This window comes from Coturnix japonica, unplaced genomic scaffold (genome assembly GCF_054131305.1).
Source record: "Coturnix japonica strain WE unplaced genomic scaffold, WE-NBRP24 Scf061, whole genome shotgun sequence".
NCBI lineage: Eukaryota > Metazoa > Chordata > Aves > Galliformes > Phasianidae > Coturnix > Coturnix japonica.
The window spans coordinates 704,291-772,270 of record NW_028188964.1 but is presented as its reverse complement, the minus strand read 5'-3'; the positions used below and the strand labels follow the sequence as shown (position 1 = coordinate 772,270).

The 67,980-nt window shown below is 52.2% G+C and overlaps 4 protein-coding genes, 3 long non-coding RNA genes and 5 pseudogenes across 9 annotated transcripts; 8 read left to right on the top strand and 4 right to left on the bottom strand.

The window, feature by feature from the left end:
• Positions 1–2,222: 2,222 nt before the first annotated feature.
• LOC146751857 (klaroid protein-like) lies at positions 2,223–4,928 on the bottom strand. Of its 2 annotated transcripts, XM_085533545.1 has the most exons (4): positions 4,669–4,928; positions 3,842–4,008; positions 3,067–3,153; positions 2,223–2,430 (listed from the first exon to the last, which is right to left on the bottom strand). In XM_085533545.1, the coding sequence occupies exons 1-4, from the start codon at positions 4,834–4,836 to the stop codon at positions 2,313–2,315; spliced, it is 540 nt and encodes a 179-aa protein (XP_085389671.1). In that variant the 5' UTR covers positions 4,837–4,928; the 3' UTR covers positions 2,223–2,312. The 2 variants fall into 2 exon arrangements, with proteins under 2 accessions (XP_085389671.1, XP_085389670.1); XM_085533544.1 differs by lacking the exon at positions 2,223–2,430 and having other exon boundaries at positions 2,657–3,153.
• A 3,354-nt stretch (positions 4,929–8,282) lies between these two features.
• Positions 8,283–11,822, bottom strand: LOC146751856 (uncharacterized). The gene is made up of 2 exons (XM_085533528.1): positions 11,270–11,822; positions 8,283–10,671 (listed from the first exon to the last, which is right to left on the bottom strand). Exon 2 carries the CDS (start codon positions 10,397–10,399, stop codon positions 9,023–9,025), a length of 1,377 nt encoding a protein of 458 aa, XP_085389654.1. The 5' UTR covers positions 10,400–10,671; positions 11,270–11,822; the 3' UTR covers positions 8,283–9,022.
• A 12,458-nt stretch (positions 11,823–24,280) lies between these two features.
• LOC146751855 (uncharacterized) lies at positions 24,281–26,519 on the bottom strand. The gene is made up of 2 exons (XR_014941139.1): positions 26,214–26,519; positions 24,281–24,552 (listed from the first exon to the last, which is right to left on the bottom strand). It is a non-coding gene; the product is annotated as an uncharacterized LOC146751855 (long non-coding RNA).
• Positions 26,520–26,817: 298 nt separating this feature from the next.
• On the top strand, positions 26,818–28,043 carry LOC146751854 (uncharacterized). Its single transcript, XM_085533586.1, has 4 exons — positions 26,818–26,990; positions 27,172–27,214; positions 27,437–27,972; positions 28,017–28,043. Exons 2-4 carry the CDS (start codon positions 27,184–27,186, stop codon positions 28,041–28,043), a joined length of 594 nt encoding a protein of 197 aa, XP_085389712.1. The 5' UTR covers positions 26,818–26,990; positions 27,172–27,183.
• Positions 28,044–28,222: 179 nt separating this feature from the next.
• LOC146751853 (uncharacterized) lies at positions 28,223–29,529 on the top strand. The gene is made up of 3 exons (XR_014941138.1): positions 28,223–28,376; positions 28,519–28,603; positions 28,697–29,529. It is a non-coding gene; the product is annotated as an uncharacterized LOC146751853 (long non-coding RNA).
• Positions 29,530–32,070: 2,541 nt separating this feature from the next.
• Positions 32,071–39,361, top strand: LOC146751852 (zinc finger CCCH domain-containing protein 11A-like). The gene is made up of 9 exons (XM_085533585.1): positions 32,071–32,245; positions 35,584–35,793; positions 36,034–36,150; positions 36,642–36,722; positions 36,943–37,053; positions 37,276–37,338; positions 37,579–37,662; positions 38,183–38,961; positions 39,130–39,361. Exons 1-9 carry the CDS (start codon positions 32,071–32,073, stop codon positions 39,310–39,312), a joined length of 1,803 nt encoding a protein of 600 aa, XP_085389711.1. The 3' UTR covers positions 39,313–39,361.
• Positions 39,362–40,207: 846 nt separating this feature from the next.
• Positions 40,208–40,931, bottom strand: LOC146751851 (uncharacterized). 2 transcript variants are annotated; one of them, XR_014941141.1, is made up of 3 exons: positions 40,629–40,924; positions 40,406–40,462; positions 40,208–40,268 (listed from the first exon to the last, which is right to left on the bottom strand). It is a non-coding gene; the product is annotated as an uncharacterized LOC146751851 (long non-coding RNA). The 2 variants fall into 2 exon arrangements; XR_014941142.1 differs by lacking the exon at positions 40,208–40,268 and having other exon boundaries at positions 40,340–40,462; positions 40,629–40,685; positions 40,800–40,931.
• A 4,298-nt stretch (positions 40,932–45,229) lies between these two features.
• On the top strand, positions 45,230–46,998 carry LOC146751850 (uncharacterized; annotated as a pseudogene).
• Positions 46,999–49,707: 2,709 nt separating this feature from the next.
• On the top strand, positions 49,708–52,106 carry LOC146751849 (uncharacterized; annotated as a pseudogene).
• Positions 52,107–54,815: 2,709 nt separating this feature from the next.
• LOC146751848 (uncharacterized) lies at positions 54,816–57,214 on the top strand (annotated as a pseudogene).
• Positions 57,215–59,923: 2,709 nt separating this feature from the next.
• Positions 59,924–62,322, top strand: LOC146751847 (uncharacterized; annotated as a pseudogene).
• A 2,709-nt stretch (positions 62,323–65,031) lies between these two features.
• LOC146751846 (uncharacterized) lies at positions 65,032–67,430 on the top strand (annotated as a pseudogene).
• The last annotated feature ends 550 nt before the right edge of the window (positions 67,431–67,980 follow it).

The following is a 67,980-nucleotide window of genomic DNA, read 5'->3' as shown; positions in this document are numbered from 1 at the left end:
CGTTGCGTGGGGCAGTAGTGACCAAGGTGACTGCTGTGACATGGCCAGGGTTCTAACATGGTGGCCACACTGCTGGCACTGCTGGCACTGGCGTTTCACATGGCATGAGGAGGGGGCTGTAGGACAGGGCACGGCACGGGAGCCAGAAGACACTGGTCCTTGGGTTAAAATGGGAGGGGGACTGCGCACATTCCCTTTGTGTCCCCCCCCCCCCCCCGACTCCATCCCATAACCCGTGTAAACCACCCCAACACCATCCCATAACCCATCCCAACCCCAAACCCATCCCATAACCTCTAGAACCCCTGCCAGCACATGGGGTCCCAGCCAGGCCAAAAGCCAGATGGCAAGGAAGGCCCGAAGGAGAAAGCCGTCTGGTCGGATGGTTGCGGGGCGCCTGCCAGGCCAAAGGCCGGCTTGGGGATCCCTGCCAGGCCAGAAGCCTGCAGGTCTGGGAAGCCCTGCCAGGCCAAGAGCCTGCCGCCGGCCGGCAAACACTGGAAGGCCAAAAGCTGACTGGCCAGCCTGGGGAGTCCTACCAGGCCAACATCCAGCCTGCCCGGGGCTCACTGCCAGGCAACAAAATGGCTGACTGACCTGCTGGGCCTGTGAGGCCAAAAGCCGGCCACGCAGTCGGGGGGGACCTTGCCAGGCCTGAAGCTGGTAATGCGGTTAGATGGGCACTGCCAGGCTAAAAGCCAGCTGTCTGCTCTGGGGGGCACTGCCAGCTCAAATGCCTGCAGGCCAGGGAAGCCCTTCAAGGACAAAAGCCTGCAGACTGGGGTCCCTGCCAGGCTAGAAGCTGGCTGTCCGGCCTGTGGGGCCTGGCTTACCTTGCATTCCCTTGTCATAGTGAGTGAAATAAGTTTGCCTCCTTAGATGGTTGCTGCTGCTCTCTTGGTTTCCTTGTGCCCAGCTCCCACCTCCCTGCCCCTTTCCCTTTTCCCTGGTGGCAAAGTCTCATCTTTTGTTGGCTCTGTGCTCCTCCCCTGGCTGTCTGCAAGGCTGCCATTTGCTGGAAGGCTGCTTCCATCAGCTTATGACAGAAAGGAGACAAGAAATGCATGAAGAGCATCTCTTTGGAGGAGGATCTGAGCACAGCCAACCACAAGCTTCTGGTCAAGAGCAGTTTCTTCAGTTTGCCTTTCCACTGCTACAGTGTTGTGCCACTTCTGCAGTGTCCTTTCCTCTCTCCTGCATCACACACCCTGCCCTTCCCTTCACGCGGCCCTATTTAGAGGCAGGTACCCACACCACAGCTCACAAGAGCTTCCTACCCACAGAGGCTTTCTCTTGCTTGGCCTCCACGCCTCACTTTGGCCTCAAGACTACTAAGCTGCAAGGCCTCTTGGCCAGGCTCTGGGCCTCCCTCCAGGCTGTTTTACCTTAAGGCCTCTAAGCCTCCTGGGCAACCTCTAAGCCTTTAGGCCTCCCCCTATGCCTCTAGGACAGCTTGCAGGCATCTGTGCCTTCAGGTGTGTTCTCCATTACAGCTCTAAGCCTTCCTTTGTGCCACAAATGTTCATGGACTCGTGGTCTCTTTTTTGGCCTCCCTCTGTGCATCAGGCCCTCAAAACCTCAGTGCTTCCAGTCCAGCCCTTTAGTACCACAGTTCACGGCACTGTGGGATGGCCTGAGTGGCCAACTCACACTCTTGGCCACCCTCCATCTCCCGTGGCTCCCACACCAACCCCACAGCACCACCCACACTAAGCCCTGTCCCACAAATGCAGCTGCTGCCGCTCAACAATTCTTATTGGCTGAAAGCAGGAGAGTTGAGAGATCCAAAGGGGTTGTGAGATCAGAGGTTGGGGCTGGAAGGCAGAGCATCTGCAGCTTTCGTTCCTCACTGAGTCCTTTCTATTGGGAAAGGAGATGGAGGGAGGTGAGAAGATGGAGGGCAGGGATGTGGGGTAGGAACCCACCTTGATGCTGATGTCACGGCTCCGTGCCTGCAGCTTGTTACCTGGGACTCAGCCGTGTCAGCACGTTCCTCTGCCTCATCCAGCATGTGCTGTGCCCTGGGGAACTTGGCCAAGTTGGCCTGCTTGTCCTGTGGCTTAGCCCCGGTCCCCACCCCAGTCCCCCCCCCCAAACACCCACCCATCTCAGCCCCGCAGCTCCTCCCTCCCCCCAACCATCCTCGAGGCGGGCAGAAAGTTATCGACATCTCTTCATTGAATGATCAATCCCTAATTAAAACCCTCTAATAGACATCAGAGTTTAGGGGTTTTTAGGGTTTATTAGGGTTTTTTATGGTTTTTAGGTTTTTTTAGGGGTTTTTAGGGTTTATTAGGGATTTTTAGGGGTTTCTAGGTGTTTTTAGGGGTTGCCATGGATTTCCAATTGGTATACGCAGGTGTATTCCGCGTTCCCCCAGTTGCTGCGTACATCCATTTTAATCCTTTTGTAGGACTGAAGGGGCTTCTCCTGCCAATGCAAAGAGGAGAGGCTTCGTTATGGGCCGGAGGGGGACCAGTGCCCCATAGTGCCCCATAGCTCCCACTGTTCTCCCCATAGATCCCAAAGCATCCCATAGATCTCATAGTGCCCCATAGCTCCCACTGTTCGCCCCATAGATATAGGTAAACCTAATACAGAGTCAATGATTTCCTGGAATTCTGATCCATATTCAATAGTTGTTTACCATGCAGACCCCTCTCTTGTTATCACCCATCTTATAAGTGTGGGAATCAAATGTTGTTTGTGCCTTTAGAACAAGAGAAGAATCTTTTCTTTCAAGGTCTCAGTATATAAGTGAAGCAGTTTCTAGTTATTTCAAGGTCTCAGTATACAAGTGAAGCAGTTTGCAGTTATTTCAAGGTCTCAGTATACAAGTGAAGCAGTTTTTAGTTATTTCAAGGCCTCAGTCTACAAGTGAAGCAGTAGCAGAGGAGAGGCTTTGTTATGGGCATGGGAAGAGCCCCGGCACAACAAGTGCTTCCAAAGGCTTGCAAAAGGGACCCCACGGGAGTCGGCCATGTTGGAGAGCAGAGGGTGGGCAGGAAAGCTCTTTCTTCCCATGACTTGCAGGCAGCCCAGCCTCCCCCCTTGCACTTGCCATACCTGAACGTGGAAGGTCTGCGCAATATCTCTGTCCACGTCATAAACATACAGTCCCAGGAGAGTTTCCCTTTCGTCCTCATCCACTCCCTCAAAGACAAGAGATGATGGCGGTCACACTTAGGCAGGCCGTGCCATAAAGAACACACTGAGGCCAAAGGTGGGAGCCCTTCCAACCCTCCCTGTGCTCTGGTAGGATTGGAGCACAACGGAGGGCGAACCTGAGTCAGGGCACATGGAGCAATTGCTCCCAGCTGCTCGGCCACAAAGAGCAGCAGAGGCCTTTGGAGACATGGAACCAGCCGAGGGATTCGGTGCCCTCAGGCAGGATGCCGTGCTCTGCGGCAGCCCACCACTGAAATTTGGGAGCTCCCAACTGTATGGGGTCGTATGGGGCTCTGTTGGGTGTCTACCGTGTGGCTCTATGGTGCTCTATGAGCTCTTGTGTGGCTCTATGGGGTCTTACAGGGCTCTATGTGGTAGTTATGGGGCTCTGTTGGGTGTCTGTAGGGCCCTTATGGGGCCCTGTTGGGTGTCTGTGGGGCACCATGAGGCTCTTTGGTTCTCTATGAGCTTCTTGTGCAGCTCTATGGGGTCTTATGGAGCATTATGGGGCTCTATGGGGTGTCTGTGGGGGTCTATGGGGTCTTATGTTGCGGTTATTGTGTTCTGTTGGTTATCTCTGGGGCTCTATAGGATTTCAATGGGCTCTTATGGGGCTCTATGGCAAAGCTTTTTCCTCGGGGGCCTCCAGAAGCAGCAGCAGGCAGAGACTTACCAAGATGGCAAAGTCTCGGGGGCACTGTTGACATCCCCAGAGGGAGACACCGCCTTGGAGACATGCCACATGGTGAAAGCTGTGGGCCAGATGTTCTCCGGCAGCTGGATGACGGCGTGGCCCTGCGAACCTTGGAATGCCCAGCAGTTTCCAACAGAAATATCAGGCTGAAATGAGAGAGATGCGTCCATCAGCAGTGAGGCAAAGAGTCGCGAGAGCTGGATGCTGGGCAAGGAGCACAGAATTTGTCTTCTGTGTGGGCTGCCGTGCTCCCCGTAATGGAACGCTACTCAAGGGACAGGAGGGGAATATGCAAAGGTTTGGACAACAGCTCTGGAGTCAACCGCCTTTCTCTGCTTGCCCAGAGCCGGCGGGGCAGCCCTCCCCAGCATCTGTCAGCCCAGCACCCTCCCAACGCTGGTGTCAGTGATGTGGGGAAGAGTGTGGGCTGAGCAGAGCAGCTGGGCCAAAGGAAATGGATGTGCAGCCAGAATGGGGTGAGGATGGGGGGAGGGAGAATGGGGGCGAAGGGTTGGGGGTAGGAAAGACTGGGGGAAGGATCGGGGAGGATGGAGGGAGGAATGGGGAGGATGGGGGGGAAGGATGGTGGAAGAAAGGGAGGGGAAGGATGGGGGGGAGAAGGATGGAAGGAAGGTTGGGGAGGGGGAAAGGATGGGGAGGGGCAAAGGATGTAGGGGGACGGATCCTGGGAAGGAAGGACTGGGGGATGGAGGGGGAGCCCTTATGGGGCTCTGTGGGGTGTCTGCGGGGGGAGGGGGGCGAAAGCAAGGGGGGGAAGCCCACAGTCAGCACTTCTCCTGCCATACCTGCAAGAGGGTCTCAGGGGACTTTGCAGAGGAAAAGAGGGGAGAAAGCCGGCCTTTCCCACCGTAACTCTTGGTTGTCCTCTCCACATCAACAGTGGCACCTGAAACAAAGATGGACAGACGTGCACTGGGACAGCCCAGAGACAAGCTGAAGGAGTGAATGCTCATTCCCCAAAGCTCTTGGCGGGGCTCTGGGGTGCAGAATCCCTCCCGCTGTGTATGGGAACTGCTGAGTCCCGGCCTGATGCGCTGATTGAGCACCTGGGGAAATGAGTCGGTCAGCCCTGGGAGCAGAGTTGAAGGGTTTTTAAATTCTCAGAGATGGGGGCTTTAGACGGGATGTGAGGAGGAAATTCTTGACCCCCAGTGGGCGGTGAGGCCCTGCAATGTGCTGCCCAGAGGAGCCATGGATGCCCCATTCCTGTACGCGTTGGAGACCAGGTTGGATGGGGCCCTGAGCACCTTGATGAAAAGGGTGGCAGTCCTGTCAGTGGCAGGGAGTTGGACTGGGATGGTCTTAAGGTCCCTTCAGACCTCAGCCATCCTAAAGCTCTATGAGATAAGTGTGACAGGAAGCAGAGCTGGGCAGGTTTTGGGGAGTGCCAGGCGCAAGTTGAGGGTAGTGAAGCTGTCTACATACCCAGGGATTTCAGAACTCAGTTGGGCATCAAGTAGCTGTTTTCCACGACTTTCTCAATTGCATGCTGTGTCAGCTGCAGAATTTCCTGGCAACAAACAGGGAATGGAGAGACAGCAGTGAGCACAAAGACAGGAGATGGATGTGGCCCAGCCAAGGGGAACTCATGTCTCTGCACAGAGCACTAATGCCGGGGGCGGGGGCCACATGGATGGTAAGGAGCCCAGCGCCTGGACCAGCGATGGCGGAGCTGAGATGTTACTGCTGCAGGGCCTGGCACGGTGGTGTGGTGCCAGGCCAGCTATGCCGCGGGCGGATCCACCTCCATGGGTTCATCTGGAGGTGGATCCACCTCCATGGGCTCCACAGAGGGGGTCACACGGCTGGTCCAGGTGTGATGGGAACGGGCTCTCTTGCCTGTCTGCTGCCTGATGGTCATGGCGGGCCCCCTCCTCCTCCTCTTCAACCCTGCGGTCCCCGGCTCCATCTTCCCACCTAAATCCTGCGAGTCTTCCAGCCTCGCTCTCTTAGCTTCCCACATGACTGTTAACGGTCGTAGCTCTCAGAGGTGAGTGCGTTGCGTGGGGCAGCGGTGACCAAGGTGACAGCTGTGACATGGCCAGGGTTCTAACATGGCGGCCGCACTGCTGGCACTGCTGGCACTGGCGTTCCACATGGTATGAGGAGGGGGCTGGAGGACAGGGCACAGCACGGGAGCCAGAAGGCACTGCCTGTGCCCAGCGGGCAGCCCTTCTTTCCGGCAGCAAGAGGCCACAGACGAGCTGGCCCTGAGCAAAGGGCCCTCGGCCTCCTTCATCCTCCCCCTCCTCCCACAAGGGAATCTCTTGGCGCTGCCATACGCAGCACGCAGCACCACGTTGATCTGATGGGGCTCCTGAGCTCAGCGCCAACAACAGCAGGCTCCAAAGGGCACCTGACTACGCCTGCCTGCTGGGACACACCAGCTCTGCTCTCCGTGTTCCAATCCAGAGCCTCTCCTTGTAACACCTCCGACTCCATTTGCATCCACTCACTCTGATTACGTTCCACGTCCACACATCATGTTGGAACACACACAGGGCCACGCTGCCTCACCGACCCTCAGTGGGGACCCACAGCCGTACAGCACCATCAGCACAGCAGAACCGGGCCGTGCTCCTGATGCTGCCGCTTGTCCAACCTCCCTCTCGCTGCCCCCATTCTGCTCAGGCAGCCAGTCCCAGCAACAAACACCAGCACAGAACTGCAGCCCCGACTCGTCCCGCTCACTGACAGCCAGAGCAAGGACATGTTACACACCTTCCTTCAGCTCCGATCACCTTCCCGGCGCCACCATGCCGCCATGGCCCAGAACTGCTCCCGCCGGCACCAAGCGCTTCCTGCCCCTCCATCCCCCGCTCCTCCTTTCCCTTCACTTTCCATCCGCACTCAGGACGCAGATCTCAATGGAGGTGGCTGCAGAACATCATCAGTGCAGGCAATCAATGGCTCGTGCTGCGCTTCACTGCCTTGTGCTCCTCACTGACTGCTCTGCTGTGCCCTTTCCTAACCCCGCAGGATCATTTGCTTCTGTCTTTAGTGAAAGGGCTCTCCCTCAGGAATCCCAGACCCTGGAGGTTGATGAGAGAGTCCGGGGAATGGGAGATTTCCCTTTAGTCGGGGAGGAGGTGGTCCATGAGTGCCTAGGAAACATTAAGGTCGATAAATCCATGGGACCTGATGGGGTGCATCTGCGGGTGCTGAGAGAGCTGGCAGAGGTCATTGCTGAGCTGCTCTCTGTAATCTATCAGAGGTCTTGGAGAACTGGGGAGGTGCCTGAAGACTGGAGGATGGCCAATATCACTCCAGTCTTCAAAAAGGGCAAGAAGGAAGACCAGGGTAATTATAGGCCAGTCAGCCTCACCTCTATCCCAGGGAAGGTGATGGAACAGCTTGTGCTGGATGCCATCTCCAGACAACTGGGTGATATGGAGGTTATCAGGAGTACTCAGCATGGGTTCACCAAGGGGAGGTCGTGCTCCACCAACCTGGTCGCCTTTTATGAAGATGTCACTAGGTGGGTGGACAGGGGGAGGGCGGTAGATGTAGTCTACCTTGATTTCAGTAAGGCTTTTGATACTGTCCCCCATGACATCCTTATAAAGCTGAGGAAGTATGGGATAGATGAGTGGACAGTGAAGTGGGTTGAGAATTGGCTGACTGGCAGAGTGCAGAGGGTTGTCGTTGGCGGTGTGGTGTCTGGATGGAGGCGTGTAACTAGCAGTGTCCCCCTGGGGTCTGTACTGGGTCTGGTCTTGTTAAACATCATCAGCGACCTTGATGAGGGGATAGTGACCACCCTCAGCAAGTTTGCTGATGACACAAAGTTGGGAGGATTGGCTGACATGCCTGAAGGCTGTGCTGCCATTCAGCGAGACCTGGACAGGCTGGAGAGCTGGGCAGTAAGAAACCGGATGAGGTTTAGCAAAAGCAAGTGTAGAGTCTTGCACCTAGGGAGGAATAATTACATGCACCGGTACAGGCTGGGGGAAGACCTGCTGGAGAGGAGCTCTGCAGAGAGGGACCTGGGTGTCCTGGTGGACGACAGATTGGCCATGAGCCAGCAGTGTGCCCTTGTAGCCAAGAAGGCCAATGGCATCCTGGGGTGCATTAAAAAGAGCGTGTCCAGCAGGTCGAAGGAGGTGATCCTCCCCCTCTACTCTGCCCTATTAATGCCTCATCTGGAATATTGTGTCCAGTTCTGGGCTCCCCAGTACAAAAAAGACAGGGATCTCTTGGAGAGAGTCCAGCGGAGGGCCACGAAAATGGTGAAGGGCCTGGAGCATCTCCCCTATTAAGAAAGGAAATGCCTTGTCCAGAAGCAAGCAGTGGGCTGGAGAGGGCACCAAAACGAAACCCTGCTTGCACCTTTCCCTCTCCTCATTCCACATGCTGACATTTATTTTAAGAGCAAAAACAAGACTACAGTGAAGAAAGCTCCAGAACAACTCAGCTACTTTATTCACCCCCTTCTCTTTCCACTACAGAAGATTCTCAGAAAACCTCCAAGAGCCACGTTACTGCTCTGCTGACCCTTCTCTGGGATGCATCAGTGCGCTCAGAAATGACTGAGAGCAACACATGCACACAGACACACAGCAGATCCCTACACAACCACTTCACCACTAGGAAACAGCATCAAAAAGCAGCTGGTGGGAAAAGTAGAAGTGGAAAGCGGGCATGGTGAGAGAAGTGCTTTGGGCAGCAAGGAAAGGCCATCTGAAGCTCCTGGGTTAAGTCCCTTCTGCAGAGGGTGTCGGTGATGCCGTCTCCTTTGCAAACTGTTCCTGCATGGGGAGAAGCATTGGTCTCCCTCATTCCTGGGCTCTCCAGCATTTTGAGGGTCTCTCCTGCTGGGGGTTTTCCCATGAGAAATGAGGCACCAGCCCTGAGAGAAACTCTTCCTGCAGGAGATGCACTCCTAGTAGCTACCTGTCCTGTGGACTGCAATGTTTAATGAGAACTGAGCTTTGCATGAAGTTCTTCTGGGAGTGTGAGGAGCTCTCTGCTAGGCACAAAGCCCTTCTCACACTCAAGGCTTCCTGCCATTTCAGCTCACTGGTGCAGACATTCTGGTAACACAGCAGATGGGATTCTCTGAGGGAGAGAAAAGACAAGTTCCCAGGCATCTCCCTGCATGCAGGCCTGGCCAAAATGTTCTAAAATGTCCGACAGAAGCTATGGTCTCTCTCCTGTGTGCATACGCTGGTGCATCTTCAATTCAGAACGCCTTTTGAAGCTCTTCCCACACTCAGGACATTTATAGGGTTTCTCTCCTGTGTGTATGTGCTGGTGGAGCTTGAAATTAGAACTGTTTATGAAGCTCTTCCCACACTCAGAGCACTTATATGGTCTCTCTCCTGTATGGATGCGCTGGTGGCGCTTCAAATGTGAACTGCTTATGAAGCTCTTCTCACACTCAGAGCACTTATATGGTCTCTCTCCTGTGTGGACCCGCTGGTGCACCTTCAGTACTGAGCTGCTTTTGAAGTTCTTCCCACACTCAGAGCACTTGCAGGGTCTCTCTCCTGTGTGGACACGCTGGTGCACCTTCAGTTCAGAGCTGCTTTTGAAGTTCTTCCCACACTCAGAGCACTTGCAGGGTCTCTCTCCTGTGTGGATGCGCTGGTGGCGCTTCAAATCAGAACTGCTTATGAAGCTCTTCTCACACTCAGAGCACTTATATGGTCTCTCTCCTGTGTGTACACGCTGGTGGATGGTGAGGTGGGTTCTCCCTTTGAAGCTCTTCCCACACTCAGTGCACTTGCAGGGTCTCTCTCCTGTGTGAATGCGATGGTGGATGGTGAGGCTGGAACTGTTTTTGAAGCTCTTCCCACACTCAAGGCACTTATACGGTCGCTCTCCTGTGTGGACACGTTGGTGTATTTTGAGGCTAGAACTATCCTTAAAGCTCTTCCCACACTCAAGGCACTTATATGGTCGCTCTCCTGTGTGGACACGTTGGTGTATTTTGAGGTTAGAACTATCCTTAAAGCTCTTCCCACACTCAAGGCACTTATACGGTCGCTCTCCTGTGTGGACACATTGGTGTATTTTGAGTTTAGAACTACCTTTCAAGCTCTTCCCACACTCAAGGCACTTGTACAGTCTCTCTCTTCTGTGGATACACTGGTGGGAAGTGAGGCTCCCACTGTCTGTAAAAGTCTTTCCACAGTCAGAGCACTCAGAGGCTCTCTCTCCTGTGTACATGCACTGCTGGCCAGTGGGGTGGAGTCTCCATTTCATGCTCTCTGCAGAATCACAGATCTCATAATGCCTCTTTGCTGAGTGCGTGCACTGTCGGCTAGTGATGCTGGAATCCAGTTTAAAGCTTTTCTCACACTCAGTGCATGGATTCTGCTTTTTCATCTGGCACACATCCTTGCTCCTCATTTCCTCAGGCTGCTTTGGACCTATGTTGGAGTCCACTGGGTTCCTCAGTGTCATTCCCAGACGCTTTCCCAGGGGCTTCTTGATGTGCTCACCCTGACCTTGCTGCAGGACTTCCTGGACATCCCTTCTGATTTCTTCCACAGAGATGCGATTCCGCTGCATTTCCGCTACACAATTTCTCTGCGGAACCTCCTTTGTATTTTTGATCCCATCAGCTGCTGGATGACAGAGGAAATGCAGCAATAGCACACGGTGCCCCAAATAAAACACAGGCAGAGAAGGCTCTTACAGCCCCAACATTCCCCTTCCCTCCACCACCTCACCTGGGCTGAGGTCTCCTGGCATGGTCTCAGGGCTACGCACATCTGGGATCCAGGGGTCTTCCCCTCCTTCAAGCAGGGAGATCACCATGGGCTTGGGGGCTGGAAGTGGAGCTTCAGGGAGAGAAACAGGGAACAAGAGAGCATTTCCCTCATGCTGGCACAGTGCCTGTTCAACAGTTCCACTCTGTGCCCCTCCCCAAGGAGAAACCACCATTTATGTCTAAATGACACTGTGCCTACAGCTTCCCTTGGAGCAAAGAATGTTTTGACATCTCTGAACATTGTGAAGGGATATTTTTTCTTTCAAATTAACTTTACAACAGCTTATTTGTTTTCTTACAGTCTACCAGTGGTCAAGGCATCAAAATGTTGATGGCAATTGCATGGAAAATCCTCAATTCCATAGCAGTAACCAGGGATTCATCTGTGAGCTGGAGCTGGTGGCACCAAGCAACACACAACACAAGGGCTGGTTTTCTCCCTCCTGGCTGATGCCTGCTTGCCAGCACTGACTCTGTGGCTTTGATCAGAGTGCCGTGCATACTAATCCCTTCTGAAACTCATGCTTTTCAGTATCTCCTTTCTTGCTGGCACTGTGGTGTGAGTCAATATGTAGCTGCATGGTGTTTATTCAAGGCCCGGCTTGCAGAGGCTCATTCTGCACAGCCAAAGGTGCCCTAACGAGGAGGAAAGGCAGACAAGCTCTCACCCAGCGAGGCCACACACTGGTATGTCTCCAACATCACGTCCCGGTAGAGCTCTCGTTGCACAGGGTCCAGCAGCGCCCACTCCTCCCTGCTGAAATACACGGCCACCTCCTCAAAGCTCACGGGCTCCTGCAAGCAAAGAGGCTCCTTGCTGGGAACAGCCAAGGCCCAGGCAAGCAGCTCGCACAGGACAGAACCTCACACCCCAGCTGCTTTTCTGTCCCCAGCACACACACGCTGGCTGAGGGCACCTCCCTCTTCCCCTGCATTCACATCCCTGGCCCCTTGGCCTCTCCTGCCTGCTTCCCCAACCCCTACCTCAACTGGATGTGCTGCGGCCATTTGCTGCTCTCCTGCAGGCTGGGATGATCACGGCTGGAAGGCAGAAGTTGAACTGGAGCCTGCAGAGAGAAGAGAAATGGCAGGGGAGCTGTGAGGGAATGCAGCAGTCCCAGTCCCAGCTCAGCCCTTCTGCAGGGCACTGCCCAGCCTTGCAGAGGAAGACAATGAGCTGCAGCACAGGAAACAGTCTGGCTCAAAGAGATGAACCGTCACAAAGCTGTTTCAGACTGGGAGGCTGAAACAACTGGTAGCTGACACTTAGTTCAACAGCTGAGACTGAGAGGGGACTTAAGACAAAGCACGGCAAGGAGGCAGTCATCTTACCCCAAAAGAGGGAGCAGCCCAAGTGCCCCTCCAGCTCTGCTGCACAGCAGCGGGCTGCACCACAGGACCTGCCCTCGAGCAGGGCTGTTTCTGCAGCTCACACCTGCACAGAGATCCCTTGCAGCTTGACATCAAGACTCCTTCTCAATACAGATCTTCTGTATGACACCCGTGGTTACTTTGGAGCTTTCATGTATTCTCTAAGGTTCTGTCTTAGAGGGACTGTGCACGTATGATTCCTTCCACACAAAGCCTTGACCAAGCTTGGGACTAGGAGAGGATCCAGCCACATCCTAGCTCCTTACCTCTGTGGTCTGAAGACATGAGAAAAAAAGGGGAACTACTCTGAGCCTCGTGACTCAATGGGAGGGCCTCCTGTAGGTGTGTGCGTAACCCTACCCTCCATGCAGTAAATAACCAAGTGTATCCAGCCACCTCCGATCCTGCTGTGTCACTGTTAAATCACTACAGCATATCCCTATTATATCAACCAATATAGTCCTGCTTCTCCCTTAGGAGTGTATGCTGTGTTTGGATCCACTTGTGACCAATGGGCAAAGTCTGCAAGATGGCAAGAAGGGAAACAAACCGATGACAAGAGACATGAAGCGCATCCCAAATTCTTCTGTGAATGTTCTCGTGGCAACTGCTGTAGTTGAGCAGCAAGCAGAGGTCACTGGGGCAGTAATAGGATGCAAAATGGGAAAGGTGTTATCAGCATCGTGTCGGGTTTGGAAGTGACATATGAAGCAAAGGAGAACTGCACCGGTCCTCCCAGAATCAAAAGCGACTGATATTCCACAATATTTCTGCTGCACTACGTGGTGCAAGTTGTGCAGGTAATGCTTATTCACACAATAAACGAAGACCTCCCCGAGTCGCCTACAATCCTTTAGGCCACACATCCTCCACCTGTAGGGTTTGGCTCCAAACAGATGCAAAACTGCACCCATAGCACTAATTAAAGGCACTGCCTCTACACAGTTAAGGCAAACAGAGGCAGCAGAATGACGGCTTATTGCCTGCCCTAGCTGCAGTTAAGGAAACTGAAGAGTGATACGGGAGGAATGGGAAAGGGGAGTTTTATTGGAGGCCTGAGTGGTGAAGGAAGTTGAGGACATACAACAAGGACAGCCTGTGCCAACTGGGGGATCTTTTGATTGACTGCAAGCACGCCTAAAGGGGACGGCTACCCAGGAAAGAGATGCAGAAATACTATTAGAAAATGGTATGGCCATCCAACCATCCAGCAGGAGGTGCAGAAAAGCACCTGGTTCATGGAAGAACACCGTGAATGCAGCCCCCAACACTCAAACACAGCAAGCCTGCTGGAGCACCAACTCCACAGATCCGTGAGGGAACACCTGGTGGCAAATGGATTAAATCCTCTGGCAGATGTCCGTACATCCTCTCAGGAGTGGAAGTAGCCCTGGGCTTGCTGAAATCAAGCAAGCCCTCAGAAAAGGGTTGGGAAAAGTACTCTGTAAAGGTGACTGATGTAGTTCTCAAAACCACCTACTGCTGATGTTACCTAAAAGTGGTGATGGCTCACATTCCTCGGGTAAGGAAGTGCAAAACGGCGAGGAGTCAACTGGATGGTTCACACTTCTCAAATAAATAGGATGGCTTACTTAAACACAACAATAAATCAACAAAACATCCAACCACATGGAGATTATTTTTCCATCTCCTGAGAAGAGAGAGTATCTGACAGCACTGCAGCCAAACCAGCCTGTGACGGTCACAGCCACCACCAGCCGATGCTGTGCTGGGAATTTTAACTGAACCGTGAAGGCAACTTATCGAATAGCAGCAGTGCTAAACGGAACAATTAAGGCAATAAACAACCACGTGCTTACAACAGCCTTGTTAAGCAGTTGTTAGAGCACTCCAGGACACCTGCATGATATCAATAAATTCATTCCTCCCTCCCTCTTCAGCCGAGCACGCAGACTGCGCTCACTGCCAGGGGACGCTCTCAGCAGCGCGTGCCCTTTGCAGAAGGTACCTGGGCTGTGCTTTACTGACCTGCTGCTGCTCGGCCGTGTTCTCAACGCGTGCTCCAGTCAGCCCACAGGCTGCCAGCTTCTCATCGTCTGTTCCAGAGCCCAGTGCCGGAGCTGCTGCAGATGCTGAACGTGCTCAGGGCCCGCAGCTGTGTGCTCAAGGCATCTGCAGCTGCCGGGACAGCCTGAACAAAAGCCTTGCCAGGGCTTTGCACAACCCCAGCTGAGCCATCAGGCAAGCGCTCAGCAAACAAAAGGTAACGCCATTTCAAGGGTCGCCAGAGGCACGTGTTGCCCGCAGGGTCCCCGAAGAGAAGCTGGGGGCTGCCGGGGAGGAGGAGCAGGGCGAGTGCAAATTTCCACTTGGAGGCTTCACATTAAGGCACTCCAAAGGAGGCATCGGGGGGTTTAAAGCTTCCGTCAATCCACGCGTGCAGAGCTGCAGAGCGAGGCCGTCTCGTGTCTCCCGTGGCCCAGAGGAAGAACTGCAGCCCCAGCTGCGCTGTGGTACAGAGATCCAACCGGGCAGCAGAGCACGCTGACCTCCTCTGCTCCCTTCCTCACTGTCCCAGCTCCCAGCCCGTTCCCGTGCCCCTCGGAGCCCAGCCCGGGCTGCATGAACTGCTGCCCTGGTTGCAGCCCGTCTGGGCCAGCAAACCTGCTGCGCTGAGCGGGAGCTGGAGCCGGGACCAGGGTCCCGCCTGGGGTACGGCAGTGCGGGTTCCGCCCCGTCCGGGGCCGCTCCCCGCTCCTCTCCCGGTGCTGCTGGCAGGGGGCAGGAAGCGTGCGCTCCTCTGCACGAGCCACGAAGGGCACCTACCTTGGGTGCGGAGCAGGCTGCTCCCAGCTCTGGTGCAGGTAGCCGGGCTCCTCGGAGTCGCGTAGAGCAGAGGACGCCGAGTGCCCTCAGCCCCGAGCTGGCCGCAGGACGGCCTTGGTGCACCTCCTGCCCCCGCGGTGCTGCCCGGATGGCTTCCAGCCAGGCTCTCGCCTCTTCCGCACGGGCTCAGGAAGGCAGGAATTCCCACAACGATCACGCCCAGAGCTCGTTTTCATGGCACGTCTGCCCCCGGGGGATGGCGATGGGAAGGGGTGCAGGGGAGGAGGGAGGGAGGAATGGGGGCTGTGTTTTGTTACGCTAATGAAGCATCGCTTTCTGCCGGCTCTCTTTGCTTCCTTCGGTGGGGACATTCGCACACCCTTGTCATCAGGCATCCCTCCCTTGCTGTCCTGGCGTTCCTGTTACTGCTGTCCCCCACGAGTATGTCCCAGCAAGAGGCAGTCTCCGGTACAGCACCAGAAGACATTGTGTGTTGAACAGAACTCTTGCAATGGAACCGAGCTGTGGGTAGGAGCTTTACCCAGAAGCTGCTGTAAGAATACGACTTTCCCCAGATCCTTGTCTAAGGGTCCTAATAAGTCTTCTGTGCAGCGATACCTTGTGGTTCTGTGTGGGTTTGTGGTCCGTATGGCTGGCCATACCTACCCTTGAGTTGCACCGGGCAATGTACTTGGGGGTCACCTCACTGGAAGGAAAGCAGTGTGCAAACTGCAGTGGGAAATTGCATTTAGGAAAGCAGGATATTGAGGTTCGTTTTCTGGTGGATATGGGTGCTTCTTACTACCCATAGATGGTTTTGTAACAGTAGTAGATGCTACTGCCCAACAGGAAAAGGCTTCCTTTTTTGGATTAATTAAACATAAGCTAAGAAAACAAGCAGGAATACAGAAATTCTTGTACCTGCCAGGTTACTCTGGCAAGAAATTGAATAAAACTGGAGCTAAGAGTGCAACGATATTGACTGATTAAAAACTGTAACTCTGGCTTTAACACAAACTGGGCAAAACAATGTTGTACCCCCAGGAGTTACAGCAATCTCAAATATGATACACTTAGTGGTGTGGGCATCAGGGCCAAAAATGAAGCCCTAAGTAGAATTTAAAAGCAAGAGTTTGCCTAGTCAGGGTAAAGCGGTGCCCTTTGAGGGTATGGGACTGTAGGAGGATAAAAGAAATAATAGGTAACTTTTTGAAGTTTGGATTCCAATTTTGATAGCAAGTGCTGTAGTTTGGTACAAGACTTGAGGGCAAGTACTAGAATAGTTGAATGAATACACTCAGTGGTGGCAAATCCGTGCACTTTATTAACCAAATTAAGGAACAAAAAGATTAAGTTTACCTTCTGGATTTGAGGGATGTCTCTTCTGCCTGCTTTGGCCAAAGGAAGCCTAAGGTTATTTGCCTTTGAAAAGGAAAGCCCTGATATGGGGAGAAGAGTCTCAGTTAACCTGGACAGTGTTACCCAGGGTTGTGAGAACAGCTGAATGATGGTCAACTCATGAGCCTGAGATCTGGGATCCTCCATTCTAGGGTGGAACTTTACTGCAGCACGTGGCTGCCACAGCAACAAAAGAACTGTGTACAATAGACTGAGAGTTTGCTGAGTTTCTTGGTTTACAGAAAGCACAAATAACTCAACAGCAAGTGACATATTTGGGAAATGAGATTACAGCTGGACTTTGAACCTTAAGGACTGCCAGGAAAAAAGTCATCTGCCAAACCCCTGAGCTGCAAATTGCCAAGGAAGTGAGTAAGGGATGGCCAGGGTGCCTGAGGGCGGTGGCTGCACTGGTACTTGTGGGAATACAAGAAAAGCTGTTCAGAGCAGCAGCTGTGGAGCAAGATAAACAGCATGAGAACCAAGGACACCTCTGCAAGGAGAAGGGTCTCACAGCTCTGATTGGATACGTGCCTGCATGGACAGTTGAAAAGGGTTCTGTAGAATGCTTTGTTGACATGTAAAGGTGGTTGGGAAAGTTGTAAGGGCGGACGGGAAAGTTAGAAAATAACAACTTGTGAAGGTATATAAGGGATGTGAGAACTTGTAATAAACGATTTGGATCGTTCACATCTGAGTCCGTGCCTCAAACGCTGCAAATGTGGTGGTGATAGGTTGATGGTTGGACTTGGTCTTAGAGGTATTTCCAACCGTAATGATTTTTTTATTCTATGAGGGTTAAGGACTCCGGGACAGTATCAGTGAATACTTCATTCATGGCTTGAAAGCTGAAGCTTGAAGCTGCTGAGGTTGAATGAGGAAGAGTATGTCCTTTGATGTGGTTGAAAACTGATCTTGAACAGACTTTCTCAACAGGATACTCTTTGGTTGGGACAAATACAGAGGAGTGTATTTGTGATTTTTCTTGCACAGGGTCAGTGATCACTGTCTGCACAACAGTTTTAGGAAACAAGAAAAGGGAAACAAAAAAACAACTGCACGGGACCTAAGTAAAATGAATTCTTAATGACTGACTGTGCTAGTGAAACATACTGAGTAGCTTGAAGCTTAAGACAAAGGAGTTAATTGCTTTGTTGTATGTGACTATATGAAGGGTTGCTGTAAAGAAGAATAGTGAACTTGTTATATGGCAAACAGGCTATGAACTAGTGGTTGTATCAGTTAGGAAGATTCGTGTTAGTTACTGCCTTTGAGTAGTAAAGCTTGTAGAGCTTAGGAAGAATAGGTTGGAAAAGCTACAGAATTTTCATCAGTAACAGCTTAGACATGTATTGGGGTTAGTCTAGTTATGGATTTTATTGCTGTAAGACATGAGGGACGGGCAAAATGACTTCTTCCTAGTCCCTCCCAGTGCTGTTATTCTGTGCTGCTTGTGTGTTTTCAGAAATCTATGTATTACTTACTATTGTGCCTTTGTTCTTTAGTTGCCATTAGTTCTGGCAGGGGTGACAGCCCTTTCTTCACTCTGTTTCCCTACTGTAGAATTAGGAAATTTACAAAGAGGAAAAACGTGAATAGTCAGGAATATTTTGGAAAGTGTTTCCACTGTTAAACACTTCAGAATTTCTCAGAAATTCTGCTTCCCAGCTGTAAAGAAAAGGCTTGTGCATAATTTCAAAGGGTTGAGAATACTTAATCCTGAAATTGTTTATTGGTTTTTTACTCTGTTTTGGCCTTGTACTTTGTCTCCAGTAGTATGTAGTTGGCACTCAGAAGTAATTTGATTCAGCTTGTCCTTCTGCACTGTTTGCTTTCTGTTCCGTTGTGCTGCTTTGCCTGTGGAGTCCTCTAGTCTGAGATCTGTTGTCTCACCTTGCCTGAATTCTGCCTCAACTGAATAGACATAGATTCAAAACCTGTGTTGCATTATTTTCTGGTTTCAGAAGTGTCCAGTCTTTTACTAGATAGACTTTCCTGGTTTTGAGTAACTTGCAAAACTGATAGTATTCCTGCCTGCTTCCCAAGAGTCTCTGTTTTTCAGACAAGGTTATGTTAACAAATCCATGAAACCCCAATAGAAATTCTGGGCTCTTTGCTGTGTGTCTACTTGCATCTTCTGCTTTCTGCCCTTGTCTTTGTGATGTCTTCGTTTTGCACATCCTCTTTATTTGTCTTACTTGAGTAAATGAATCCATCTGTCACAATCTTCTCACCTGGATGTCTGAAAGTTCTCTTCCTGGCAGGGGATTTATTTCACTGTTTACCTCTTAACTTTTGTCCTTCCATTTCCTTCTCTGTTACTTTGGTTTTATTTGCTGCAACGCTTCCTCCTCTTTATTTTCAGGAGTACTTCTAATCTCTTAACATGAACTGTGTGTTCCTGTACTTCAGGTTCTCTTCAAAGATTTTTTCCATATCTCTTCTTTGACTTTGATTAATGTTAACTGTTGAGATTTTTCTGGATGTATTCCCGAGACTCAGTCTGAGGTTTAAAATCCATCCAGTAGTACTACTGAATTCAAGTCTGCAATTCAGAATTGCATCGTTTGTAGAGCAGGGCCTTTTTAGAATTGAATTCAGTGGGATGTGAACAGAAGACTCAGGACAGCAGGGTCTGTTTTAGTTGGATAAGGCTTTTGGTTAACTCTTCTCATTCCTGTAGATATGGATATATCTTGTTTCATCTACATGCAAAACTTTGTAGTGTAATCAGTTACATAAAAATACATTCTCTTCCCTTCCTGTGTTTCTGGAAAATGCTCATGAAGATTTCTGTTTGATTGTTTTCAGAGTTGTGGGTTATACTGCTTTCTTTTAATTGGCTTGCTATGACAAATATAAAGCCTGTTCTTTTCAGCCTTTAGTTTACTAGCTATTAACAACAGAATATTTACAGTGAAAAAGATCTAAGGGGATAAACACATTATATTTTAGCACCTCAACATTTGCAAAAAATAAATGGACAAAACCACCTCCCTTCCCACTACAGCACTTATCTGGCAGAACTGGTTGGATTGCTTCTGTTCTCTTAGCTCTTGGGGCTGTTGTTTTGCCACTCATAGAACTGCTTCCCATGAGTTTATGTTGTGTTTGCACTGGAGGGGTTGAGAAGCAGCTGAAACTGTCAGCTTCATTCTTGTCCTGCATCCCACTGAATGTGAGCTGTGTATGAACTCAATAAGCAAATACGATTTTTGGTATTGCATTAAGTATATTCCTGTGCTGTGCTCTGGTGGTATGTAACTGTTCAGGCTTTGACATTATTAATGGAAGCATGCCTGACTTCAGCATGTGCAAGGCTTAATCATGAGCATCTAACCCATCTTTTAACAATGAGGCAGAGTTCAAGTAGATTTGCAGGTGACCAGTTGTGCCAGACAAAACTGAATTCCTTCTTTGATAGAACAACCAATTCCTTTTTTCCTCCAGACAAAGAGAAGAGATCTAGTCCCATATGTCATACTTCACTTGTGCTCTTGAGGCTGTGCCAGACAGTAAACAGCTAATTCATGTAAAAGAGATGATCGTTGCGAGAGTTGGTGTTTACTGAAGGAAACAACTGCTTGTGGTTCTTTTTTTTATTTAGGGCAACCACCTCAAAAGCCATAAGCAACAACAAAAATTCCTACAGGAGTGATTGGAACGAGAGATGTTGACAATAAGGGGATTTTCCAAGAGCTCAAATTGAGGGCTAGTCTTGCACTGTTTGCAGTAATGACCTTGGCACCAAAAACTCGTTGGGATTTTCTTATGAGAATTTGTGGTGTGTTGTCAGTAGGTGACAACTGAGGAAACGCATGTGCAGCAGAACACATGCGTTTGGGACATGATACAGATACAGAAAAACCAGTGAGACTGGGCATGTCAAGGCCAATAACAACCCTCCTGGGAGACAGTAGAAATCCTTATCGTTGCAGCATGGATAACTGGAGAGAAGTGAACATGAGAGTGGAAGATGTATAGGAAAAGATATTCTGTGGAGAATAAGCTGCAATTAAGGCATTGTACAATGTTCTTCCAGCTGGAATATTACTTGCAGTTCTGGCTACTATATTCAAGAAACATTGATTGAAGCTGCTTGGAATTCAATGAAGGGAATATTATGGGAATAAAGAGCCTGTTATGGAAGGACAGTAGAGAAGTTTTTCAGTCTGTGGATAAGAACTAATGGCTGGATAAAATAAATGTAAATGAATGGAAAAGCTCTTGCCTCTTAAGGTGGGATCCTGGAAGAGCCTCTGTGGTCATTTGTCCAGTGTGTTTTCCCCCAACTCTTTCTGTACAGGGAGTGATATTGTTTAAACCTACCTTTATAAATGAATCAGTTGGGTATCTTACATGAGTTATTGCCTTTGTTTATAAACAGTATTGGACAGTATTGATTTATGTAATTGAAAATGAAAAATCATCGTTATGAAGATTTTGTTTGGGACCTGAGCAAGGTCAGTTGAGCTCCCAACACGCTGTGGAAGAAAACTTGTTTTTATTCTTGTGAATTATTTTTTTAATCTCTAATGTCGTTCTGGGAACACTGTTACATCCCTAAAAGGCAGCAGCATATTTAAATTATCCCAGTAATGAATAATAATATACAGTAAGGAATAATAATAGTTTCATTATAAGTGTTAACATTTTCACTGATAGTTTAAAATAAGGAAATGCTATTTATCAGATGTCAAAAACAGCATAATTTACCAAATGCAGAAATTTAGGATTTAGTGAAATTAATTCAGGTGTAAGAATATTGGTGGCCTGTATTTGACTCCTGCATAGTTTGCAAGGTTCTTGCACATAAAACCTAGTTTTGTGGTATTTTTGCTTCTAATTCTACCCTCTTGTTAGCAATTTGTGGGTCAGGCTGGGTCACATCACACTTCATTTCAGTTTTCAGTTCCTTCTTACTTCATCTACTTTTATTCCTCCATCATACAGGTAGTTAGGACAGTCGATATATGAATCATTGTGGAGATGACTGTTCCTGTAACATTTGAAAGAAAAAATTGTTTTTTGATCAAGCGTTCCCAGTAAAAGATAAATAATTCTATGTGAACCAAAAAACTCTGAGTAACTAGTGAAATAAGTTGACCTTTTTCTTTCCAGTTTTGCAGGTAGGAAGACAAACCTGATGAGCTGAATGAATTTTCTGTTTAGCTGCTGTGTCTGAAATAAAACTAGTTCATAGACTGCATGCAATTTCAGTTATTCATTGGTGGGGTATTTCTTGTTTTGCTTGTAGTTGCCTTGTGGTCACCGGTGTGAAGAGATTTGCCATTCAGGTGATTGTCCTCTGAACTGCAGCCAGAAGGTTAAACTCAAGTGTCCTTGTAAGCGACTGAAAAAGGTAAGTTTTGAAGTTGCATTTCTGAGAGTGACACATTTTCTTTGTATGTTCCTAGGCTTGTGTACATGGATTGTCTCTGGTCAAGACTGGAATAGAATCAGTTACTTGAGCAGAGCAGCAACAGCAGCTGAAAGTCTGGGTGGAACAATCAAAATATTCACTAAGGAACATAAAATTCATTGTAGAAAATGTTAGCTCCCAGATTTGCAATACCTTTCTCTTCAAGCACACTTCAATTTTTGTAGTTCCATTAGGAAAATAATCAGATGATCTGGAGTGATTTAAGAAGTCAAAGCACATTTTCCTCATTAGGAACTGAGAAGTTTATAATTACATAAATTGGAACAGTCACAGATGTTTTGAATTCCTAATTGACGGTTGTCTGAGGCCCTTAAAGCAAACAGAGGCATCAGCATCCTTAGCTTTCAGCAGAGATAAAGGACAAAGCTTATAGCTATCAAGTATGATGAGGGGAAAAACAGAAGCTGCTGTGACCTCTTGACAAGTGTTAATGAAAAATTCACTATCTGGCTTGAACAAAGCATGCTTAAATTATTTTCAAGACCCGGTTAACTTCTGAGCTTTCCACACAGATGCAGTTTCCCCAGAGTTCTTAGCTTCTCCAAGAAATGTCTTCAGAAATCTCAGATCTTGCAGGGCGCATGTTCAAGAGAAAGGATGGTAATGCCCAGAGTACGTGCTTCAAATTGAGCAGTCTCTGCTTATAAATAACTAGCTTTTCTTTATTTGTAAGTTGAAATGTTGACTTCTGCTGAGGATAAATTATTTTGTTGTGACTAAGTGCTCTTACTAATTTCAGTTTTTCTTACTCTACTGTGTTCAGTAAAATCAATAATATCATTGGTTGCGTGTATACTTCTGCTTCTTGTTCCTTAAGATATAGGTTTACAGTTGGACTTGATGATCTTTGAGGTCTTGTTTCTTATGCCAGACTTAATTGAATAAGGAAGATGGGTATTTCCATGATAGCTCTGTTACATCTAGTTGTTGCTGTCCCTAATTTTCATACTGTTTTTGGAAAACTGAAATGTGTCATCATCTTCTGCTGAGTTCTGACACTGTATAGCTATTTCAGACCAGTTCAGATTTTATTGTCCCAGAGTGCCGGGATGTCTTCAGTGATTATGTGGATGTCCAACTGAAATGTGGTAGAAAGAAGCAATGAAATTAATGTTTAGGATGCTCACTTTTCACTTTTACAGTGGCCTGAAATGGAACATTCCAGATCTGCTATTCTGAAAGTTTTATGGTCCTTAAATATGATGACGGTTACTTTTTTCCCCCCCCTCAATCTTGTAAATTTGATTTTAATAAGGTGGAAAGGTTGTTGAGTTAATTATATAATTAATAAAAATTAATTCTTATATGATGACAGCCCACTTATTCAAATAGCCATGAAGTGGTCCTTCTGATTCCTAGTGAAATGGTGTTTCCCTTCAGAAAGAGAAGAAAACACTATCCCCACCTTAAATATCATCTCACTGTTTTCCAGGTCAAGCCCCAAATCCATGTTCTCTTTTGTACAGAGAGCTACAGTGTAGATGGTAAATGCTGGTAGAACCAATAAGCCATTGATAATTGGACTGTGTATTAGTTGCAGCTAATCTGACTGCAGAAATATGACTCATTTCTGTAGTGTGAAAGATGATGTCTTTTAACGTTTGCTTTATGCATCTGCCCTTGTCTGAGATCGTAATTAGGGTATCTTTGATTCCAGAAGGTCCTTATGCATATTTGCTTGGAGCTGCATACTTACAGCAGATAGTGCACTTCTTTCTTAGCTTGGATAGGATAGTGTACCTGTATATTTAGTCTTCTGTGCCTGCAGCCTGCAATCTTGAAGATAAGGAGAAACAGAATTGAGTACCTAATATTTGCAGCTGAATTCTCCTCTACCAGTCTTCTGTCTGTGTATACTACTGGTGAAGTTGGGAGTTGACAGGACACGTATTCCAAGCTGCTCTGTAAATATGCCTCATCTGAACCATCACAATTAATATCAAATGTAGGAGCTCATAATTTGAGTGCAAAACAGGAGGATTTTTTCTTCCTTTTCTGGTGTTGAAGTTAACTGTTGCATCATGAGGCTATGCATGTAAACATGCAAGGTCGTATAAACCACTTGAATTTGTAACCCACAACTTGTAGTGGACCATATTCTTAACCATCTAGGCAGGTGGTTTATCTTAGCATGCTGGAATTGCTCTGAAGAAGTTAGTTTTTGGATTTTGCTGTATGCTATGAAAATTGTTCTGCATATTGTCAGAAAGCATGAAAACCAGAATAGCTTCTGGCTATGTTACTGTGCTTTCCTGACAAAATTCTTCATAGGCTAGTAGTATAGATTATAACTTTCTCTCTGTGCTGGTATTCTGTTTTGGTTTTGTTGGTGTTCTTTTTTTTTTTTTTTTTTTTCTGTTGTTGTTGTTTGTTTGTTTGTTTTGGCCTTCAATGTAAGGGGGAGGAAGGAGAAGGAAGTAGGGGAGATCTTCCCATGACCAGACCTTGCCCTGTAGTTTCAGCCAGTTTAGAGAATTGATACGAAGTTTCAGAAGAGTTACTTATTAGTTACTTTGCATGGTATCTTTTGTAACAGAGTTCACGAGGTTATATTGCTTTGTCTTAAATAAATAAGTGAAAAAAAAAAGACAAGAAAAATTAAACTGAACCACTTGATTTATTCTTGATTCAGTTTATCTTATCAGAGAGAAGGAAAATAGAAAAGGATGCTTGAATACAGTTACAGTTTCAAATAATATTTATTTATTAGCTTCATTCTGTAAATATACCGAATAAAATTGTTTTACAATTTTCCCAACAAAATGAACGTTATAATTAAATTTTTATATAGGGAAATGAATTACAAACAATTCAATTTATACTTAACAGGAAGTACAGTGCAGCAAGATACAAGAAGGCCAAGTTTCACTGGAGTGTGATGTGTTATGCAAGGAAATGAAACGGAAGGCGTCTGAGGTGGTGTATCCATTTTAGTTATGTTATCTTCATTGCCTTGAGAAAAGTTGGAAAAAACAGCAGATCACTATTTTTTCAAGACAGTAATAGCAAGAAATGCAGTGTAACTCAGCGTACAGTTTAATTGCACATTTAATTTTTGGACTATTGAATCTGGCTTATTGCTGAGAATTGCACTACTTGTAGATAGTGTCAACTCACTTGATGAAACACTATGTTAAGGTAATGCTCTATTACCTCTTTATTTTTAATGTACATTGGAACTGGAGATTTCCTCTTCAGCCAAGAAGTGCTAATCAATGATAATAAATCATTACTGCTAGTGAGAGCTATAGAAGCACTTCATTTAGGCCTTACTTTTACTTTGAAGGTTAGCAAAGTGTTATCTTGTGTGTTCCTGTCACACAGTATTAGGTGACTGCCACAATTATAGAGAGCTTTCAGCAACTGCATGTGCTTTTCAGCCCATTGTAAACATGGATGCTCTCCAATAATTTTGTTTGAAGTAAAGAAACTGCTGCATAATCTCACCTAAAGAGACAGAATATCCACATTGTTTTTCTAGGCCTTTTATGGAAACATGAGGAAGTGGTGCATGAGCTGGTTAAGTTTCTGGCATTTAATTTGCTGCCTTGAATGCTATGTAACAGTTCTGTAGAGTGATCAGTTGTAGTTCCAGGTTTTATTTTTCATAAAACTTTCTGATGGTGAAGCAAATGTAATTGCATTGACAGTTTCCATTACGACAAGAGCAGTAGAACAATATGAATATGCATTATCCAATATGTCATTTGGTACAAAAGTGCAGATTTCCTTTTGCTCTAGCAGTCAGGGCATATTTAACTACTTGGAATGAAGTGTGTGAGTGTAAATTACATACATATATAAGGATTTACCCATCAGTGTACAGTGTGCTGAATTGAGGATTGAGTTACTGAAAGCTTAGAGTGACTTTATTAAGGAATTTTCCCTGGTATTAATGAATATATATATTTATTTTTTCCCCAGGTTTTATATTTGTCATTTGAATTTTCCAGTTAGTCAGAAGTTTAGTTTTATAACATGGTAGCGTCTCTTATGTTCCATGTTTTTCAAACATGAATTGATAGAGGTTTTTCACAGAATGTTTTAGAATCTGAGTAAGCTCATAGCTCACTTGGTGAAGGTTTTGCTCGCTTTTCTGAGAACTGTTCTATAAATTATGGCTCTGTAAGATAATAGTTTTACCTGCTTTTACAACAGTTACTTATCACTTTGTATGTCTGGACAGATAAAAGAGGCAGAAGCCAAAGCTGTTATTGAAGAGGAGAAACGAAGACAACAGGTATCAAACTTAATTCTTCTTCCCCCCCAACCTCGTTGTGTTAATAAATCACTTGATGCATGTGCAGCCCAATCTGTATACTTTGTATAGTGTTTCTCCCAGTTCCTGCTTTCAGCTGTTATGTTGTCCTTAGGTATGTGCCATGGGTGATCTACAGTGGTTAAAAGCAAGTATATTTTCTCTTAACAGTTCTCACATCTGTGGGCAAAATGGTAATCATTTGATGTCGCATTAGAATAACTGTATAATGTATACATATATTTAAATACAAAATACTTCTGATTTTTATCCATCATTTTATAATTCCTTAAATTCACAGAATTACTAAGTAGCCTCTGTAAGGTTGAATTACTGAGTGAAACTTCTTACTTACTCCCCTTCGTGAGAGTGAAGAAACCTAAATTGGTCTCTGTCCTTCAAGGTCTGGTGGGAGTGGGGAATTTTTTTGTAATTGCTGGCTCTGGTGAATGTGTGTTGTCAGCACTGTAATCCAAGAAGCTTCTGTGCCAGCTGCCTGGAAATACTATCACTAATCTTGTTTCAGAAATTAACCGTAAGCTTGGTTGCTGGTGACAGCTAACTCAGGTTTATCATCTGGGCGCTGCAGCCTCAATGCACTCCTTCCAACAGGCTTGTATGCCTGTGACAGAGCACAGACCCCCCCGGTTGTACACCCCCCATCGGACCCCCCCCCACATTAGATCCCCCCCCATTGAATCCCCCCCCCCTATTGAATCCCCCGCCCTCCATTGGATCCCCCCGTTGTACCCCCCCCCTCCCCCACTGAACCCCCCCCATCGGACCCCCACCCCATTAGATCCCCCCCATTGGACCCCCCCCGGTCTATCCCACCCCTATTGGACCCCGCCGTTCGATCCCCCCCCATCGGACCCCCCCGGTCCCGGTCCGTCCCCACTCACCGCTTCCTCCTACGGAGCTGCCAACACCTCCGCACTTTACGGCGACGCTGTCGCAAAAGCGCCGCACCCCGCTGCGCTTTACGGCGCGCCGCGAACTGCAACTCCCAGTGTCCCCCGCGCTGCGCCGCGTTACGTCTCTCCGGGGACTGCAACTCCCAGCGTCCCCCGCGCGGCTCAGGCGCAGAGCGCGCGGTGTGAAAAAGGCGGGAAGGCGTCGGGCGGGAGCTGAGGTGAAGCAAAATGGCGGCGAGGCCGGGAAGGGCCTTGGGGCGGGATGGGCGCCATTGGGCCTCGTTATAGCGGGATAACGGTGTTATTCTGGGACGTGGAGTGAGAGAGACCGGGCGGCCAGGGGGGATTTGAGGGGAAATAGTGAGGAAATAATGCTCAATGGGCGTGTGTTCCCCTCAGGTGAGCGGCGCCATGGGCAAAAGGAGGAGCAGCCAGGTGACAGGTAATGACTTAAAATGGCCTCAAAATGGCCAAAAAATGGCCTTAAAATGGTCTCAAAATGTCCTCCAATGGGCCTCCAAGCGGTCTCAAAATGGTCACCAAATGGCCTCCAAGCAGCCGCAAAATGGCCTCAAAATGGCCACCAAATGGTCACAAAATGGTTTCCAAAGGGCCTCAAAATGGCCACAAAATGGCGTCCAAGCAGCTGCTGTTCCTCTTGCAGGTGTTGACCACCATGATGGCCCCAATGTCAAAGTCAGGGCAGGACTGAGGGGAGACAACAAGGGGGGGGACGACTATAGTGGGGACAACAATATGGTGGACAGCAAGGGGGGGGACATCAATGGAGGGGGCACAAATGGAGGGGACACCAATATGGGGGACAGCAATATGGTGGGCAGCAATATGGTGGACAGCAATATGGAGGACACTAATGGGGGGGACACTAATATGGGGGACAGCAAGGGGGGGGACATCAATGGAGGGTACACTAATAGAGGGGACACCAATGAGGGGGGAAACAATGGAGGGGACACCAATATGGCGGACAGCAAGGGGGGGGACATGATTGGATGGGGCACCAATGGGGAGGACAACAATAGAGGGGACACCAAGGGGGGGGACACCAATATGGCAAACACCAATATGGCGGACACCAATATGGTGGACACCAATGGAGGGGACAAAAATGGAGGGGACAGGGACACCAAGGGGAGGGACAGCAAGGGAGGGGACACCAGTATGGTGGACACCAATATGGCAGACACTAATGGAGTGGATACCAAGGGGGAGGACATCAATAGAGGGGACACCAAGGGGGGGGATACTAATATGGGGGGCACCGAGGAAGAGGAAACCAATGGAGGGGGCAGCAATATTGGGGACACCAATGAGGGGGACATCAATGGAGGGGACATCAAGGAGAGGGACAGAAATGGGGGGGACACCAATAGAGGGGGCAGCAATGAGGGGTATGTAAGTGGAGGGGACACTAATATGGGGGACACCAAGGGGGGAGACAGCAATATGGGGGACAGCAATGGGGGAGACATAAATGGGGGGGACACCAATATGGAGGACATCAGTATGGGGGCCATGATTGGAGGCGACGCTCTGGACAATGGCGGAGGGATGGACTCAGTGCATGGAGATGGAACAGAGAGGTAATGGGGGGAAATGGGAGGGTGGGGGGCAGAGGGGGGGCTGGAGATGGAAATGGGGCTTGGGGGTAGGAATGGGGCCTGGGGCCAGCAATGGGTCCCGATGCCCCCCAGCTGATGGGGTTTGGGGTCTGTTTGGTTACAGCCGCTCTGATAACGGAGGCCCAGCAGCCGCCCCACAGCTCAGCGTGATGGAGGAGCTCAGCCCCACAGCAGCCCCATTGGCACAGGTAGGACAGGGCCTCTGCCCCCCCAGCGTCACCCCACAGCTCTCCATGGTTATGGGGTAGGGAGCACACAGGTTATGGGGGGGTTTGTTCCAGGATGGGATGGATGGCTGCGAGCAGCAGGAGGACCAGAACAGCCCTGAGATGGGGGACCTACAGCCCCATAGCACCCCACAGCCCCATAGTGACACCGATGGGGGCACAGAATGCATTGAGGCCACCAAAGAGCCATTGGAGGGGGAGTGGGCAGCCAAAGCGGAGCCCACTTGTGGGGCAGAGCATGAGGAGCGCTATGGGGCTGGCACTGTGGGGCTGCCCCACATCTCAGCACCGGAGCACAGTGGGGTGCCAGGGGGGGACACCGAGCTGCTGCAGGTAATGCCAGAGTACTATGAGAACCAATAGGGAACAGCCCCATAGCACCCCACTGCACCCCACATTGTCCCACTTCACCCCATAGAGCTCCAGTTCACCCCAGTTTACCCCCCATTCCACTCTAGATTGCCCCAATTTACCCCAGTTCACCCCAAATCACTCCAACTTACCCCAGTTAACCCCAGTTCTCCGCCATTCACCCCCAAATCACACAAATTCATCCCAGTTCCCCCTCAGGTCACTCTCATATCCCCCAATCCCCCTCAATTTGCCCCCATTCACCCCAAATCATCTCAGTTCCCCCCAAGTCACCCTCAGATCCCCCCAATCCCCCCCTGTTCTCTCCCATTCACCCTAATTCATCCCAGTTCCCCCCCCAGTCACTCTCAGATCCCCCTTGCCCCCATTCACCCCAAATCACCCCAATTCATCCCAGTCCCTCCCCAACCTCCCCAATTCTCCCCCATTCACCCCAATTCACCCCAGTCCCCCCCCAAGTCACCCTCAGTTCCCCCAATCCCCCCCAATTTGTCCCCATTCACCCCAGTTCATCCCAGTTCCCCCCCGTCACTCTCAGACCCCCCCAATACCCCCAATTCTCCCCCATGCACCCCAATTCACCCCACATCACCCCAGTCCCCCCCCAGGTCACTCTCATATCCCCCAATTCACCCCCATTCACCCCCATTTCACCCCACATCATCCCAGTTCCCCCCCCAAGTCACCCTCAGATCCCCCCATTTCACCCCACATCATCCCAGTTCCCCCCCCAAGTCACCCTCAGATCCCCCCAGTTCACCCCATTTCATCCCAGTTCCCCCCAGTTCAGCCCTTGGTGCCCCAGTTCACCCCAGTTCCCCCCCATTCACCCCCAAATCATTCCAAATCACACCAATTCCCCCCCAAGTCACTCTTAGATCCCCCCAATCCCCCCCAATTCACCCCCAATTCACCCCCAAATCACCCAAATTCATCCCAGTCCCCCCCCAAGTCACCCTCAGATCCCCCAATCCTCCCCAATTTCCCCCCATTCACCCCAATTCATCCCAGTCCCCCCCCAAGTCACTCTCATATCCCCCAGTCCCCCTCAATTTGCCCCCATTCACCCCAAATCATCTCAGTTCCCCCCAAGTCACCCTCAGATCCCCCCAATCCCCCCCTGTTCTCTCCCATTCACCCTAATTCATCCCAGTTCCCCCCCCAGTCACTCTCAGACCCCCCCAATCCCCCCAATTCTCCCCCATTCACCCCAATTCACCCCACATCACTCCAGTCCCCCCCCAAGTCACTCTCATATCCCCCAATCCCCCCCCATTCACCCCCATTCACCCCAGTTCATCCCAGTTCCCCCCAGTTCATCCCCTGTTGCCCCAGTTGCCCCCATTTCACCCCATTTTCCCCCAGCCCCCCACCCCCTCCCAGCCTGCAGCCCCTCTGTGCCCTGTGGACACCGATGGGGACCTGGCCTCACCCAGCTGCACTCCCAGGTCAAACCCCCTCCCCCCACCAGAACCCAGAGCTCATTTTGGGCTTAAAAAGCCCCGGATTGGTGCCATTTTCACCCCCTTTGACCCCCAGGAATGAGGTGGCACCACGTGAGGATGCGTCTGCGGTGCTGGGGGGGCTGATCCTCGAGCTGTCCAACCTCAAGTGAGTGCTGGGGGGGGGGGTTAGGGTCCCATTGGCACTTATGGGGTCTCACTGTCCCCTATGGGGTCTCACTGTCCCCTGTGGGGTCTCACTATCCCCTATGGGCTCTCATTATCCCCTATGGGGTCTCATTGGTCTCTATGGGGTCTCGCTGTCCCCTATGGGGTCTCATTGTCCCTGCAGCCGCCGTGTGATGAGCGCCCATCGTGCCCTATAGGGGTCTCACTATCCCCTATGGGGTCTCACTGTCCCTTATGGGGACTCTCATTGCCCCCTATGGGGTCTCATTGGTCTCTGTGGGGTCCCATTGTTCCCTATGAGGTCTCATTGGTCTCTATGGGGTCTCATTATCCCCTATGGGGTCCCATTATCCTACAGCCGCCGTGTGATGAGCGCCCATCGAGCCCTGGAGTCGCTGCTGCGGCTGCGTCGTGAGCGGAGCCGGGGGGTGAACAACAGCAGGAGGAGGAGGAGGAAGATGGAGGGGGACGAGCCAGGATGAAGCTGCAGCTGTGAGTGGGGCTTTATTGGGGGAAAAAAGCCCATAATGGTGCAATAAACACACGAGTGTGAGCAGGGCTGGAACAACACAACTACACAATAACACAACAACACAACAGGGAACGGCTGCTGAGCTCTGCTCCTGGTGCAAAGTGGTGGTGTAAAGCTGACGGTGCACAAATGATGGTGCAAAGTGGTGGTGCACAACTGAAGGTGCAAAGGGATGCTGCAAAGTGATGGTGCACAAGTGATGGTGTACAAATGATGGTACAAAGTAGTGGTGCAAAGTGATGGTGCAAAGGTATGGTGCACAAGTGATGATGCACAACTGAAGGTGTAAAGTGATGGTGTAAAGATGATGGTGCACAAGTGGTGGTGCAAAGCTGATGGTGTACAAATGATGGTGCACAAGTGACAGTGCACTAATGATGGTGCACAGTTGGTGCCCAGCTGCTGCCTTCTGTCCCACGTTGCGCTCAGCACAGCCTGGGGATGACACAGAGTGCGTTATTAGTAATAGTAATTAGTAATTACGGCCTTAATTAACATCATCACCACCACAACTGCCCCGACACACACAGTACAATATGTGGGGGCCAACCCCATAACCCCTATAGCCCATAACCCCTTATAACCCCACAACCCCAAACCCCAATAACCCCATACCCCTATAACCCCATAACCCCATAGCCAACCCCATAACCCCATAAATAACCCCATAACCCCCACAACCCCATAAATAACCCGATAACCCACAAGCCCATCACCTAATAGCCCCTATAACCCCATACCCCATTACCTGCTATCAGTCACCGCCGTCCCCGTGTCCCCGTGCTCTCGGTGCATACACAGAGCGATATGACGCCGGGGTGAGCGGGCAGAACCTCCTGGTGTGCGCGTTGTCCCGCGTGGCGCCGCACTGCGGACACACGTAGCGCCGCAGGATGGGGCACAGCACGCGGCCACGCGCGTCCTTCAGAGCGTGGCTGCTCCACACCGCGCGGGACTCCCCGTTACGGCGGCAGAACGGGCAGAACGGGGACGGGAAACGGGGGCGGGCTGATAAGGGGGGGCGGGCCGACAGGGGGCGCTGTGGTGGTGCGATAGTGGGTCGTGATAGTGAGAAGGAGGGCCTTGGTGGTGATAGGGGGGGACATGGTGATAAGGGGGGTGGGGGGATGGGGGGGGGTCCTGCTGATAAGGGAGGTCCTGCTGACGCTGTGCTGAGCCGTGGTGACACCGACACACCTGGGGACACACACAGACATGGTGGAACATGGCAAATGGCGACCAGGGATGGGGACACCCCCCCAATATGGTGACCCCAGTGGCAATGACCCCAGGTGACCCCCATTATGTTGACCCCCCCCCATGACAGTGACCCCAGTAATGGTGAACCCCCCCAATATGGTGACACCCCCATGATGGCGACCCCAGTGACACTGACCCCAGGTGACCCCCCGGTCACATTGCCAACCCCCTGCCGTTGCCCCCCCCCCCCCCCCATTCCCATACCTGCCGTCCCGGTTTGGTCCGCTCGGTTCTGTCCCGTCCCGGCTCGGTCCGTTCCGTTCAGTCCGGTCCTATGGTTCCGTTCCCGCAGCAGAGCCCTCAGCAGGGCCGGCAGCCCCATGGAGTCGCACCACGGCTCCCATATAGGGCCGTGATCCCTTATAGGGCCCTGATCCCATAGGGGGCTCTGATCCCATATAGGGCTGTGCTCCCTTATAGGGCCGTGCTCCCCTATAGGGCCATGCTCCCTTATGGGACCGTGCTCCTCTATAGGGCCCTGATCCCATATGGGGCCCTGATCCCATATAGGGCTGTGATCCCTTATAGGGCCATGCTCCCATAGCCGTCCATGCGCCCCTATAGGGCCGTGCTCCCCTATAGGGCCGTGCTCCCGTTGCCGTCCGTGCTCCATTCCCCGCCCCCAGCCCCGTCCCCCACCTCCTTTATCCCCCGACCCCCCCCTTTATCCCCCCCCATTGGAGCCGCCTCGTCTGCCCTGTGGGGCGGCGGCGTCTGGGGCTGCTGCCGTGTGGGGTCGGTGGTGCTGCTGTGGGGTGGGGCTGGCACCGGGGGAGCGTTGGGTGGGGGGCACCTCATGGGGGCACGGGGGGGGCCCGGCGGGGGCTGATGGGCCCCTTTGGGGTCCCATTGTAAGAAGTTTGTAAACGTTTGTTCATTGTGTGGGGTGTCACAGTTTGTCAGTGTTTGGGGGGATGTTGCTGGGGGTGGGGGCTGTGCGGGAGCGGGGTCGAGCGGGCTGCCGGGTTCCTGGATAATCCCCCAGTGGTGGACATTCAGAACGATTCTGCACAGCCAGTATGGTTTTGTCTTCTTATCTGGTTATGGAGTGTGACATTATAATGCACACTGGACTGAACTGGAATGCCACGAAGATTCTGTACAATAGTGTTACATTGAACTTGGAAAAGTTGTAACTCCATTGTGTACTGTGCTGTTATCTTGAACTTGAGTGCACTGTTCTCTACAAGTTGACTAAGTGTTGCCATACAGCATTTCACAATTGTTAGGCAGATTGCTGTTGTGTGCTTTCAGGATTGTAGGCACTACAGCTGCATCACTTTGGTCTGTTATTATGACAGCTTAATTGTTTTTTGCATATGTTTAATGTTTGATTCATTTGCGGAATAGCCTTAAATGTGCGAATCACCTTTGGAGTAACAGGGAGTACGTGGGGGAACCTTTACAGGGGCTGGAGATGATAAAGAGGGGGGAGATGTTGGGTATTGGGCAGGTGGTGCCTGCGTGCACCAGGGCTGGAGTCAGGGAGGTCACGGGTATCTGATAGGGGCGGTCACCTGCACCATTAAATAGGGTTTGTGGCATGGCATTAAACTGGTACTTTCGGCGTTACACACTGTGTGTTCTGGTTAGCATTTGGGCTGCTGTGCTAACAGATGTGTCTGGGGTTATCTTGTTTTAAAATGGAAGGGCTCGTAAGGAGCAGAGGGATGTGAGGTATTTCTAGTCCGCTTCATGCTCCCGATTCTAGAACCCTTCCAATTGTGAGGAGAACAGAAGTGCTGAGCTGTGTGCGTGTTCCACGGTGCAGAGTCCAGTGACAGTTGGTGCCCCGTGTCTGTGCTGAGCAGCATTGAGGTCTTTAGGAACATAGGAATCTGCCAATCTGTTGTGAAGGTACTAAAGGTAAAAAGGCAGCATTTCTATCAGTATTGGAGGAGGGAAGGAAACTTTGTCCTTAACTGCTGTTTTTGTTCCCTTTGTCATGCAGTCAGTCCAGCAACTAACTTGAGAGCCCGACTTCTCCTCTCTTTAGTTTAGATTTGGGAAAATTCCCTGAAAAAAAACATTTTTTTTTTGGAAAATTCACTAGTGTTTGTGTGAGTAAAAGGTTCCAGCCTTTCCTTACTGACTGTAGGAAATGCTTAGCACAGAAAAGTGCAGCACTTTAATGAAAGAGTTCCGAATCACTTGAATTTGATCTTCTGTCTGTCCTGGTTGTAGGTTTTACTGCATTTGATACCTTAAAAAAATAAAAACCAACAAAACAAACCTAAAATACCAAAATATTTGATTTTTACATCAGAAAAGAAAAAAAAACAACAACCCAAACCCTTGTTGTGGCTGAGCAGAACGTGCTGCAGCTCCATGCAGTGCTGAGTTACCGTATTCAGGCACATGTGTGTGGATTTGTGTATTGATACGCACTGGCATGCTTTTGCTGTACAGGTAACAAAGACAGGGGAAGGTTTTAGTGTTTTCTTCATAGGTGAAGAAACCTTGAAGACCAGAAATTCCAACTTACAGAATTTGACATTGGCAAAGTGAGGAGGAAAATTCTTCCTACCCCGTTATTCTTAATTGACGGATTCAGTGTTGGTTCGGCCTACAGGAGAAGTGAACTGCAAGGCTTGGAAGATCGCTGTCTTTGCTGAGGTTGTCCAGGTGGGTGAGCTTGAAGACCTGCAGCGGTCAGACAAATGTGTTGGGGTTACTCACTGCTGTCACTCGTGGTGTTGAAGGAGGGGCTCCATTGGAGGGCTTGCAGCCGTGCAGCCCTGGGGCTCCGTGCTGAGTCAGGGTGATGTTACTAGAGTTTGACCAGTGTTGAGGAGGGCAATGTTTTGAAACAACTGCTCCTGAGAGACTGATTGAATGAAGAGAAGAAAGCTGGGAAGATGATAGATAGGAGCACAGCTCAAATTTATGTGCTTCTGATATTTCAGTTTTTTCTTGCATGCTCAGCTTCTTTTTGCTCCTGTGGCCTTTGCCTTGCAGATTGTTTTCCTGAATTTAAGCTTTTACTGGGTGAATGTTGTGAAGGGGGGGATTTCCTTGTTCACCCAGTAGCCAGTTGGATGGGCAACTGGTGACTCAGCATTTATCTGTGTGGGTTTTCAGCCTTGCCTGCCATCTTTGTGCAGTGGTTGTAAGGTTAGGATCAAAGTTTTAAATTGATCCTTTTCTTCCTGTAGCTACGCTGCCAAGTCCACCAGAGTCTGCAGGTGACGATCCGAGGGCAGCTCAGATAACAGTGCAGCAGAGCAAGCTTTCCGTGCAGTCCGATCCCTCTCCACAGTCGGTGGAAGTGATGGAAGTGGAAAACTCAGAGAATGTCCCAAGCCCGACACATCCTCCCGTTGTCATCAATTCTGCAGATGATGACAAAGGTGATGGTGAGTGTGGTTGATTTCCCGGTTCTCTAGTAGTTACACTATTCACTTAGTCTGCTTCTATGGGTTTACCAGGTAAGTGTAGCAGTTTAAATAAAGAACCCATCTGTAGTCACTTACATTTGTACTTAAGAATATTAACTGTGGGCTGAAGTGTCATTGTATGAGCTACATAAATGTGGGAAATCTGATTGAATTCCTACCGCGTACCTGAAGAGGCTGATTTTTTCTTTCCTTGTACAGACCAGCTTTCTAAGGAGGGAGAAGAAATAAAAACACCTGTCCAGCAACCAGCTAAAGAAAACCATCATGGATTGCGGATCATTTCCATTAGGAAATCTAATGCTGATACAAAACAAGGTATTCCAGGATTAATCAGAAGCACTTGCCAATTAACTCCAAACCAATTTATTGTACAAACACAACAGAACATAGGGTTGCTGAATGGACTCGGCTATTTCCATGATCTTGTTCCTACCTCGTAACTTCATGTGCCTTTCAGATTAGGAAGGTAAACTCCTTTGTTTAGAGCATTAGAGCACGACGAGGCCACAGCATGGAGTTTAAGTGCCTGTATGTGCATCTTTCCAACCAGTGATGAAAGCCACATTTGCTGATAGAGGAATCTAATGTCATGTGGATGGGATAAAGTAAGGGATAAAGCCTACTTTTAATATCCAGAAGGATGAAAGGAGGGCAGCAGACAGACATCAGGTCCATGGTGCTCTTAGCTGTGGGGAGAGCTGACAGGGTTTGTTCTGCATGCTTCTGAGCAGGAGGCAGTTTGCAGAGCTGTGGTCCTCAGCGTGTGCCTCTGTCCTTCAGTCTCATTCACTGCTCTGTGTTCCCAGATGACAGTCTGAATTTTGGAATAAAAACACTTGAAGAGATCAAACTGAAGAAACAAAAGGATAAAACCAAACAACAAAGTGGTGAGTTCATATGCCCTACTTTGTTATCCTTCTGATAATACTCAGATAGCTGGCACTGTGTTGGGGAATAGAGCTGTGCAGTGGTTGTTGCACATTGGACAGTAGTGAGTAACAAATGCGCTTTGGTCTTTGTGACGGTTCTGTCAGGTTTGTTTTTGTTTTTGGCAGTGGCTTTTCTTTTTCTTGTTGTAAACACTGTCTGTTTGTTCACTTGGATCAGAAGGGCCTTCAGAAGCTCCTGCTCATCTGCTCCAATCTCAGACTGTTCCTGTGCCTAAGAAGGAGAATGTGCGGACACTGGTCAGAACTGTGATGCTGTCTGCAAAGCAGGGTAATGAGGAGTACCTTTGTTTCCATTTGGTGGCTCCTAAGTGGAATGGATAAATTACAATTGGGACTTACCCTGAGTGCATTACAGTTGCAATATTATTTTCTGTCAGGGCTGTCAAAGTGGTGTCTTTTGGGTGTATTTGTTTTGGGTGGGAAATGGGCTCACAAGACAGTAATTCTGTTGGTTTCTGACAAATAAGCACTTTGTTTTTCTTTGTTTTAGGGGAGAAGCCTGTGATTCAATTGAATATTGCTGATGAACCTGGAAAACAGGAATCCTCTGTAGGTAAGGGCTGCTTGTGAGCTGCTGTTTGGCTGCCTCCACGCAAATGGGAGGGCACTGCTGAAGCAGGAGGGAGGAAAGTGTGTCGTGGGTCTGTGATGACTCCGTGTGGCACACAAGTGTAGCAGCTGGAAGGTGAATTTGAGAACATACACTTGGAGAAACCAAAGTTTGTGGTTGACTGTTGTAAAAATCTTTCTCCAAAGGAATTATCTTAGGAATGTTGTTGTTTTCTCTCTGTAGCTGATGTCAGTGGCCTTCCGCTGAAACGCAGCCTTGCAGAAAGGCTGGGGAAGAAGATCAAGATTGACAGAGCACCAAGGAGAGGTAAATGGTCATTGGTGTTTGCTGCACAGATTCTCTAGGCTTTCTGCTTGTTCTTTCCTGGAAGCGTTCTCTTTGCGTGCTTGCTGAAGTCTTCATCACTGGGATTTGAAGTTCCTTTCCCTGCCCCGTTTTGAAACGTGAGCACAGAGCTGGCATTTATGCAGCATCCCTGGTTTGTTCCGTTCTGTAGTTCAAGGCATGAAGTCTCTGAAGGAGAGACAGGGGCATACTTGTGCTCAGATAGATAATAACTAGGTATTACACCTGCTTTCCCCTTTTTCCTTCTCATGAATTTAGACCACTTCCACAGAGCCCTAAATGTTAATTTGAAAGGGAAAAATCGGACTGGTTTTCAAAATATAGGACAGGTGGCTTTGGAGAGAAAACTGCAGAGTGAAGCTGTCCTGTGATGCGCTGTTGGGAACACTCATATTCTGTAATATTATGACAAATCTGCAAACTTAAGCTCTCATTGGACTCTCATTTAATCATTATGCTTCTCCTTTCTTGATGATGGCAGAGAAGGGTGCCAAGCCAGCAGGGGAGATCCATGTCAAAACTCTGGAAGAGATCCGTCTTGAGAGAGCGAATCAGCGAGGAGAAACCCCAGCTGCCCCCCAGGCAGAAGGGTGCTGTAAGGTGGAGGATCCCAGCTCCAGGGTGAGGCCTTCCCCTGCAGTTCACATCAAAAGCTACTCGGAAGCCCTGGCTGAAAGGAAACACAAAGGACTGGAGGAAGAGAAGCAAAAAGTAGAAGAGCTTCTTACTGACAAGAGAGCTGAGGGTAAATGCAAGAACAAGAGAATTTTCCCTCCACCTGGGCCGGGTAAAGTGAAACTGGAAGAGCCACGGCGTAAAATCAAGAGATTGGAAGAAGTTCATATTAAAACCTTGGAAGAAATCAAGCAGGAGAAAGCCCTGCGGATGCAGCAGATCACAAAGCCAGCAGGTATGGAGGTGCTTCACTGTCTGCTCTGCCGAAGTGCTTCCTCTGTCAAGCAAATGGAGTTTGCCTGGGCTGTTTCTTACAACATGTATTTAACTGTGGAGAAGAGCTGTGGGAATGACAGGACAACCTGGACTCCTCTCGAGGCACAATTGTACCAGCTCTCTCTTCTTCCTGTAGCCAAGGGCAAGGTGTGTGAGAAGCCTTGGGATGGCAAAGCCAGCAGCCCCACGAAGCGAGCAAGGAAGCGGAAGGCTGCTGAGATCTCTCCTTCTGCTGTGGCAGCTGCGAATCCTCGGAGAAGCACTGAAGAAGAGGAGCCTCCAGCTAAAAAGGCTAAAATAGCAGCTTTGGTAAGGAGGGGAGGAAGTGTCAGTGCTGTCCTGGTCAGGCTTACTGTTAACGTCCTTCAGGAGCCCCTTGGCCCCCATGTTGGGTTAAGGCTCAGCAGTGCTGAAGGAGAAGTGCTGCAGAGGAAGGATCTCCTGAGCAATCATTGACTTTGTCTTCCTTCTTTCCAGACTGCTGCTCCAGCCCTGCCGGAGGTCAGCCTGCTCACCAAGGCTGTAGAAGAAGATGACCTTGAAAAGTTCATCTCGGAATTCTTAGAGGAAATGGAAGGACAATATGACTTGGAGCTGGAGAAGGATGTGGATGAACTCCATCTTGAACTTTCCGAGATGATTGACAGTATAACTGAGTAGTCTTATAGTATATATATATATATATAAATAAATATTTTAAAAGGCTTCACAATAATGAGTCTTAAAGCACAGCTGAACTGGTAAAAGATTGGCAGACTGCATTCCATTGTCCTGAGTTTTCCTGCGGGTCAGAGTTGAGGTCCTGTGCATCCATTCCCTGCTCCTGGTTGGCTCCTTTCAGCAGCAAGAGGACAAAGCAGTTCTGTGACAGCCCAGAAGGACGTCCATCCAGAAGGAGAACCCACGTCTCCTCGCCCGCTCCTTCTTCTCCTGTAGGTGAAGATGGGGCAGAGATGGAGGTCAGGGTCTGCTGCACAGCAGGGGGATCATGCAGGACTCGGGAGCCCGGCAGCACAACAGTGCTGGAAGGAGCCCTGTCCTCAAGGAGACCCCATTGCATGGGGAGACCACTGTTGGATGGGGAGACCCCGGGTGCTGTGTGTTCTGCCCCTTACCAGCTGTGCCTCCACCAGCTCCGGCAGCACAGCCCCAGGCTCACACTCCACCTCCAGCTCCATCTGATGCTGTTGCCTGTGTTGAACAAGGCTTGGTTGGAGTCTATCACCACGGGGGGCTCCCCAGCACTGTGTGCCCACCCCCCAGGGCTGGGATGGGGCTGCTCTGCCACACCGTGCAGTAACCAGAGCCCTATCTCCAGCAGCACTGCAGTCCCATTGCTGCCCCAGGTGTGTCAGAGACCCCCGTGTGCAGGCGTGGGGTGCAGGGTCCCATGGGTGGGTCCCACTCACCAGGCACCCTCCAGCTCCAGCTCCTCCCGCTCCTCTCGCAGGCGCTGTTTCTCCCTGCGCAGCACCTGGAAGACAAAAACATGAGCTCCAGGTCCACAACATGGGGGTGGGCAGCCCCCCACCCCTTCCCTCAACCCACCACACTACCTCGATCTCCTCTGTCTCAGCCTTCAGCTGCTCTTCCAGCTGGGCAATGAGCTGCTTCTCCTGCAAGACAAAGCGTGTACCACCAGGGGTGGCTGCGTTGGGTCCCATGGACCCGAGGGATTGGGACCGACGTCCTCCTGCACAGCCAGAGGCGTGAGGATGCCGAGCTGTGAGGACGAGCCCTCACTGCCCCCTACCTGCTCCAGCTCCTCTTTACGGGCAGCCGTTCTTTCAGCCCGTATTTGCTGGGCATTCTGTGGGAAAGCAGAAGAGCATCGACCGTCAGGGCACCGGTGCTCCCATGGGGCTCCGTCCCCTCCTGCCTCCTCCATCGGGGCAAGCAGGACCTGCAGGGCTGGAGTTGCAGACCCACACGAGGGCACTTCTCCCATCCCACACCACACAGCAGCATCTCCTCACCTTCAACAAAGACTCCCTGGCCGTGGCCGTGCGGTTCTCCATGAGCTGCTCATGAGCCTGTGGGAGGGGAAAGGAGCAGCGTTGTCCCCCGGCCCTCTGCTGCCATGCCATGGGCAGGGTGCCCTTCAGCCGGCAGCTCGGCCCTTGTGTGCCCGTCCATTAGGTGCTCACCTGCTCCAGCTCCTGCAGCAGCTCCACTTGCTGCATGCTGTTAATGTTCCGCTGGCAAACTGGGCCCGCATTGCTGTACCACTCACATAGCTGCTTGCAGGACCCGCACCGCTTGCGGAATGGGGCCGGCTGGTGCCCATTGGCAAGGGTGCCGTGTGCTGGCTGTGGATCCCCACACCTTTGCTGGTGCCATTTGGACTCCTGGGAGCCACAGCCTGTTGCGGGGCTGTCCTCCCACCAGCTCATCTTGGTGCGCATCACACACGCGTGTTGCTCCTTGTTGGCAACTGCCACGTGGGAACTCATCCCTTCCAAATGCTTCCAGTCGTTCGCCAGAAGCTCCTCCAGGATGTGACACCCACCGCCCTGCAGCCGCTCTGATGCGGCTCCTGGGTTCCATGTCACACAGCAGCCTATTCACGCAATGGAATGCAGGCGGTGATGGCTGCTGCCCATTCTGAGCCCGCCTGCTGCCTGCCCTGCCTGCAGGAGCCCAGCTCTGCTCTTTTCAGGCTGATGCTCACCCCTTGTGTGCCATGGCCCCCACCAGTGGGGATGGAGGTGGCCTCCTCAGGCAGGCTGGCCTCAGGATGAGATGCTGAGCCCGCTGCCCATCATAGCATCTTCCTGCATGGGCCTGAATCTCTTGACCGCTGCCATCTCTAATGATGAGCATCTCGATTGCTGCAGCTCTCACTGGTGCTCATTGGGCACCCAGGGCAGGTCGGCCTCAGAGCTCAATGAGGATCAAGGGGCAGGCTTGGCTTTCTTTGACACGGGACTTGTTTTCAGCCAAAATAAGCTTAGAAAACTGCAGGCTCCCCCCCCTGAGACCCCACAGTGCAGAGGAGAAACAACCCGCAGTGCTCTGGGCAAGTGCTGTGAGCTGTCAAAGCTCTTTAGTGGGGGCATAGGGCCCATTGGAACCAACCCATTCGTTGTGAGCATTGAACACATTGAGTATTGAAGTTCAGCTTGGATCTGCTCAGGCTCCCATTCCTGTCCTTCCAGTGAAGTGAAACCCTCCAGGCAGCATCTGGTTGGTCCATCCAGTGGCAGAGAGAAAATCCTCCTGTGGCACCTGTTAGGAACTGTTTGTGCTTTGAGTTTTCCTTTCTAGGTGAGGCCGGACACGTCAAACCACCAGGAGAAGCCATGAAGGGTCATAAACAGCACAGCTGGTTATTGGGATCCTGGAAAGAAAGAATGCACCTCTCTGCATTCTGGGATAAATAGTGATATTCGGGTGAAAACTGTCTAAATCTTCACATAAATAGATATTGAATGCTGAAATCATTGCATTTTTTGAGACAAAAATCTTATACTGGGGAGAAAGAATCATATTGCGCTAAGAAGAGTGATTTTTTGTAGAAAATTTCTTCTTTTGGAGATGAAAAGCAGTGTTTTGGGAAGAAAATGTCTTTTTGTTGGGATCAAGGGTGACACTATAGTGAGATCATCGGCCTTTGTCCTGGAAGGGCTTCCCTGGCCTGCAGGCATTTGAGCTGGCAGTGCCCCCCAGAGCAGACAGCTGGCTTTTAGCCTGGCAGTGCCCATCTAACCGCATTACCAGCTTCAGGCCTGGCAAGGTCCCCCCGGACTACGTGGCCGGCTTTTGGCCTCACAGGCCCAGCAGGTCAGTCAGCCATTTTGTTGCCTGGCAGTGAGCCCCGGGCAGGCTGGATGTTGGCCTGGTAGGACTCCCCAGGCTGGCCAGTCAGCTTTTGGCCTTCCAGTGTTTGCCGGCCGGCGGCAGGCTCTTGGCCTGGCAGGGCTTCCCAGGCCTGCAGGCTTCTGGCCTGGCAGGGATCCCCAAGCCGGCCTTTGGCCTGGCAGGCGCCCCGCAACCATCCGACCAGACGGCTTTCTCCTTCGGGCCTTCCTTGCCATCTGGCTTTTGGCCTGGCTGGGACCCCATGTGCCAGCAGGGGTTCTAGAGGTTATGGGATGGGTTTGGGGTTGGGATGGGTTATGGGATGGTGTTGGGGTGGTTTACACGGGTTATGGGATGGAGTCGGGGGGGGGGACGGGACACAAAGGGAATGTGCGCAGTCCCCCTCCCATTTTAACCCAAGGACCAGTGTCTTCTGGCTCCCGTGCCGTGCCCTGTCCTACAGCCCCCTCCTCATGCCATGTGGAACGCCAGTGCCAGCAGTGCCAGCAGTGCGGCCACCATGTTAGAACCCTGGCCATGTCACAGCAGTCACCTTGGTCACTACTGCCCCACACAACGCACTCACCTCTGAGAGCTCTGGCCATTAACAGCCATGTGGGGAGCTAAGAGAGCGAGGCTGGAGGATTCCCAGGATTTAGGTGGGAAGATGTAGCTGGGGACAGCAGGGTCGAAGAGGAGGAGGAGGGGGCCCGCCAAGACCATCAGGCGGCAGACAGGCAAGAGAGCCCGTTCCCGTCATGCCTGGACCAGCCGTGTGAGTCCCTCCATGGAGCCCATGGAGGTGGATCCACCTCCTGATGAACCCTTAATAAGCCCTCCGGCCCATAACGGAGCCCATAACAAAGCCTCTCCTCTTTGCATTGGCAGGAGAAGCCCCTTCAATCCTACCAAAGGATCAAACTGGATGTGTGGAGCAACTGGGGGTACGCGGAATACACCTGCGTGTACCGATTCGAAATCCACGGCAACCCCTAAAAACACCTAGAAACCCCTAAAAATCCCTAATAAACCCTAAAAACCCCTAAAAAAACCTAAAAACCATAAAAAACCCTAATAAACCCTAAAAACCCCTAAACTCTGATGTCTACCAGAGGGTTTTAATTAGGGATTGATCATTCAATGAAGAGATGTCGATGACTTTCTGCCCGCCTCGAGGCTGGTTGGGGGGAGGGAGGAGCTGCGGGGATGAGTTGGGTGGGTGTTTGGGGGGGGGACTGGGGTGGGGACCAGGGCTAAGCCACAGGACAAGCAGGCCAACTTGGCCAAGTTCCCCAGGGCACAGCACATGCTGGATGAGGCAGAGGAACGTGCTGACACGGCTGAGTCCCAGGGTAACAAGCTGCAGGCACGGAGCCGTGACATCAGCATCAAGGTGGGTTCCTACCCCACATCCCTGCCCTCCATCTTCTCACCTCCCTCCATCTCCTTTCCCAATAGAAAGGACTCAGTGAGGAACGAAAGCTGCAGATGCTCTGCCTTCCAGCCCCAACCTCTGATCTCACAACCCCTTTGGATCTCTCAACTCTCCTGCTTTCAGCCAATAAGAATTGTTGAGCGGCAGCAGCTGCATTTGTGGGACAGGGCTTAGTGTGGGTGGTGCTGTGGGGTTGGTGTGGGAGCCACGGGAGATGGAGGGTGGCCAAGAGTGTGAGTTGGCCACTCAGGCCATCCCACAGTGCCGTGAACCTTGATCCATGGTGACTGAACATCATCGTAACTGGCTGTGGGGCACAGTTGGTTGCTACAGGACAGTATGTTCCCCTATGCACTTCTATGGGTCCCTGCAGGTACATGTGTGAGTGTGTCAGTATAGCTTCTCGGAGTCGGGTTGCTTGGGAATGCAGCCCAAAGCGGGTGGTAAACTCCATCTAAGGCTAAATACCGGCATGAGACCGATAGCCAACAAGTACCGTAGGGGAAATTTGAAAAGAACTTTGAAGAGAGAGTTCAAGAGGGCGTGAAACCGTTAAGAGGGCGACCTCAGGTCCCATATGGGTCTGTATTTGTTCCCCTTGGCTCCCCGTGGGTCTCTATTGCTCCCTGTCGTTCTTATGTGGCTCTATGACTCTCTATGATGTTCTTTTGGTTCTCTATGGTTCCTGTGGGTTACTGCCCCTGACAGACGGTGGGAGGGGCCGGGTGATAAGAAGGGCAGAAACAGCCCCATTTCTGTCCCTGGCTGTGTTGTGTAGAGCCCCATGGGGAACTGTGCAGCACTGCAGTCCCGCGAGGAGTGCAGAGCAGGCAAGTGGAGAGGTGCTTGTGTTCCTGGGAGGAGAGCAAGCCGTTCTCTGTGTCTGTGCGAGGAGTGAAGGAGCCAAAATGCCAGCCCAGCTGGGCAGGTGGGTGCAGCAGGCCCAGAATGTGGGGAGGGGAAGCCAGAATCACTGTGTGCTGCCGGGCTTTCTCCAGCCAGGCAGCCAAACTCCCTTTCCGTGGGCACAGCCCTGTTCCTGCTCTCGGGAGGGCCAGAACGGGGCCAGGCCGCTGCCCACCTTAGCACAGCAGAGCCCCTCACTCTCATGCGTCCCATGGGTGCTGTGGCACTGGCCAGCTCTTGCTAAAGGGCCCCCTGGGACTCACAACTCTGCTGGGCAGAGGAACCCGGTGGCAGCTGTCTGCTAAAAGGATCCCAGGAGACCGTGTCCCCACGCTGGGCTGTGATAACCACCATCTGATCTCTCCCTTAGGCAACGTGTCGCTCAAGAGAGGCGAAGAGGGACTCCCGTCCTGCTTCTAGCGGTCCTTTCTGGTGAGTGTTCCCCACCCAAAGCCATCCCAGCACAGCCAAGGAGCGGGACTGTCCCACACAGCATGTCCCCACTGGGTTGGGAGGAGGGAAATGGGCTGCAGGGCTCCGAGCACTCTGGCAAACTAATGGTCTCTCCTGACTGATATCTCCCACAGCTGGAGCCTTCCTCTGGATATTGGGAGCCTGGGGAAATGTCCTGCAGGTCAGTGCCACAGCGTGCGACAGAAGACAAAGCTCTGCCCTTGAGCCTCCATGGGGACAGGAGGAGTTTGGCCATGGGCCCATCGCTGCTGAGACTCTGTGGGCTCCTGAGCCAGGCTGGGGGCTGCCTTGGCAGCAGGACGGGCTTTGGTGTGGCAGCATCTTCCCAGTGCCCAGCACGGAGCTCAGGCTGAAGGCAACAGCACATGGGAAGAAGGAGCCTTTGGCTCGTCCGTGACACTGTGGCGTCTGGAGGGATGGGAAAGCAAGCGGAGAAGCAGCAGATGCTCTGCAGCACGTGGAGGGCTGAAGGGCCCAACTTTGGGCAGCGGTCCTCTGCAAAGTGCTGGGAAGCAGCAGGAAATTCTGCCAGCGGCTCCCTGGGAAGCTCCTTTGGAAGCTCTGGCCGTGCTCCTGGTGCTTCCTCCCATCAAATGCTTTTCTCTTCCAGGTGGTGTCAGCAGGACCTGTGCATGAGCTCCTGTCTCTGGGGTAAGAACACTTCCTTGCCATGCACCTGGCTCTGTAGCTTGGCCTCGGCTGGCTGTGTGCTCCATGCACGCCTTCACCTTGTGCCCAGGGCTCCAGCCTTTCCCATCTATATGGTGAAGGCAGCCCTTGGCAAAGCAAAGGAACAAAAGGGGCCGGGGGATAAGGAAGGGCACAACCCCCCGGAATCCTTCACCTCGTGGCACTGAAACTCTGACCTGCGGGGTGGACATTGCTGAACAAGACTTGCTTTGCTTTGCCTTCAGGAACTCACTGGTCTGGCCAGAACCAAACCTGAAAAGTACTCAGCTGTCAGTACGGAAGGAGCTCATTGTAGAATCATTGTTTGATGTCCTGGAGGAGAATGGGATCTACGGTCTGAAGAGAGAGGTAATGATAATGCTCCCTCCTGTTTCCTTCCAGCCCTTTACAGGGACACCTCTGTGCTCTGGCCGCCTGCCCCACACCTGGCTCTCAGGCTCAGCCTCCCCTGTGTCTTGGAGCTACTTTGCTCCCCACACTGAGAGCTGATGCTGGTGCTGGCTGCACGGTAAAGCTGGGATCAGGGTGCTCTGTGCAGAGCCATGAATTCCCCCTGGCTGGGCCCCAGCCAGAAGCCTACTGGGCTTGGCTTGGAGGCTGGATGCGGCCCCTGCCAAGAGACTTGTGCTTCAGACTTCTTAGCTGGAAGGGCCATTCTCCAGACCAGCTGCAACTGGAGCTCTGCAGAGCCTGGCTGGCTCAGGGCACGATCTGACTGCCTGTCAAGGCTGTTCTACAGCAGACACAGGGCTGGCAATACTGGGATCAGGCAGAGCCCAAAGTCCATCTTTGCTGTGTCTCTGGAGTGCAGTTCTTGGGTAGGACTCCCTGCTCACACCCATCTCCTGTCTTTGTGCTCACTGTGCTCAACTTGGCCATTGCACAACTGCAAGCTCCTTGCCCAGCATCCAGCTCTGGCGACTCTTTGCCTCACCGCTGATGGACGCATCTCTCTCATTTCAGCCTGATATTTCTGTTGGAAACTGCTGGGCATTCCAAAGTTCGCAGGGCCATGTTGTCATCCAGCTGCCGGAGAACATCTGGCCCACAGCCTGTGGCCCTGTGGCACGTCTCCAAGGCGGTGTCTCCCTCTGGGGGTGTCAGCAGTGCCCCCGAGACTTTGCCATCTTGGTAAGTCTCTGCCTGCTGCTGCTTCTGGAGGCCCCCGAGGAAAAAGCTTTGCCATAGAGCCCCATAAGAGCCCATTGAAATCCTATAGAGCCCCAGAGACAACCAACAGAACACCATAACCAAAACATAAGACCCCATAGACCACCACAGACACCCCAAAAAGCCCTATAGAGCCCCCACAGACACCCCAGAGAGCCCCATAATGCTCCATAAGACCCCATAGAGCTGCACAAGAAGCTCATAGAGATCCAAAGAGCCTCATGGCGCATCATAGACACCCAACAGGGCCCCATAAGGGCCCTACAGACACCCAACAGAGCCCCATAACTGCCACATAGAGCCCTGTAAGACCCCATAGAGCCACACAAGAGCTCATAGAGCACCATAGAGCCACATGGTAGACACCCAACAGAGCCCCATACAACCCCATACAGTTGGGAGCTCCCAAATTTCAGTGGTGGGCTGCTGCAGAGCACGGCATCCTGCCTGAGGGCACCAAATCCCTCGGCTGGTTCCATGTCTCCAAAGGCCTCTGCTGCTCTTTGTGGCCGAGCAGCTGGGAGCAATTGCTTCACGTGCCCTGACTCAGGTTCACCCTCCGTTGTGCTCCAATCCTACCAGAGCACAGGGAGGGTTGGAAGGGCTCCCACCTTTGGCCTCAGTGTGTTCTTTATGGCACGGCCTGCCTAAGTGTGACCTCCATCATCTCTTGTCTTTGAGGGAGTGGATGAGGACGAAAGGGAAACTCCTGGGACTGTATGTTTATGACGTGGGTGGAGATATTGCGCAGACCTTCCATGTTCAGGTATGGCAAGTGCAAGGGGGGAGGCTGGGCTGCCTGCAAGTCATGGGAAGAAAGAGCTTTCCTGCCCACCCTCTGCTCTCCAACATGGCCGACTCCCGTGGGGTCCCTTTTGCAAGCCTTTGGAAGCACTTGTTGTGCCGGGGCTCTTCCCATGCCCATAACAAAGCCTCTCCTCTGCTACTGCTTCACTTGTATACTGAGACCTTGAAATAACTACAAACTACTTCACTTATATAATGAGACCTTGAAAGAAAAGATTCTTCTCTTGTTCTAAAGGCACAAACAACATTTGATTCCCACACTGATAAGATCAGTGATAACAAGAGAGGGGTCTGCATGCTAAACAACTATTGAATATGGATCAGAATTCCAGGAAATCATTGACTGTGTATTAGGTTTACCCATATCTATGGGGTGAACAGTGGGAGCTATGGGGCACTATGAGATCTATGGGATGCTTTGGGATCTATGGGGAGAACAGTGGGAGCTATGGGGCACTATGGGGCACTGGTCCCCCTCTGGCCCATAACGAAGCCTCTCCTCTTTGCATTGGCAGAAGAAGCCCCTTCAGTCCTACAAAAGGATTAAAATGGATGTACGCAGCAACTGGGGGAACGCGGAATACACCTGCGTGTACCGATTCGAAATCCACGGCAACCCCTAAAAACACCTAGAAACCCCTAAAAATCCCTAATAAACCCTAAAAACCCCTTAAAAAACCTAAAAACCATAAAAAACCCTAATAAACCCTAAAAGCCCCTAAACTCTGATGTCTACCAGAGGGTTTTAATTAGGGATTGATCATTCAATGAAGAGATGTCGATGACTTTCTGCCCGCCTCGAGGCTGGTTGGGGGGAGGGAGGAGCTGCGGGGATGAGTTGGGTGGGTGTTTGGGGGGGGGACTGGGGTGGGGACCAGGGCTAAGCCACAGGACAAGCAGGCCAACTTGGCCAAGTTCCCCAGGGCACAGCACATGCTGGATGAGGCAGAGGAACGTGCTGACACGGCTGAGTCCCAGGTAACAAGCTGCAGGCACGGAGCTGTGACATCAGCATCAAGGTGGGTTCCTACCCCACATCCCTGCCCTCCATCTTCTCACCTCCCTCCATCTCCTTTCCCAATAGAAAGGACTCAGTGAGGAACGAAAGCTGCAGATGCTCTGCCTTCCAGCCCCAACCTCTGATCTCACAACCCCTTTGGATCTCTCAACTCTCCTGCTTTCAGCCAATAAGAATTGTTGAGCGGCAGCAGCTGCATTTGTGGGACAGGGCTTAGTGTGGGTGGTGCTGTGGGGTTGGTGTGGGAGCCACGGGAGATGGAGGGTGGCCAAGAGTGTGAGTTGGCCGCTCAGGCCATCCCACAGTGCCGTGAACCTTGATCCATGGTGACTGAACATCATCGTAACTGGCTGTGGGGCACAGTTGGTTGCTACAGGACAGTATGTTCCCCTATGCACTTCTATGGGTCCCTGCAGGTACATGTGTGAGTGTGTCAGTATAGCTTCTCGGAGTCGGGTTGCTTGGGAATGCAGCCCAAAGCGGGTGGTAAACTCCATCTAAGGCTAAATACCGGCATGAGACCGATAGCCAACAAGTACCGTAGGGGAAATTTGAAAAGAACTTTGAAGAGAGAGTTCAAGAGGGCGTGAAACCGTTAAGAGGGCGACCTCAGGTCCCATATGGGTCTGTATTTGTTCCCCTTGGCTCCCCGTGGGTCTCTATTGCTCCCTGTCGTTCTTATGTGGCTCTATGACTCTCTATGATGTTCTTTTGGTTCTCTATGGTTCCTGTGGGTTACTGCCCCTGACAGACGGTGGGAGGGGCCGGGTGATAAGAAGGGCAGAAACAGCCCCATTTCTGTCCCTGGCTGTGTTGTGTAGAGCCCCATGGGGAACTGTGCAGCACTGCAGTCCCGCGAGGAGTGCAGAGCAGGCAAGTGGAGAGGTGCTTGTGTTCCTGGGAGGAGAGCAAGCCGTTCTCTGTGTCTGTGCGAGGAGTGAAGGAGCCAAAATGCCAGCCCAGCTGGGCAGGTGGGTGCAGCAGGCCCAGAATGTGGGGAGGGGAAGCCAGAATCACTGTGTGCTGCCGGGCTTTCTCCAGCCAGGCAGCCAAACTCCCTTTCCGTGGGCACAGCCCTGTTCCTGCTCTCGGGAGGGCCAGAACGGGGCCAGGCCGCTGCCCACCTTAGCACAGCAGAGCCCCTCACTCTCATGCGTCCCATGGGTGCTGTGGCACTGGCCAGCTCTTGCTAAAGGGCCCCCTGGGACTCACAACTCTGCTGGGCAGAGGAACCCGGTGGCAGCTGTCTGCTAAAAGGATCCCAGGAGACCGTGTCCCCACGCTGGGCTGTGATAACCACCATCTGATCTCTCCCTTAGGCAACGTGTCGCTCAAGAGAGGGGAAGAGGGACTCCCGTCCTGCTTCTAGCGGTCCTTTCTGGTGAGTGTTCCCCACCCAAAGCCATCCCAGCACAGCCAAGGAGCGGGACTGTCCCACACAGCATGTCCCCACTGGGTTGGGAGGAGGGAAATGGGCTGCAGGGCTCCGAGCACTCTGGCAAACTAATGGTCTCTCCTGACTGATATCTCCCACAGCTGGAGCCTTCCTCTGGATATTGGGAGCCTGGGGAAATGTCCTGCAGGTCAGTGCCACAGCGTGCGACAGAAGACAAAGCTCTGCCCTTGAGCCTCCATGGGGACAGGAGGAGTTTGGCCATGGGCCCATCGCTGCTGAGACTCTGTGGGCTCCTGAGCCAGGCTGGGGGCTGCCTTGGCAGCAGGACGGGCTTTGGTGTGGCAGCATCTTCCCAGTGCCCAGCACGGAGCTCAGGCTGAAGGCAACAGCACATGGGAAGAAGGAGCCTTTGGCTCGTCCGTGACACTGTGGCGTCTGGAGGGATGGGAAAGCAAGCGGAGAAGCAGCAGATGCTCTGCAGCACGTGGAGGGCTGAAGGGCCCAACTTTGGGCAGCGGTCCTCTGCAAAGTGCTGGGAAGCAGCAGGAAATTCTGCCAGCGGCTCCCTGGGAAGCTCCTTTGGAAGCTCTGGCCGTGCTCCTGGTGCTTCCTCCCATCAAATGCTTTTCTCTTCCAGGTGGTGTCAGCAGGACCTGTGCATGAGCTCCTGTCTCTGGGGTAAGAACACTTCCTTGCCATGCACCTGGCTCTGTAGCTTGGCCTCGGCTGGCTGTGTGCTCCATGCACGCCTTCACCTTGTGCCCAGGGCTCCAGCCTTTCCCATCTATATGGTGAAGGCAGCCCTTGGCAAAGCAAAGGAACAAAAGGGGCCGGGGGATAAGGAAGGGCACAACCCCCCGGAATCCTTCACCTCGTGGCACTGAAACTCTGACCTGCGGGGTGGACATTGCTGAACAAGACTTGCTTTGCTTTGCCTTCAGGAACTCACTGGTCTGGCCAGAACCAAACCTGAAAAGTACTCAGCTGTCAGTCAGGAAGGAGCTCATTGTAGAATCATTGTTTGATGTCCTGGAGGAGAATGGGATCTACGGTCTGAAGAGAGAGGTAATGATAATGCTCCCTCCTGTTTCCTTCCAGCCCTTTACAGGGACACCTCTGTGCTCTGGCCGCCTGCCCCACACCTGGCTCTCAGGCTCAGCCTCCCCTGTGTCTTGGAGCTACTTTGCTCCCCACACTGAGAGCTGATGCTGGTGCTGGCTGCACGGTAAAGCTGGGATCAGGGTGCTCTGTGCAGAGCCATGAATTCCCCCTGGCTGGGCCCCAGCCAGAAGCCTACTGGGCTTGGCTTGGAGGCTGGATGCGGCCCCTGCCAAGAGACTTGTGCTTCAGACTTCTTAGCTGGAAGGGCCATTCTCCAGACCAGCTGCAACTGGAGCTCTGCAGAGCCTGGCTGGCTCAGGGCACGATCTGACTGCCTGTCAAGGCTGTTCTACAGCAGACACAGGGCTGGCAATACTGGGATCAGGCAGAGCCCAAAGTCCATCTTTGCTGTGTCTCTGGAGTGCAGTTCTTGGGTAGGACTCCCTGCTCACACCCATCTCCTGTCTTTGTGCTCACTGTGCTCAACTTGGCCATTGCACAACTGCAAGCTCCTTGCCCAGCATCCAGCTCTGGCGACTCTTTGCCTCACCGCTGATGGACGCATCTCTCTCATTTCAGCCTGATATTTCTGTTGGAAACTGCTGGGCATTCCAAAGTTCGCAGGGCCATGTTGTCATCCAGCTGCCGGAGAACATCTGGCCCACAGCCTGTGGCCCTGTGGCACGTCTCCAAGGCGGTGTCTCCCTCTGGGGGTGTCAGCAGTGCCCCCGAGACTTTGCCATCTTGGTAAGTCTCTGCCTGCTGCTGCTTCTGGAGGCCCCCGAGGAAAAAGCTTTGCCATAGAGCCCCATAAGAGCCCATTGAAATCCTATAGAGCCCCAGAGACAACCAACAGAACACCATAACCAAAACATAAGACCCCATAGACCACCACAGACACCCCAAAAAGCCCTATAGAGCCCCCACAGACACCCCAGAGAGCCCCATAATGCTCCATAAGACCCCATAGAGCTGCACAAGAAGCTCATAGAGATCCAAAGAGCCTCATGGCGCATCATAGACACCCAACAGGGCCCCATAAGGGCCCTACAGACACCCAACAGAGCCCCATAACTGCCACATAGAGCCCTGTAAGACCCCATAGAGCCACACAAGAGCTCATAGAGCACCATAGAGCCACATGGTAGACACCCAACAGAGCCCCATACAACCCCATACAGTTGGGAGCTCCCAAATTTCAGTGGTGGGCTGCTGCAGAGCACGGCATCCTGCCTGAGGGCACCAAATCCCTCGGCTGGTTCCATGTCTCCAAAGGCCTCTGCTGCTCTTTGTGGCCGAGCAGCTGGGAGCAATTGCTTCACGTGCCCTGACTCAGGTTCACCCTCCGTTGTGCTCCAATCCTACCAGAGCACAGGGAGGGTTGGAAGGGCTCCCACCTTTGGCCTCAGTGTGTTCTTTATGGCACGGCCTGCCTAAGTGTGACCTCCATCATCTCTTGTCTTTGAGGGAGTGGATGAGGACGAAAGGGAAACTCCTGGGACTGTATGTTTATGACGTGGGTGGAGATATTGCGCAGACCTTCCATGTTCAGGTATGGCAAGTGCAAGGGGGGAGGCTGGGCTGCCTGCAAGTCATGGGAAGAAAGAGCTTTCCTGCCCACCCTCTGCTCTCCAACATGGCCGACTCCCGTGGGGTCCCTTTTGCAAGCCTTTGGAAGCACTTGTTGTGCCGGGGCTCTTCCCATGCCCATAACAAAGCCTCTCCTCTGCTACTGCTTCACTTGTATACTGAGACCTTGAAATAACTACAAACTACTTCACTTATATAATGAGACCTTGAAAGAAAAGATTCTTCTCTTGTTCTAAAGGCACAAACAACATTTGATTCCCACACTGATAAGATCAGTGATAACAAGAGAGGGGTCTGCATGCTAAACAACTATTGAATATGGATCAGAATTCCAGGAAATCATTGACTGTGTATTAGGTTTACCCATATCTATGGGGTGAACAGTGGGAGCTATGGGGCACTATGAGATCTATGGGATGCTTTGGGATCTATGGGGAGAACAGTGGGAGCTATGGGGCACTATGGGGCACTGGTCCCCCTCTGGCCCATAACGAAGCCTCTCCTCTTTGCATTGGCAGAAGAAGCCCCTTCAGTCCTACAAAAGGATTAAAATGGATGTACGCAGCAACTGGGGGAACGCGGAATACACCTGCGTGTACCGATTCGAAATCCACGGCAACCCCTAAAAACACCTAGAAACCCCTAAAAATCCCTAATAAACCCTAAAAACCCCTTAAAAAACCTAAAAACCATAAAAAACCCTAATAAGCCCTAAAAACCCCTAAACTCTGATGTCTACCAGAGGGTTTTAATTAGGGATTGATCATTCAATGAAGAGATGTCGATGACTTTCTGCCCGCCTCGAGGCTGGTTGGGGGGAGGGAGGAGCTGCGGGGATGAGTTGGGTGGGTGTTTGGGGGGGGGACTGGGGTGGGGACCAGGGCTAAGCCACAGGACAAGCAGGCCAACTTGGCCAAGTTCCCCAGGGCACAGCACATGCTGGATGAGGCAGAGGAACGTGCTGACACGGCTGAGTCCCAGGTAACAAGCTGCAGGCACGGAGCTGTGACATCAGCATCAAGGTGGGTTCCTACCCCACATCCCTGCCCTCCATCTTCTCACCTCCCTCCATCTCCTTTCCCAATAGAAAGGACTCAGTGAGGAACGAAAGCTGCAGATGCTCTGCCTTCCAGCCCCAACCTCTGATCTCACAACCCCTTTGGATCTCTCAACTCTCCTGCTTTCAGCCAATAAGAATTGTTGAGCGGCAGCAGCTGCATTTGTGGGACAGGGCTTAGTGTGGGTGGTGCTGTGGGGTTGGTGTGGGAGCCACGGGAGATGGAGGGTGGCCAAGAGTGTGAGTTGGCCGCTCAGGCCATCCCACAGTGCCGTGAACCTTGATCCATGGTGACTGAACATCATCGTAACTGGCTGTGGGGCACAGTTGGTTGCTACAGGACAGTATGTTCCCCTATGCACTTCTATGGGTCCCTGCAGGTACATGTGTGAGTGTGTCAGTATAGCTTCTCGGAGTCGGGTTGCTTGGGAATGCAGCCCAAAGCGGGTGGTAAACTCCATCTAAGGCTAAATACCGGCATGAGACCGATAGCCAACAAGTACCGTAGGGGAAATTTGAAAAGAACTTTGAAGAGAGAGTTCAAGAGGGCGTGAAACCGTTAAGAGGGCGACCTCAGGTCCCATATGGGTCTGTATTTGTTCCCCTTGGCTCCCCGTGGGTCTCTATTGCTCCCTGTCGTTCTTATGTGGCTCTATGACTCTCTATGATGTTCTTTTGGTTCTCTATGGTTCCTGTGGGTTACTGCCCCTGACAGACGGTGGGAGGGGCCGGGTGATAAGAAGGGCAGAAACAGCCCCATTTCTGTCCCTGGCTGTGTTGTGTAGAGCCCCATGGGGAACTGTGCAGCACTGCAGTCCCGCGAGGAGTGCAGAGCAGGCAAGTGGAGAGGTGCTTGTGTTCCTGGGAGGAGAGCAAGCCGTTCTCTGTGTCTGTGCGAGGAGTGAAGGAGCCAAAATGCCAGCCCAGCTGGGCAGGTGGGTGCAGCAGGCCCAGAATGTGGGGAGGGGAAGCCAGAATCACTGTGTGCTGCCGGGCTTTCTCCAGCCAGGCAGCCAAACTCCCTTTCCGTGGGCACAGCCCTGTTCCTGCTCTCGGGAGGGCCAGAACGGGGCCAGGCCGCTGCCCACCTTAGCACAGCAGAGCCCCTCACTCTCATGCGTCCCATGGGTGCTGTGGCACTGGCCAGCTCTTGCTAAAGGGCCCCCTGGGACTCACAACTCTGCTGGGCAGAGGAACCCGGTGGCAGCTGTCTGCTAAAAGGATCCCAGGAGACCGTGTCCCCACGCTGGGCTGTGATAACCACCATCTGATCTCTCCCTTAGGCAACGTGTCGCTCAAGAGAGGGGAAGAGGGACTCCCGTCCTGCTTCTAGCGGTCCTTTCTGGTGAGTGTTCCCCACCCAAAGCCATCCCAGCACAGCCAAGGAGCGGGACTGTCCCACACAGCATGTCCCCACTGGGTTGGGAGGAGGGAAATGGGCTGCAGGGCTCCGAGCACTCTGGCAAACTAATGGTCTCTCCTGACTGATATCTTCCACAGCTGGAGCCTTCCTCTGGATATTGGGAGCCTGGGGAAATGTCCTGCAGGTCAGTGCCACAGCGTGCGACAGAAGACAAAGCTCTGCCCTTGAGCCTCCATGGGGACAGGAGGAGTTTGGCCATGGGCCCATCGCTGCTGAGACTCTGTGGGCTCCTGAGCCAGGCTGGGGGCTGCCTTGGCAGCAGGACGGGCTTTGGTGTGGCAGCATCTTCCCAGTGCCCAGCACGGAGCTCAGGCTGAAGGCAACAGCACATGGGAAGAAGGAGCCTTTGGCTCGTCCGTGACACTGTGGCGTCTGGAGGGATGGGAAAGCAAGCGGAGAAGCAGCAGATGCTCTGCAGCACGTGGAGGGCTGAAGGGCCCAACTTTGGGCAGCGGTCCTCTGCAAAGTGCTGGGAAGCAGCAGGAAATTCTGCCAGCGGCTCCCTGGGAAGCTCCTTTGGAAGCTCTGGCCGTGCTCCTGGTGCTTCCTCCCATCAAATGCTTTTCTCTTCCAGGTGGTGTCAGCAGGACCTGTGCATGAGCTCCTGTCTCTGGGGTAAGAACACTTCCTTGCCATGCACCTGGCTCTGTAGCTTGGCCTCGGCTGGCTGTGTGCTCCATGCACGCCTTCACCTTGTGCCCAGGGCTCCAGCCTTTCCCATCTATATGGTGAAGGCAGCCCTTGGCAAAGCAAAGGAACAAAAGGGGCCGGGGGATAAGGAAGGGCACAACCCCCCGGAATCCTTCACCTCGTGGCACTGAAACTCTGACCTGCGGGGTGGACATTGCTGAACAAGACTTGCTTTGCTTTGCCTTCAGGAACTCACTGGTCTGGCCAGAACCAAACCTGAAAAGTACTCAGCTGTCAGTCAGGAAGGAGCTCATTGTAGAATCATTGTTTGATGTCCTGGAGGAGAATGGGATCTACGGTCTGAAGAGAGAGGTAATGATAATGCTCCCTCCTGTTTCCTTCCAGCCCTTTACAGGGACACCTCTGTGCTCTGGCCGCCTGCCCCACACCTGGCTCTCAGGCTCAGCCTCCCCTGTGTCTTGGAGCTACTTTGCTCCCCACACTGAGAGCTGATGCTGGTGCTGGCTGCACGGTAAAGCTGGGATCAGGGTGCTCTGTGCAGAGCCATGAATTCCCCCTGGCTGGGCCCCAGCCAGAAGCCTACTGGGCTTGGCTTGGAGGCTGGATGCGGCCCCTGCCAAGAGACTTGTGCTTCAGACTTCTTAGCTGGAAGGGCCATTCTCCAGACCAGCTGCAACTGGAGCTCTGCAGAGCCTGGCTGGCTCAGGGCACGATCTGACTGCCTGTCAAGGCTGTTCTACAGCAGACACAGGGCTGGCAATACTGGGATCAGGCAGAGCCCAAAGTCCATCTTTGCTGTGTCTCTGGAGTGCAGTTCTTGGGTAGGACTCCCTGCTCACACCCATCTCCTGTCTTTGTGCTCACTGTGCTCAACTTGGCCATTGCACAACTGCAAGCTCCTTGCCCAGCATCCAGCTCTGGCGACTCTTTGCCTCACCGCTGATGGACGCATCTCTCTCATTTCAGCCTGATATTTCTGTTGGAAACTGCTGGGCATTCCAAAGTTCGCAGGGCCATGTTGTCATCCAGCTGCCGGAGAACATCTGGCCCACAGCCTGTGGCCCTGTGGCACGTCTCCAAGGCGGTGTCTCCCTCTGGGGGTGTCAGCAGTGCCCCCGAGACTTTGCCATCTTGGTAAGTCTCTGCCTGCTGCTGCTTCTGGAGGCCCCCGAGGAAAAAGCTTTGCCATAGAGCCCCATAAGAGCCCATTGAAATCCTATAGAGCCCCAGAGACAACCAACAGAACACCATAACCAAAACATAAGACCCCATAGACCACCACAGACACCCCAAAAAGCCCTATAGAGCCCCCACAGACACCCCAGAGAGCCCCATAATGCTCCATAAGACCCCATAGAGCTGCACAAGAAGCTCATAGAGATCCAAAGAGCCTCATGGCGCATCATAGACACCCAACAGGGCCCCATAAGGGCCCTACAGACACCCAACAGAGCCCCATAACTGCCACATAGAGCCCTGTAAGACCCCATAGAGCCACACAAGAGCTCATAGAGCACCATAGAGCCACATGGTAGACACCCAACAGAGCCCCATACAACCCCATACAGTTGGGAGCTCCCAAATTTCAGTGGTGGGCTGCTGCAGAGCACGGCATCCTGCCTGAGGGCACCAAATCCCTCGGCTGGTTCCATGTCTCCAAAGGCCTCTGCTGCTCTTTGTGGCCGAGCAGCTGGGAGCAATTGCTTCACGTGCCCTGACTCAGGTTCACCCTCCGTTGTGCTCCAATCCTACCAGAGCACAGGGAGGGTTGGAAGGGCTCCCACCTTTGGCCTCAGTGTGTTCTTTATGGCACGGCCTGCCTAAGTGTGACCTCCATCATCTCTTGTCTTTGAGGGAGTGGATGAGGACGAAAGGGAAACTCCTGGGACTGTATGTTTATGACGTGGGTGGAGATATTGCGCAGACCTTCCATGTTCAGGTATGGCAAGTGCAAGGGGGGAGGCTGGGCTGCCTGCAAGTCATGGGAAGAAAGAGCTTTCCTGCCCACCCTCTGCTCTCCAACATGGCCGACTCCCGTGGGGTCCCTTTTGCAAGCCTTTGGAAGCACTTGTTGTGCCGGGGCTCTTCCCATGCCCATAACAAAGCCTCTCCTCTGCTACTGCTTCACTTGTATACTGAGACCTTGAAATAACTACAAACTACTTCACTTATATAATGAGACCTTGAAAGAAAAGATTCTTCTCTTGTTCTAAAGGCACAAACAACATTTGATTCCCACACTGATAAGATCAGTGATAACAAGAGAGGGGTCTGCATGCTAAACAACTATTGAATATGGATCAGAATTCCAGGAAATCATTGACTGTGTATTAGGTTTACCCATATCTATGGGGTGAACAGTGGGAGCTATGGGGCACTATGAGATCTATGGGATGCTTTGGGATCTATGGGGAGAACAGTGGGAGCTATGGGGCACTATGGGGCACTGGTCCCCCTCTGGCCCATAACGAAGCCTCTCCTCTTTGCATTGGCAGAAGAAGCCCCTTCAGTCCTACAAAAGGATTAAAATGGATGTACGCAGCAACTGGGGGAACGCGGAATACACCTGCGTGTACCGATTCGAAATCCACGGCAACCCCTAAAAACACCTAGAAACCCCTAAAAATCCCTAATAAACCCTAAAAACCCCTTAAAAAACCTAAAAACCATAAAAAACCCTAATAAGCCCTAAAAACCCCTAAACTCTGATGTCTACCAGAGGGTTTTAATTAGGGATTGATCATTCAATGAAGAGATGTCGATGACTTTCTGCCCGCCTCGAGGCTGGTTGGGGGGAGGGAGGAGCTGCGGGGATGAGTTGGGTGGGTGTTTGGGGGGGGGACTGGGGTGGGGACCAGGGCTAAGCCACAGGACAAGCAGGCCAACTTGGCCAAGTTCCCCAGGGCACAGCACATGCTGGATGAGGCAGAGGAACGTGCTGACACGGCTGAGTCCCAGGTAACAAGCTGCAGGCACGGAGCTGTGACATCAGCATCAAGGTGGGTTCCTACCCCACATCCCTGCCCTCCATCTTCTCACCTCCCTCCATCTCCTTTCCCAATAGAAAGGACTCAGTGAGGAACGAAAGCTGCAGATGCTCTGCCTTCCAGCCCCAACCTCTGATCTCACAACCCCTTTGGATCTCTCAACTCTCCTGCTTTCAGCCAATAAGAATTGTTGAGCGGCAGCAGCTGCATTTGTGGGACAGGGCTTAGTGTGGGTGGTGCTGTGGGGTTGGTGTGGGAGCCACGGGAGATGGAGGGTGGCCAAGAGTGTGAGTTGGCCGCTCAGGCCATCCCACAGTGCCGTGAACCTTGATCCATGGTGACTGAACATCATCGTAACTGGCTGTGGGGCACAGTTGGTTGCTACAGGACAGTATGTTCCCCTATGCACTTCTATGGGTCCCTGCAGGTACATGTGTGAGTGTGTCAGTATAGCTTCTCGGAGTCGGGTTGCTTGGGAATGCAGCCCAAAGCGGGTGGTAAACTCCATCTAAGGCTAAATACCGGCATGAGACCGATAGCCAACAAGTACCGTAGGGGAAATTTGAAAAGAACTTTGAAGAGAGAGTTCAAGAGGGCGTGAAACCGTTAAGAGGGCGACCTCAGGTCCCATATGGGTCTGTATTTGTTCCCCTTGGCTCCCCGTGGGTCTCTATTGCTCCCTGTCGTTCTTATGTGGCTCTATGACTCTCTATGATGTTCTTTTGGTTCTCTATGGTTCCTGTGGGTTACTGCCCCTGACAGACGGTGGGAGGGGCCGGGTGATAAGAAGGGCAGAAACAGCCCCATTTCTGTCCCTGGCTGTGTTGTGTAGAGCCCCATGGGGAACTGTGCAGCACTGCAGTCCCGCGAGGAGTGCAGAGCAGGCAAGTGGAGAGGTGCTTGTGTTCCTGGGAGGAGAGCAAGCCGTTCTCTGTGTCTGTGCGAGGAGTGAAGGAGCCAAAATGCCAGCCCAGCTGGGCAGGTGGGTGCAGCAGGCCCAGAATGTGGGGAGGGGAAGCCAGAATCACTGTGTGCTGCCGGGCTTTCTCCAGCCAGGCAGCCAAACTCCCTTTCCGTGGGCACAGCCCTGTTCCTGCTCTCGGGAGGGCCAGAACGGGGCCAGGCCGCTGCCCACCTTAGCACAGCAGAGCCCCTCACTCTCATGCGTCCCATGGGTGCTGTGGCACTGGCCAGCTCTTGCTAAAGGGCCCCCTGGGACTCACAACTCTGCTGGGCAGAGGAACCCGGTGGCAGCTGTCTGCTAAAAGGATCCCAGGAGACCGTGTCCCCACGCTGGGCTGTGATAACCACCATCTGATCTCTCCCTTAGGCAACGTGTCGCTCAAGAGAGGGGAAGAGGGACTCCCGTCCTGCTTCTAGCGGTCCTTTCTGGTGAGTGTTCCCCACCCAAAGCCATCCCAGCACAGCCAAGGAGCGGGACTGTCCCACACAGCATGTCCCCACTGGGTTGGGAGGAGGGAAATGGGCTGCAGGGCTCCGAGCACTCTGGCAAACTAATGGTCTCTCCTGACTGATATCTCCCACAGCTGGAGCCTTCCTCTGGATATTGGGAGCCTGGGGAAATGTCCTGCAGGTCAGTGCCACAGCGTGCGACAGAAGACAAAGCTCTGCCCTTGAGCCTCCATGGGGACAGGAGGAGTTTGGCCATGGGCCCATCGCTGCTGAGACTCTGTGGGCTCCTGAGCCAGGCTGGGGGCTGCCTTGGCAGCAGGACGGGCTTTGGTGTGGCAGCATCTTCCCAGTGCCCAGCACGGAGCTCAGGCTGAAGGCAACAGCACATGGGAAGAAGGAGCCTTTGGCTCGTCCGTGACACTGTGGCGTCTGGAGGGATGGGAAAGCAAGCGGAGAAGCAGCAGATGCTCTGCAGCACGTGGAGGGCTGAAGGGCCCAACTTTGGGCAGCGGTCCTCTGCAAAGTGCTGGGAAGCAGCAGGAAATTCTGCCAGCGGCTCCCTGGGAAGCTCCTTTGGAAGCTCTGGCCGTGCTCCTGGTGCTTCCTCCCATCAAATGCTTTTCTCTTCCAGGTGGTGTCAGCAGGACCTGTGCATGAGCTCCTGTCTCTGGGGTAAGAACACTTCCTTGCCATGCACCTGGCTCTGTAGCTTGGCCTCGGCTGGCTGTGTGCTCCATGCACGCCTTCACCTTGTGCCCAGGGCTCCAGCCTTTCCCATCTATATGGTGAAGGCAGCCCTTGGCAAAGCAAAGGAACAAAAGGGGCCGGGGGATAAGGAAGGGCACAACCCCCCGGAATCCTTCACCTCGTGGCACTGAAACTCTGACCTGCGGGGTGGACATTGCTGAACAAGACTTGCTTTGCTTTGCCTTCAGGAACTCACTGGTCTGGCCAGAACCAAACCTGAAAAGTACTCAGCTGTCAGTCAGGAAGGAGCTCATTGTAGAATCATTGTTTGATGTCCTGGAGGAGAATGGGATCTACGGTCTGAAGAGAGAGGTAATGATAATGCTCCCTCCTGTTTCCTTCCAGCCCTTTACAGGGACACCTCTGTGCTCTGGCCGCCTGCCCCACACCTGGCTCTCAGGCTCAGCCTCCCCTGTGTCTTGGAGCTACTTTGCTCCCCACACTGAGAGCTGATGCTGGTGCTGGCTGCACGGTAAAGCTGGGATCAGGGTGCTCTGTGCAGAGCCATGAATTCCCCCTGGCTGGGCCCCAGCCAGAAGCCTACTGGGCTTGGCTTGGAGGCTGGATGCGGCCCCTGCCAAGAGACTTGTGCTTCAGACTTCTTAGCTGGAAGGGCCATTCTCCAGACCAGCTGCAACTGGAGCTCTGCAGAGCCTGGCTGGCTCAGGGCACGATCTGACTGCCTGTCAAGGCTGTTCTACAGCAGACACAGGGCTGGCAATACTGGGATCAGGCAGAGCCCAAAGTCCATCTTTGCTGTGTCTCTGGAGTGCAGTTCTTGGGTAGGACTCCCTGCTCACACCCATCTCCTGTCTTTGTGCTCACTGTGCTCAACTTGGCCATTGCACAACTGCAAGCTCCTTGCCCAGCATCCAGCTCTGGCGACTCTTTGCCTCACCGCTGATGGACGCATCTCTCTCATTTCAGCCTGATATTTCTGTTGGAAACTGCTGGGCATTCCAAAGTTCGCAGGGCCATGTTGTCATCCAGCTGCCGGAGAACATCTGGCCCACAGCCTGTGGCCCTGTGGCACGTCTCCAAGGCGGTGTCTCCCTCTGGGGGTGTCAGCAGTGCCCCCGAGACTTTGCCATCTTGGTAAGTCTCTGCCTGCTGCTGCTTCTGGAGGCCCCCGAGGAAAAAGCTTTGCCATAGAGCCCCATAAGAGCCCATTGAAATCCTATAGAGCCCCAGAGACAACCAACAGAACACCATAACCAAAACATAAGACCCCATAGACCACCACAGACACCCCAAAAAGCCCTATAGAGCCCCCACAGACACCCCAGAGAGCCCCATAATGCTCCATAAGACCCCATAGAGCTGCACAAGAAGCTCATAGAGATCCAAAGAGCCTCATGGCGCATCATAGACACCCAACAGGGCCCCATAAGGGCCCTACAGACACCCAACAGAGCCCCATAACTGCCACATAGAGCCCTGTAAGACCCCATAGAGCCACACAAGAGCTCATAGAGCACCATAGAGCCACATGGTAGACACCCAACAGAGCCCCATACAACCCCATACAGTTGGGAGCTCCCAAATTTCAGTGGTGGGCTGCTGCAGAGCACGGCATCCTGCCTGAGGGCACCAAATCCCTCGGCTGGTTCCATGTCTCCAAAGGCCTCTGCTGCTCTTTGTGGCCGAGCAGCTGGGAGCAATTGCTTCACGTGCCCTGACTCAGGTTCACCCTCCGTTGTGCTCCAATCCTACCAGAGCACAGGGAGGGTTGGAAGGGCTCCCACCTTTGGCCTCAGTGTGTTCTTTATGGCACGGCCTGCCTAAGTGTGACCTCCATCATCTCTTGTCTTTGAGGGAGTGGATGAGGACGAAAGGGAAACTCCTGGGACTGTATGTTTATGACGTGGGTGGAGATATTGCGCAGACCTTCCATGTTCAGGTATGGCAAGTGCAAGGGGGGAGGCTGGGCTGCCTGCAAGTCATGGGAAGAAAGAGCTTTCCTGCCCACCCTCTGCTCTCCAACATGGCCGACTCCCGTGGGGTCCCTTTTGCAAGCCTTTGGAAGCACTTGTTGTGCCGGGGCTCTTCCCATGCCCATAACAAAGCCTCTCCTCTGCTACTGCTTCACTTGTATACTGAGACCTTGAAATAACTACAAACTACTTCACTTATATAATGAGACCTTGAAAGAAAAGATTCTTCTCTTGTTCTAAAGGCACAAACAACATTTGATTCCCACACTGATAAGATCAGTGATAACAAGAGAGGGGTCTGCATGCTAAACAACTATTGAATATGGATCAGAATTCCAGGAAATCATTGACTGTGTATTAGGTTTACCCATATCTATGGGGTGAACAGTGGGAGCTATGGGGCACTATGAGATCTATGGGATGCTTTGGGATCTATGGGGAGAACAGTGGGAGCTATGGGGCACTATGGGGCACTGGTCCCCCTCTGGCCCATAACGAAGCCTCTCCTCTTTGCATTGGCAGAAGAAGCCCCTTCAGTCCTACAAAAGGATTAAAATGGATGTACGCAGCAACTGGGGGAACGCGGAATACACCTGCGTGTACCGATTCGAAATCCACGGCAACCCCTAAAAACACCTAGAAACCCCTAAAAATCCCTAATAAACCCTAAAAACCCCTTAAAAAACCTAAAAACCATAAAAAACCCTAATAAGCCCTAAAAACCCCTAAACTCTGATGTCTACCAGAGGGTTTTAATTAGGGATTGATCATTCAATGAAGAGATGTCGATGACTTTCTGCCCGCCTCGAGGCTGGTTGGGGGGAGGGAGGAGCTGCGGGGATGAGTTGGGTGGGTGTTTGGGGGGGGGACTGGGGTGGGGACCAGGGCTAAGCCACAGGACAAGCAGGCCAACTTGGCCAAGTTCCCCAGGGCACAGCACATGCTGGATGAGGCAGAGGAACGTGCTGACACGGCTGAGTCCCAGGTAACAAGCTGCAGGCACGGAGCTGTGACATCAGCATCAAGGTGGGTTCCTACCCCACATCCCTGCCCTCCATCTTCTCACCTCCCTCCATCTCCTTTCCCAATAGAAAGGACTCAGTGAGGAACGAAAGCTGCAGATGCTCTGCCTTCCAGCCCCAACCTCTGATCTCACAACCCCTTTGGATCTCTCAACTCTCCTGCTTTCAGCCAATAAGAATTGTTGAGCGGCAGCAGCTGCATTTGTGGGACAGGGCTTAGTGTGGGTGGTGCTGTGGGGTTGGTGTGGGAGCCACGGGAGATGGAGGGTGGCCAAGAGTGTGAGTTGGCCGCTCAGGCCATCCCACAGTGCCGTGAACCTTGATCCATGGTGACTGAACATCATCGTAACTGGCTGTGGGGCACAGTTGGTTGCTACAGGACAGTATGTTCCCCTATGCACTTCTATGGGTCCCTGCAGGTACATGTGTGAGTGTGTCAGTATAGCTTCTCGGAGTCGGGTTGCTTGGGAATGCAGCCCAAAGCGGGTGGTAAACTCCATCTAAGGCTAAATACCGGCATGAGACCGATAGCCAACAAGTACCGTAGGGGAAATTTGAAAAGAACTTTGAAGAGAGAGTTCAAGAGGGCGTGAAACCGTTAAGAGGGCGACCTCAGGTCCCATATGGGTCTGTATTTGTTCCCCTTGGCTCCCCGTGGGTCTCTATTGCTCCCTGTCGTTCTTATGTGGCTCTATGACTCTCTATGATGTTCTTTTGGTTCTCTATGGTTCCTGTGGGTTACTGCCCCTGACAGACGGTGGGAGGGGCCGGGTGATAAGAAGGGCAGAAACAGCCCCATTTCTGTCCCTGGCTGTGTTGTGTAGAGCCCCATGGGGAACTGTGCAGCACTGCAGTCCCGCGAGGAGTGCAGAGCAGGCAAGTGGAGAGGTGCTTGTGTTCCTGGGAGGAGAGCAAGCCGTTCTCTGTGTCTGTGCGAGGAGTGAAGGAGCCAAAATGCCAGCCCAGCTGGGCAGGTGGGTGCAGCAGGCCCAGAATGTGGGGAGGGGAAGCCAGAATCACTGTGTGCTGCCGGGCTTTCTCCAGCCAGGCAGCCAAACTCCCTTTCCGTGGGCACAGCCCTGTTCCTGCTCTCGGGAGGGCCAGAACGGGGCCAGGCCGCTGCCCACCTTAGCACAGCAGAGCCCCTCACTCTCATGCGTCCCATGGGTGCTGTGGCACTGGCCAGCTCTTGCTAAAGGGCCCCCTGGGACTCACAACTCTGCTGGGCAGAGGAACCCGGTGGCAGCTGTCTGCTAAAAGGATCCCAGGAGACCGTGTCCCCACGCTGGGCTGTGATAACCACCATCTGATCTCTCCCTTAGGCAACGTGTCGCTCAAGAGAGGGGAAGAGGGACTCCCGTCCTGCTTCTAGCGGTCCTTTCTGGTGAGTGTTCCCCACCCAAAGCCATCCCAGCACAGCCAAGGAGCGGGACTGTCCCACACAGCATGTCCCCACTGGGTTGGGAGGAGGGAAATGGGCTGCAGGGCTCCGAGCACTCTGGCAAACTAATGGTCTCTCCTGACTGATATCTCCCACAGCTGGAGCCTTCCTCTGGATATTGGGAGCCTGGGGAAATGTCCTGCAGGTCAGTGCCACAGCGTGCGACAGAAGACAAAGCTCTGCCCTTGAGCCTCCATGGGGACAGGAGGAGTTTGGCCATGGGCCCATCGCTGCTGAGACTCTGTGGGCTCCTGAGCCAGGCTGGGGGCTGCCTTGGCAGCAGGACGGGCTTTGGTGTGGCAGCATCTTCCCAGTGCCCAGCACGGAGCTCAGGCTGAAGGCAACAGCACATGGGAAGAAGGAGCCTTTGGCTCGTCCGTGACACTGTGGCGTCTGGAGGGATGGGAAAGCAAGCGGAGAAGCAGCAGATGCTCTGCAGCACGTGGAGGGCTGAAGGGCCCAACTTTGGGCAGCGGTCCTCTGCAAAGTGCTGGGAAGCAGCAGGAAATTCTGCCAGCGGCTCCCTGGGAAGCTCCTTTGGAAGCTCTGGCCGTGCTCCTGGTGCTTCCTCCCATCAAATGCTTTTCTCTTCCAGGTGGTGTCAGCAGGACCTGTGCATGAGCTCCTGTCTCTGGGGTAAGAACACTTCCTTGCCATGCACCTGGCTCTGTAGCTTGGCCTCGGCTGGCTGTGTGCTCCATGCACGCCTTCACCTTGTGCCCAGGGCTCCAGCCTTTCCCATCTATATGGTGAAGGCAGCCCTTGGCAAAGCAAAGGAACAAAAGGGGCCGGGGGATAAGGAAGGGCACAACCCCCCGGAATCCTTCACCTCGTGGCACTGAAACTCTGACCTGCGGGGTGGACATTGCTGAACAAGACTTGCTTTGCTTTGCCTTCAGGAACTCACTGGTCTGGCCAGAACCAAACCTGAAAAGTACTCAGCTGTCAGTCAGGAAGGAGCTCATTGTAGAATCATTGTTTGATGTCCTGGAGGAGAATGGGATCTACGGTCTGAAGAGAGAGGTAATGATAATGCTCCCTCCTGTTTCCTTCCAGCCCTTTACAGGGACACCTCTGTGCTCTGGCCGCCTGCCCCACACCTGGCTCTCAGGCTCAGCCTCCCCTGTGTCTTGGAGCTACTTTGCTCCCCACACTGAGAGCTGATGCTGGTGCTGGCTGCACGGTAAAGCTGGGATCAGGGTGCTCTGTGCAGAGCCATGAATTCCCCCTGGCTGGGCCCCAGCCAGAAGCCTACTGGGCTTGGCTTGGAGGCTGGATGCGGCCCCTGCCAAGAGACTTGTGCTTCAGACTTCTTAGCTGGAAGGGCCATTCTCCAGACCAGCTGCAACTGGAGCTCTGCAGAGCCTGGCTGGCTCAGGGCACGATCTGACTGCCTGTCAAGGCTGTTCTACAGCAGACACAGGGCTGGCAATACTGGGATCAGGCAGAGCCCAAAGTCCATCTTTGCTGTGTCTCTGGAGTGCAGTTCTTGGGTAGGACTCCCTGCTCACACCCATCTCCTGTCTTTGTGCTCACTGTGCTCAACTTGGCCATTGCACAACTGCAAGCTCCTTGCCCAGCATCCAGCTCTGGCGACTCTTTGCCTCACCGCTGATGGACGCATCTCTCTCATTTCAGCCTGATATTTCTGTTGGAAACTGCTGGGCATTCCAAAGTTCGCAGGGCCATGTTGTCATCCAGCTGCCGGAGAACATCTGGCCCACAGCCTGTGGCCCTGTGGCACGTCTCCAAGGCGGTGTCTCCCTCTGGGGGTGTCAGCAGTGCCCCCGAGACTTTGCCATCTTGGTAAGTCTCTGCCTGCTGCTGCTTCTGGAGGCCCCCGAGGAAAAAGCTTTGCCATAGAGCCCCATAAGAGCCCATTGAAATCCTATAGAGCCCCAGAGACAACCAACAGAACACCATAACCAAAACATAAGACCCCATAGACCACCACAGACACCCCAAAAAGCCCTATAGAGCCCCCACAGACACCCCAGAGAGCCCCATAATGCTCCATAAGACCCCATAGAGCTGCACAAGAAGCTCATAGAGATCCAAAGAGCCTCATGGCGCATCATAGACACCCAACAGGGCCCCATAAGGGCCCTACAGACACCCAACAGAGCCCCATAACTGCCACATAGAGCCCTGTAAGACCCCATAGAGCCACACAAGAGCTCATAGAGCACCATAGAGCCACATGGTAGACACCCAACAGAGCCCCATACAACCCCATACAGTTGGGAGCTCCCAAATTTCAGTGGT

Coding starts and splice junctions, on each gene's coding strand:
- LOC146751857 (XM_085533544.1), bottom strand. CDS start 4,836: ATGAGCATTCACTCCTTCAGCTTGTCTCTGGGCTGTCCCAGTGCACGT. Junction 4,009..4,668: donor CCCCTGAGACCCTCTTGCAG/GTATGGCAGGAG, acceptor CTCTCATTTCAG/CCTGATATTTCTGTTGGAAA. Junction 3,154..3,841: donor CCCGAGACTTTGCCATCTTG/GTAAGTCTCTGC, acceptor CTTGTCTTTGAG/GGAGTGGATGAGGACGAAAG.
- LOC146751856 (XM_085533528.1), bottom strand. CDS start 10,399: ATGCAGCGGAATCGCATCTCTGTGGAAGAAATCAGAAGGGATGTCCAG.
- LOC146751854 (XM_085533586.1), top strand. CDS start 27,184: ATGGGCAAAAGGAGGAGCAGCCAGGTGACAG. Junction 27,215..27,436: donor GAGGAGCAGCCAGGTGACAG/GTAATGACTTAA, acceptor TTCCTCTTGCAG/GTGTTGACCACCATGATGGC. Junction 27,973..28,016: donor GTATGGTGGACACCAATATG/GCAGACACTAAT, acceptor GGACATCAATAG/AGGGGACACCAAGGGGGGGG.
- LOC146751852 (XM_085533585.1), top strand. CDS start 32,071: ATGGGGCACAGCACGCGGCCACGCGCGTCCTTCAGAGCGTGGCTGCTC. Junction 35,794..36,033: donor AGATGATGACAAAGGTGATG/GTGAGTGTGGTT, acceptor TTCCTTGTACAG/ACCAGCTTTCTAAGGAGGGA. Junction 38,962..39,129: donor AGGCTAAAATAGCAGCTTTG/GTAAGGAGGGGA, acceptor CCTTCTTTCCAG/ACTGCTGCTCCAGCCCTGCC.